This window comes from Erigeron canadensis, chromosome 5 (genome assembly GCF_010389155.1).
Source record: "Erigeron canadensis isolate Cc75 chromosome 5, C_canadensis_v1, whole genome shotgun sequence".
Lineage (NCBI taxonomy): Eukaryota > Viridiplantae > Streptophyta > Magnoliopsida > Asterales > Asteraceae > Erigeron > Erigeron canadensis.
Window position 1 is genome coordinate 24,311,362 of NC_057765.1, and position 72,089 is coordinate 24,383,450.

The following is a 72,089-nucleotide window of genomic DNA, read 5'->3' on the forward strand; positions in this document are numbered from 1 at the left end:
GGTCTACAATAGTATTGTAATAATTTAATCTAAGGTCATGGCTAGCACTACATGAAATCAAAAACCTTTTAAGTAAATTCTGTTTTGGCATTTGATTTTCCATGAACTTGTGAACAATATATATTCTCTTCATTCACTATTCTCTTCATTCACTGTAAGCTTCAGATTGCTATTACCCCAACTAGTTTTTGAAAACATAAGTTAATCTATAGAGATGGGTAGCATTTTTAGAAGTATATTACCAATTTGTTCTTCAAAAAAGGATGTTGATGATGATGAGTACAATCTTGAGTATTCGTTTGCCACAGACTACATTGGTCCTCTGGTTTCTTGCGCTATTCCTAAGGCAGTTCCTGTTAACGTTGGTGATATTTCAACCGCGTCTATTATGTCTACGCCTGCTAATTCTGGTAATTTATCGTTACCGGTTATTTATCTTCTTGTTAAGAGAGAGGGTAAGTTCTTTTCACTCAAGGGCAGTCGTTTAGGGTCGGGTTCCATAGATAATGATGCATACATACCTGGTTCACCAGAGGGAGAAAAATGTTCGGTTTCATTAGGATTTTCAGAGAGCCAAGAAAATTCTCAAGACTTTTCAATGAGCTCAGATGTTGATGGTTTAGGCAACGATTGCCATGAGATTGAAGATTTGCATGATACTAGTGAAGAAGATGGAACCAATGAGGAGATACCAAATTATAATGACACAACTCACATGGTTACTTTTCGTGAACCGGAATCAAGTGGCATGGTTCATGAGGAAAGCTACTATAGTAGTGAGCCAAGAATAATGCATCAAGAAAGGCCACATGCTGATCCCAACGTCAAGAAATGGTTATGTCATCGTTGCTTTAAGGGAAATCGGTTCACTATTAAGGAAAGTTGCATTGTTTGTGATGCAAAGTATTGTAGTAAATGCGTGTTGAGAGTGATGGGGTCAATGCAAGAAGGTAGGAAATGTATTAGTTGTGTTGGGTATCCAATTGATGAGTCAAAACGTGCGCAATTAGGGAAATGCTCAAAGGTTCTTAAACAAGTGCTCTCGGATTTCCAAGCTAAACAAGTAATGCTTTTTGAAAAATCGTGTCAAGTAAATCAAGCGCCATATTGGCTTGTTATCGTGAATGGCAAACCTCTTACTTTAGAAGAAGTGATTGAATTGCAAACGTGTGCCTACCCGCCAAAAAAACTTGTACCAGGATGCTATTGGTATGATAAGTTGTCTGGTTTATGGGGAAAGGTGAGGTTTCATACCCGCTTTCGCTGTTTGCTAAATGACCCGTTTATAATCATATGTTTGTTTTTGTGTTTTAACACGTAAATATACTCGTAATATTTGCATTCCATTGATGTTTATAGAGCCATAGAGGAGGCTAAATTGGCAAGTTTTGTGGATTGGGTAACATGTCACGATTCATGCGAGTCATAATGGGTAATTTTGGTTCAGGCCAAGCTGACCCGAAACAATATTTTGAATAAAATAGTTTACTAGGGTTTATTCATTAAAAAGTATTTTAGATGACATCTAAGACTTTTACCACCTTTGATCCATTTCCTTTTAGCATTTTTTTTTTGTTTAATTTACTTGTTGACAGTTAGAGATCATTGTATAGCAGATAGACCCATTCAATGGAAAAATAGTCGAAGTTTCCATCTCATATAAGAACAGGAGATATATATCTTCTCAGAAATATATTTTGGCAAATTTATGTCATGGTTTTCAATAATGTTTAACACAAATTTTGTTTACTACAAACAGGAGGGGTATAAGCCTCGCCAGATTATTACTCCCGGAATGTCAATTGGCGGTTCCATAATGGAAAATGCTAGCAATGGAAACACAAAAGTAAAACTGAACAACAGAGTGATCACTAAAGCGGAACTCTTTTTGTTGAAGGTCAGTAGATTTTTTACTTAAAAGGAATACTGAATCTATGGTCAATATTTGACATTCCTGCGAATTATTCAGTTTGCCGGAATCAATTGGAAAGGTGAACCTGAATTTAGGGTAAGCCATAATGGAAGTTATCAGGTAGTGGGACAAAACCAAAGGAAGGGTAATATATGGGCAAAGGTGCGTAATTTGTATATGTCATAACTTTCCATATATATATTTCAAATTCCGGACAAACTCACTTATGTTATCTCGATAACTTTGACTTCAGTCGGGAATCAATTTTTGTTGTGCGCTCTTGTCGTTGCCAGTTCCACCCAAATCTTTTATCTCTTCTGAGAAAGAATTAGTTAACAATGGCTGTCAGTTTGGGCAGAAAATAGCCACTGATACAAAATCGCTAACTAAAATACTTCTAGTTGGTAAAGATCAATCTGGTACAAGTGCTATCTATAAACATGCCAAGATCCTTTACAAAGTTCCATTTTCTGAAGATGAGCGTCAAGAAGTAAAGTCTTTGATCCAGAACAACTTGTATCGTTATATCAGTATTCTGCTCGAGGGTCTTCAACAATTTGAAGAGGATTATTCAAGTCGCATCGAAAGAAAACTAGATCATCAACGTGGCAGTTCAGGTAGATAGTGTAGATTTGACATAGTCAGAAATATTTTCGTATTTACCATATGTTATTTCAATCTAAATCCTTTGTTTGTTCAGCAACAGGAGGTTTGTTCGATGAAGTTGAAGAAAACATTTATTCTTCAAGTACAAAACTGAAAAAATTCTCTGAATGGCTTCTTCAAGTTAAAAGATCTGGCAATCTGGATGTTGTTTTTGCAGCTGCAGCTCGTGAGCATTCGGTACTAGTTGAAGAACTCTGGAAGGACAAAGCCTTTCAAGCAACTTATGCTAGACGTAATGAACTTCGTGCACTCCCAATAGCTGCTGATTATTTTTTACCTAGGGTATGCACTCATAGATCTTATGATCGATTCACATCTATTAACATGGTGTGCTTGTTTGTTTCAAGTTTTCTAATTCAGTTATTTGGTTTGTACGCAGGCGCCTGAAATTTTAAGTATGACTTATGAGCCTTCTGATATGGACATTTTGTATGTTGATGGCATTACATCTTCTAATGGGCTTGCTTCAATGGAGTTCTCAGTTCCCTCTACAATATTAAATAGCGACATCGAGGCCACTGAGCAGAATAATACTTCACCACAAAGGTTAGTAATATTATTACATGTTGAACTCTTCGCATAATGTCCAGCCTCTGATACAGATAAACACAATCAATGAGGGGCAATATGGCCATTTTTGCCTTTTTGAACCTTTGATCAACCTCTAGCATAAATTCAGGCAACAACATGGGTGGGTTGTATTACTTATTGAAATGGGTTCAGAGTGAAACAGGTAAGTTTTGGTGCAGCTTCGGCCGCAGTGCACATTTTTTGTTCATTTTCACTTTTTTATAAATGATTAATGTGTTAAATAATGTATATTTACAATAGTAATCCAAATTTTTGAATAAATTGTTTGACCCATTTGAGACGAGGAAAAATGAAAAAAAGAAAGAGAGCTAATATTTCAGTAATTTTGTTAAAATTGCTATTCATTCATTCGTGACTCCTATTTAAATGTTGAGAGGTTAAGACAACTTGTTTCGTCATGTTCCAAAAGTATACAGTTTTTAATCTCAACGAATTTAACCTGCAACCCAAACTGGCTTTTTGGGCCTATATTGTTTGAGGTTTGTTTGCATAATGCTGAGCCATTCTAAACATGAACCATACCCTTGCAGGTATCAACTGATTCGAGTGAATTCAAGCAACCTAGGACACAATTGTAAATATCTAGACATGTTTGAAGACATAGATCTCATCATTTACTGTGTTGATTTAACTTCCTACAATGAGTATACCATCAACAACAACTTATTTCTCAAGAACAAGATGCTAGAAAGCAAGGACACGTTCGAAAAAATAGTCACCCATCCAAGATTCAAAAACAAAGCATTCCTTCTAATACTCAACAAGTTTGATCTGCTTGAAAACAAGATCAAAACTGCACCTCTTACACAATGTGAATGGTTTCATGATTTCAAGCCATCCATCACCAACCATACATATAGTGCTACAAGCTCAAAAAGTAATACTAACAGCCACAATACTGCATCCGTAGCGGAATATGGTTTTCAGTACATTGCTGCAAAGTTTAAGAAGCTGTTCAGTGAGTTGACTGGCCGAAAACTGTATGTTTCTCCTGTAACAGGGTTAGAAGGCGATAGTGTTGATGCAGCTATTAGGTATGGGAAGGATGTTTTGATGTGGGTTGATGAAGAAAATAAATCCATCTCTAGTAACAATGAATGGTCTACTCAAACTACAGAGACTACATTAGAAGGACATCAGAAATAAGTCTGTTCGTGTATTTGTTATATCTTTCAAGTTACTTGACCTATCAAGTTGTTTGTGAGTATAAACTATAGTTAGGGTCTTTATTGTGGGTCTGGTTTGATATTTTATTAATTTACATTCTCTCACAAACCCACAATTTCATAAGTCAAGTTGTTTTTTAACTTCAGAAAATACTAATCTGAATATGCCCATACCATATCAATCTCGATTAGCTATTAACGTTTTTATAATTAACGTCATCTTTATAATTACTCTAACACCATGTGTTAAATAATACGGAGTAATTAATATCTTTTTACGTTTTTATTTTTTCTGCGGGTGCTATGTTACGATTCCTTCTAATATTTTCTAGACAAACTATTGTGATATAATTTGTTGTTAAAAAACAGCTAAACATGACAAAACCACAGCGAAATGCGGGTTAATTTTCTAGTTTTAATATAAATAAGTGATTTTGTGAGAAAAAGTAAAGTTACCAATTATTAAAATATAAAGATACATACAACTTAATTGTCTTGGATCATCTTTAATAACTCACACAATTGAATGAATTGGTGAACTCATTTGTAAGCTTCCAGCTCCAATAAAAAGAAGAAACAAAAGGTATGGTTTGTTGGATGGATGCCACATCTTCCTTATAGACAACTTTTGCCCCAAACTTTACAGGATTCCCCGAATAGCTTGTTATTTCAAAGACAAGATTACCTTCGGTCATATGAAACCAATCTTCTCTTTCAAAATCATTATCATTGCCTCCATGAAGCTGCTCGAATAAACCATATGGTATGTAACCAATCCACAAATTCCAATCAGCTTCTTCGATCTTATTTGTATTATTAGCCTCCAACTTTGAAACCGGCATTTCATCATTTTCGAATCTCAAATTTATATCAGGATATAGTAACATTGTTCTTGAAACACAACACATAACAAACCCTATGATTTCAGTTTGTCATTGGGGAGGTAACTTCAATGCTATCTTACACCCTTCTTGTTGTTCTTTGATCCAATGTGGAATATTGCAGCCAGGAATATGAATAATCAAACCACCATTAACTGCAGCCCATTTCTGCATTCAATAACCTTTATAGCTTTAAGCTTCTAACACATAATCCGAAAAAAAAAATCTATTGTAGTATAAATATTGTTTTAGCTATGACATGTATTTTTTCGTAATTAAAAGTGATAGTTGAAAAAAAGTATTACATATGTCCTTAGAGTATGGTTCAGTGCAACAACATGACATCAAATATCTCCTAGTATTAAAGTTTACATAAAACTAATCCATTTAGCATCGTCTGACCCTAATGTGTTAGAAAACATTGGCCCAATAATCTAAATCTACGGTGAATTACTTAATTTTGATTTTGGATATATGCTTAAAGAATTAAAATGACACAATTAGTCAGATAACAACTTAAAGAGAGAGAGAGATAATTAACCTTAAAGAACGATTCGTCCAACATCTTATCCAAATATCTTCGATTCCCTTTATCTTCTAGCAGTTTTGGACAGCGTAAGATCTGTATCTTAGTCAAATACTTGTACTCTTTTGACAGATCATCAATTTTCTTCAATAATTTGCAATATTTAACTGTCAATACTTGTATCTCTGGTGGGAGGCCATGTACACTTTGTAGTCCACTACAATACTCGATCAGGAGGTATTTAAGACTAGAAAGATGTGATATGCTTTTCGGTAACTGGATTAATCTAGAGTTGAAACTTATATGTAATTCTTCCAAGGAGGAAAGCCCATGCAGATTTTTGGGGAAATCATTGTCTCCGTATGAACCCGAAAGATATAACTTCCTCAAGTAACAAGAATTTGTCAAAGCATGATAATGAATGGAGTCTATGTGAAGCTCTTTCAGACTTTCCATGCTTTGAAAATCATATGGCAATTTTTGTAGTTTCCAACAAGAAGAAAGGCGAAGGATGCTGAGACACTTTAACTCCCAAATTGAGTTTGGAATGTTCTTGAGACTTGTGCATCCACCAAGATCCAAGTAGCTTAAGCCAGAGAGATATTTTATGGATGATGGGATTTCTTCTATTTTAGAACAATGACTAATGCCTATTTTAGATAGATTGACCATACATGGTGAGAATTCTGGGATTCTTTTAAGAGAACTACACCAAGGCAGGATGAAGGTCTCCAAGGATTCCATCCGAAGTATAGATGGGAGACACTTGAGTTTAAAGCAACCGGTCATGTCCAAAGAACAAAGCTTTTTCAGATTCCCAAGAGACTCATGAACCTCCACCAGATTCCGACAATATGACAAATGCAAACTCTCGATGTTTGGTGCCCCTGACACATCTGGAAACCTTTTTAAGGAATCACAACTTCCAAGTCGAACGAATTTCAAGTTTGAATTTTTATACAAAGAAATTCCTGATGCTAAATAAGAGATTGGTTTCCATATACTAAATACCTTTTTCACCTTCCATAAATGTTTGATTTTGGCCTCCTCCATTTCAAGCCCAACAAGCTTACTCATGTGTGCTATAGGCACAGAAGAGAATGGGTATTCTCTCCAGCAAAACCATCTTAACTCATTAGGGAGAAAGCTAGGTTTACGACAAGTGAAATTTCCGTAACAATGGAGTACCCGAAGATTCTTCATGCTTTTAAAAACATTAGCACTCACACTCTCCTTCAAGTCAACATCATAATCCCATGGCACCATGATGCCCTCGATTAATTCTAGTTCCTACAGTAAATGAACATGAAACTTAGATCAAAGTGTACTCATTTTAAAACTAAGACATTGTATACATTAGCTAGTAATTGAAGAGAGGTTTATTACCTTATTATTGATTAAATCGTGGATCTTTTCGGGTTCCCATAGCCTGCTATTCGGAGCACTTTCTTGAACTACTTTCCAACCCATTTCTTGTATAAGATCATGCATATCTAGTGTATTGTTTGATGAGATGGTTATAAGAGATTTTTCAACAAGAACGCTGATCCCTATAACCGGGTCAAAGCCAAAGCTATCAAGCATTCTAGTAACATCATCTACATCTTTCCCCTTGTAAAAGCAAGCAATGTCTAGAAATATTTGTTTCTCCAAAACATTTAGATAGTCAAAACTTAACTTCAACATGTCCAAAACCTCTACACTTGGTGTTTTTGCTAGCGTATTGAGAGCACTTCCCCACACACTTGCTTCTCTACCATATAGAAAAGAACCTAAAACTTTCAAGGCCAGAGGGAGACGATGTGTGCAGTTTATTGCACGATTGGTGAGATCCATATACCCATCTGGAGGGCTACTTTTCCTAAAAGCATGCCTAGTGAAGAGCTCAAAAGCTTGATCACTACGTAAAAGACCTGGTTTGTACTTGTCGTTAACATTAGCATATGATAACAAATGCTGATCTCTGGTGGTTATAATGATTCTACTTCCGGGACCAAACCACTCACGTGTTGCAGCTAGGAACTCTAATTGCTTGACATCATTCACGTCGTCAAGTACAAGAAGAACCTTCTTTCTGCAACATCTTTCTTGTATAATTTCGGCTCCCTGATTATGATCCTCAACCTTGTACCCATGACGCTCCCCTAGAATATTATTAAGAATCCTTTCTTGTAAGGCGCATATATCCTTTTTACTAGAGCTATTCTCTCTAACGTCAGTAACAAAGCTACTACCCTCAAACTTATGAACAATTCTGTTAAACAAGGCTCGGGCAATAGTTGTCTTGCCTATCCCTCCCATTCCCCATATCCCCACAATGCGGACCTCCTCGGATGCATCCGTCTTTAACAATGAAATTAAGGCATGGATACGAGGCTCTATACCAATTAGATGGTTTTCCCTACTCGCACCACGAGGTTCTATATCGGCTAAGATGTCTTTAACAATCTTCTTTATAAATGTTGATTCACTGACATACATTAATTGATTATTATTATTAGCTACATGAGTATATACATACCTTTATATTGTCCTCAAAGATGATTTGAAGTGATAACATACCTATTGAGTGGCAAGATATGTTGGCCAGATAAACTAGCGGCCGCACTTAAAGCATCTCTCCACTTGTTAACTTTATCAATCTCATCCTTAAACTTGTCTTCATACGTCTCGAACGCCTTTGCAAAATCTCCGTTCTGTTTGCGAACATTGGACGGATCCACATGGTAGAACACAGGTATCACCTTTTGACCCATCTGCTTGTGACATTCCATGATGTTGGAAAGTTCTTCCAAACACCAAGAAGAGTCAGCATAGTTTTTAGAGAAAACAACAACACCAAACCTTGATTCTTTAATGGCTTTCACGAGTTCTTGAGAAATGGGTTGGCCTCCACCGAGTATCTTGTCATCTTTGAAGGTGTGTATACCTTTTTGAGTTAGAGCAGCATAAAGATGATCAACAAAATTGTTGCGAGTGTCATCACCCCTGAAACTTAGAAACACGTCATATGTCCATCCTCCTTTTCTTTTTTGTACAACACTTGAAGGAAACGAAGATGGGGAGGAAGTCATTGAATTAAAGTGAATAAAACTGGATTGAATGGAAGTGATATATGCAAATCTAATAATTAATTAAGCTCAAACAGGCGGCTGTGATGAAGTTTGTATTATCGACGAAAATGTTTTTATTTTTATATCTGTCATGGTGTGATAAAGAATCAGCCACGTATGTACGCTATCTCTCTCTTAAGTCTTGACTATTTGAGTATTTGACTTTATGGTCTACGTTTGTTAAGCTTTGAGATCCTTTCGCTTTAACCTTTAAGAAATTTTCTTGTCGGTTTCGCAATTCGCATACATTATTAGTTAACGAGGTATATCAACGGGTTTTTCTTCTCTACGGCATTACACTCAGGTCGAGTTTATTTCACTGAATTTAATAGAATTGAAATTGAATTTCATTTCTTAATACGTTTGGTTGTTTGAAAGAGGAGGAATCTCATTCCGTAGGAATGTAAACATTCCATCATTTGATGGAATCTCCATTCCTTGGGGATGGAGGAAATAATTTCATTCCTACCGTCACTTGAATTCTCAAAAAATCAAAAACATTTCGTCAAATTTCATTCCTTCAGATTCCATTTCCTTCTAAAGATTTCATTCCTTCCAAAAATATTCTGCCAACCAAACACGCCCTTATATTCATAATGATAAAACATTGACTTAAAGCTATGCTTAATATTTTTTTTTATGTTTGATCGACCTCATAAGTTTCTTCTCTTAATTAATCTTTATTATTTATCATTTAATATACTATCATCTTATTATTAGTCCAATCGTTAAACATAAAATAGTTCTATTAATCATTAGTATTATATATATATATATATACTATATTATAAGACAGTTGAACTAATGACTTATTAACCAATCAAATCGTTTAATTTCATCAAATTGACTCTCGCTTATGTCATCATATAGATTAGTTATAAATTAAAAACTCTAATAATCATTATCCAAATATATTATTATATTAGTATTTATATTAATTTTTAGAAAAAATCTCATTAATTTAAACTTTTTTTGTTTTCCATCAATAATTTATATTTTTTAGCCCTCAACACTTAATTTATATTTATTTTTAGCATCAACTTGAGGAGATTTTTTAAAAAGTTACAAAAGATATTTATATTTAATTTTTTAAAGTTTCAATTGTCACTCAAATCAAGAATCTTAATTGTTATTAAAGAATATGAAAACAATCCTAATTGTTATCAAATTATCATAGGACATGTGATTGAAAGTAAACCTATTCATGTTATGAGTCCGCATCATGATCAAATACATATACTTGAATGTCAAGTACATGATCACAAGTATGTTTATATTTTAATTCCCAATTATCTTTAATAATAATATCAAATTATGAGTACAACTGGTTTCAAAAATGCTATAATAGAAAAATTATTGTAGCATGTGCCTTGTGGAATGACTACGACAAACAATTTCATCAATATGTCTCAGCTAATAATGACAGTGACGAACATGTGAGTAATGTAATACAACTTGCAAAGTATAACACTTAGAATTGTATACGTTCAAAATTATAAGCTTTTATGAATTAAATGTATGAACGTCCAATATTGACAATATCGTAAACCCCGTGTCCAATGTTGGACACAGATCTAAAATCTAGTTTTATTTTATACGATGACATGTTAAATTTGATATCAACCTTTTCAATTATAGATATTTATATATATTGGTAAATTAAAAAAATATCTTCTATTATTTAACACGTGATGTTAAATGTAACAACCCTCAATTTTCAACTATGACAATTTACGTAGATTTATCTAGGTATCTATCACTAGAGGTTTATTAAAAGAATTGACCTTCTAGACATTTAAGGCGTAGTGATAATTGCCCTCTAGTTCAATGAAATACCATATATGACTAGTTATTTTAGATTTGCCACAAACAATAATTATAATTATTTAAGACAATCTCAAAATGATTAAATGATCACAATCTGATAAGCTTGTAACATAATCAATCAAAATCTATGTATCCAAAATTATGATCCAACAACTCAAATGATAACAATATTCATCAATGAAATTTACAAGTCAATTATATATATATATATATACACGAAATATATGTTTATATATATAAATATATATATATAATATAATATAATATATATAGTAAAAAGTTAAAACGAGAACCAATAAAATATCGAGAACTATGAGAACTCTTATCTCATTAATATCTTTAGGGATAGTATTGTAATTTTATAAATCAATTTATATAATTAACAATCTAAATGAAAAATCTCCACAAATATCTCCGTGAGTTATGTGAACAATTTGGCAGTTACTAAATTCTTATTTTATGACGTATTTTAGGACTTCTTTGTTTGGAAAAAAACGAACAAAAAATCTGCTATTGTTACAAGTTACAACATCATTATTTAATTTAATATTTGTATATAGCATATACGCTCTTACCACTTTTTCCAGCAATAGCAAGCATCACAAAGATGCATACTTACCAGTTTTTCATAATTCTAGAAAGTCAAAATTCTAAAAATTGGTCTATTTCTTGATAGTGTCGAATATTAAGTGGTATCGACAATCAAAGGCTTTCATGACATGGCATTACGTAATAGATTACTTAATTTTCCACAAAAACGATTAGCATCCAAACGAATAGATGATAACATAGTGATGTGTGAAATCTAGTTTAATAATTTATAACAAGATCTACCGTTTACTAACTACCACACACTTACGGGCAGTGTACCCGTTCGTATGTAATATAGTTAATTGGTAAGACCATTATCGAACACAAGGACTGAATGTTGTACTTAAGGTCGTAAAAATGTAAATCAAGAGAAAGTTTGGTTTGTGACCGAATTGTCACTTTGCGTTTAGAAAAGTTAGTTTGCGGAAATTAAAACAAATTAGTAATCCCGAAGAATTAATCGAAAATGGTTTTAGTGTAAACAATAATTAAAATGCCATCTATGTCGAATCCGCTCCACAAGAAGTCTAGGTTGCATATGGTTTAAGCTCAAAATTCAATAATGTTGGTGATAATAATCGTGACAAGTCAAAAACAAAAACGGGTGCACTACGTTTGTAAAATCTACTCAATCACCTAATCAACTCAATTTCTTGAAACAAGTGGCACCACCAACCCTATTACAATTCCTTGAACTAACTAGTTCGTTTGATTATTTAAATAACAATTTTATCTTTGTGAAAGAAACGTGGTACCATCAACCGTTAAATCCACTTAACAAAGTAATTTCTTTTAAACTTGTATTCTTTACTATCATACCATGACCTAGTAAAAGTTATTCATAGACAAACAACTAAAATAATACTTGCATTCAACTAGTACCACTATCAAAGAACATAAATACTACCAAGAACACAAATTTAAGTGGAAGAAATCACGTCATTAAGATCTTGACAAAATGTTAAGTAAAACCAACTTGAATTCAAAATACTATGCAACCATAACTAATTGTTTCACTTCATCTTCATAGATGTATAAAGATTTAGCTACTCATAGTAAAAAGAGCTAAAGATTCAAATAAAAAGGAAGACATAATGTACCAAATATAGAGAACAAATCCAAATCGAGGTTACAATCGTGCTACAATGAGTAACAATAGCTAAAATTAATCTTTAAGTCTTCAAATGATGTTGGAGTAGTGAAAAACCCTTGAAAATCGGCTGGAAACAAAGTGCGTGAGCTAAAGTGTCCATGACTAGGGTTAGGGTGGAATGGTGGATGGTATTTATACCCCAAGAGAGAGAAAATGGTGATGTCAGCTCGATCTCGCGCCACTAGAAACTCGGGTCGCGCCGCTAGAGGTGTTTTTGAGCACTTCTGACCGAAAAACTACAAACTAGCGCCGCTAGGACTCAATCTAGCGCCGCTACTGGACTTTATTCAGTGGCTTGTGCCGCTAGCCAGCAAGCTAGTGCCGCTAGTTTTGCCTGGAACCGTCATTTCAGCTTTGTTCTCGACCTTGTTTCATCCGTTAGTGCATATGGATCTTCCCTAAGTCATTTTCTACCATTTATGAGCGATAACTTGCTTTAGACCTAAAATCACTAGCAAATACCATAATGCACCACAAAACAAGTATAAACGGCTATAAAACGGGTACAAAACGTCCAATTTGTATAGGGGAAACATGTATAAAATGAAACATATCAAACCTCCCCACACTTAAACGTGCTTGTCCTCAAGCAAGTATGCACTATAACTATTCTCCAATACCACTCAAATCAAAATGTCAAAACAATACCTAGTTGTAAGAGAAGTCTCCAACCAAGCGGTGTTGAATACCAAAAGCAAATGCATTTAAAGACTAATGAGCAAAGTTTTAGACGAAATCAGAAAATTCTACTAATCTAGAGCAAAACCATCTTTCGGTTACAATTAGAATCCGCCCTATGCTTGTGTACACCTCTTTAACATTTCTATCATTCCAATTGGCCTTAGGCTCGCTCTTACTAAGCTTATAATCCACTAGCAAGCATCACAATTATTATTAGCAACATAAGCAATATTCCACAATGAGTATTGGTATATTTGTCCACTTAAACACTCACGCCATTGGTTTTCCATAAGGTTTTCATTACGTTATACTTATGAGTCTCTTGAAAAAACATACTCCTATGGTCTAGAATTACAACTCTATCCACATATTAGGTGATCATACGAAAGTGTACTTTAAGCGTCCGGCCAGCGGTTCGCTACGGATACGTGAGTATCGTTAAGAGACATACACCAGAACTCAAGGTTGAGTTGCATATCCAAAGGCCATGCTCTAAATACTAACACATACGAGAACAAAAAGTTTTATAATTTAATACCCGTGAGTTTCTATGAGACCCGTGTAGCGAATTTTCAGACAACTCATCCCAAGTTGGAAGCTTTAGGTGAGCTAGGTAAGAAGAAGTCACCCCAAGGACCTACTTGTTCAAATCTCAAAGCCTACATTAGCATTAGACTATTGAAAAATGTTTTGCGCATGTTCCCGCATGTGCCACCCATTTGATGCCGAAGCACCCCAGACACCCCGATATGAAGACTCAACATAATGACTAGAGCTACAACCTATAACATAAGAATTAAGGACCGGACATTCGGTGTGCAAACCATATGTTAAGTCAAATTACCACAAGTATATTTAAACACATTTCAAGCACTTTAGCGCACAATTTGCAAAATTCAAATGGAAAACCTCAAGCGGTGCCTACCAATACATCATCTAGTGAAGCTATTATTCACATTTGATTTATCATTAAGGTACAATTAGTGAGCAACCTAGATTATATTGAAGTTCGGAGCAAGCCTATGACCCCTTGGAATGATGAACTGCCACAAGCACTAGAAAAGGAAAGCTAAAGGTAAACAATCTCAAGTTCTATCCTAGATTAGCAAAATCTTATATTAACTTCATTTTTCGTCTTTGCACAAAACCTATAGCCTCAAAAATTTAAAAACATAACCAAAATGCTAATAAAGGAAGGAAACTTCAAAATAAATTTTCATTTTTTTTCAATTTACCATCCCCCTCCCCACACTTAGGTTGTACATTGTCCTCAATGGACGGATAACTAAGGTGAATAATGGGAAAAAAGGAAAAATGCAAAATGTAGAAAGGAAAAGAAATAAAAAACCTCCGGGTGAAACCATGAATTTTCCATAGCACGGTTGACTGCCAAAATTAAGTAGGCAGCATGCCCGCTTGTTGTTCCATAAATTTTAAAAGCAATATCGAAACAAAACAACTTGCTAACTTGAGACAATCCCCTGATAACACCAATAACAAAAAGAGAAACCAAATATCCAACAACATAGTTCAAATAAAATAAAGTACAAGAAACAAACAAACAAGTGTCTCATCGCCAGCACGGCGGAATTACAACCAAATTGAAAGAAATTAAAGTTCAAATGTCTAATAAGTTTCAGAAAATAGAAAGAAGAGAGAGTGAATCAATTCTCCTCCATGTCATGAGAAGAAGGGACACCATCACCAGCATTAGGATCGGCTGGCTCACCAAAGATACCTCTGTAAAAGTCAAAAGCATGCCCCGAGTAGCGCTCCCCACTCGTATGTCTATACGTGCCAAACTGGGGAATATCCGGAGCATCCCCTGCTGTCCCACTAGTGCCTGCCATGCTCGAACTCGGGCCCACCCAACCGGGTTGCTGCTGTGGAGTGGGTTGACTAGGGTGTGGACAGAAAAACCCAAAAGTAGTGCTGGCAGGCATGAAGATGGAAGGAGGACTAAAGTCCTGAGTAGGCGGTGGTGGAGGTGGAGTCTCTGGCCGAATCATATGGTTGATATAAGGTTTCCAATACTCGTTCTGGTAACCCAAGCGGGTCACCTGGCTCCACATCGTCCTTGTACCATCAACTAGCATATCTTGAGTATCTCGCATCTGCCTCTGCTCCATCAAAATCTGATCAATCTTAGTCCCCCAATCTACAAAATCATAAGAAGGATAAAGGTTAGGAGGTGGTTGTTGCTCCCTAGGTGGCGAGTCCATCCTCAGTCTCTGTGCAGGCGGCTCTTGCTCCCCATCTGAGTGTAAATCACTCGGGTTAGTGGTTCTTATCACTTTTGCCTTTTTCATCTCCTTAACGTCCAAAAGAGTGGTCTCCATTCTAAGCATAACCTCTGACCGACCCTCGTGGGTATCACAACCAAGCCTCTCCACCATCTTGGTTACAAAATGACCACACAAATACCTATGCTCCTTACACCTATACATGTGTCTAGCCAAAATATATGGAGCACAACAAAACCATCCAGAAGTGGGGAGCTCCTCAAACTGTCTAAGCAACCATAAATCATCAACAGTGACCTTATCAGTTACAAACGAATGAGTAGGTGATCATCTTATGAAGAATCTTCAATCTCTTGGACCGAATGTCCGACACCTTACTCACCCCAGAATAAAACTTTTCGTTCCCCGAAATACTAAACCAATAAGAGTCAAATGGCATGTTATCATCAAAGGAAGAAGTATGAAATGAACTCCTGTCCACAAACAGATATACCGAGCCATCCTCAATTTCCTCAACCTCGAAAATTTCACATAGATATCCAAACTCAACAACGGTACAGTGGCGCTGCCTACCCCCCAACCGAAAGTGGATCACCCGATCCTCTAAAAATTCATCAATAGGTAGGTCTTGTACTCGAAGTGTAGAATAAAACTCCTGGCACCACTCTTTAACAACTGTTTTCCTCAATTCAAAGATTCTCTTCCACATCGGTATCCGCACCATCTCATCCCTTTGTTCAAACCAAAACTCAGTTAACATTCTTTGTTCAAAGTAATCCATGAGACCCGCTTCCCTAATCATTTGCCAAACTATGGTCCTAGGGGAGACCAAATCAAAGTTTTGAATCTCATACAACTTATTCAAGTAGGCTTGTCGTTCCCCTTTTGAAGTGTTCGGGAACTTAAGCCAAGGGTAGGTTGGTGTTCTCAATGTCCTGATTACGTTGCTTGGTTTCTCAGAAGGAGCATTGTAGCGTTCATCCACATAATCGAACTGATAACCTTGGGGCCAAATGTTGCCCTCATACCTCTCAACAACCTGTTGTCTCTGTAAAAACAGCCAAAAACATACTAAATAAGTAAAAGGAGACAACTTGGAAGCGATAACAAAAAGCTACGGCGAAGAAACGATGAAAAACGGGTATACAGAACAGACCTCGCGCCGCTAGTACCCTAGCTCGCGTCGCTAGTCTGTTCGAATTTTTTTTTTTTTTTTTGATTTTTCTGGTGGGAATTAACTCTTTAACAACAATATAATAACAAATTTGAATTACAAGACTTAAAACTAACTAAATCTTAAAAATCCCCAATTTGAATTATTAAGAACCCTAATTAGGTTTTCAAAGATTATCTCAAAATTAGTTAATTCTAAGTACAATAAACAATAATATAAACATGTCTACACTATAATCTATCATTAATCAAAAGAAAATTAAAGAACTAATTAAAACCCTAATAAAATTAAAATAAAAAATTAAAAGAAAAATTTAGAATACTTACTCTTGACATGATGATGATGATGGAATGGAGAAGAAGGAATGAAGATCTTGAAGAAGAGAAGAAGAATCACAAACCGCTAGGTGTGTGTGTGTGTGTGTATTGGATCGTGTGTGTGTGTGTGTTTTGGAGAAAAGAAAAGAAAGGGGTAAAAGAAAAATTGGAGGGGAAAATGAGGGTAAAAGGATCGGTCCTTGTGGTGTTCTAATATATTTCTATTATTGATTTCAATTAAATAAGGAAAAGAAAAACTTACTTGGACCTTACCCTCTCGCGCCACGAGGTGAGCGGCTCGCGCCGCGATTTTATTAAGGAAACAGTTCTGACCTCGAGGGAGCCAAACTCGCGCCGCTAGCTTCTTTTCATGTTCTAGTTGCGCCACGAGGTGAGACGGATCGCGCCGCTATTTTTCTGAGTGAAACTTCCTGACCCCGACCACCCAATGTCGCGCCGCTAGCCCTTTACCTCGTGCCGCGAGGTTTCTATTTTGGACCCAGTAGCGCCGCTAGGATAACACCTCGCGCCGCTATTTCCTTCAAGCCAAAGTTCTGACTTCGAACTCCCTCAACTCGCGTCGCGACCTCCTAATCTCGCGCCACGAGATTCTGGTTTGGGCCCAGTAGCGCCACTAGAAACCCTCCTCGCGCCGCTAGATTGGCAAGCAAAATGTTCTGACCTCGTGACCCCAAAACTAGCGCCACGAGCTGCTCTCCTCGCGCCACGAGTTTCTGTTGTCAGATTTTATTTTATTTTTACCTTTTAACTCATCACAAACCGGTTCATCCAAAATCATTTGTCGCCTGTAAATCTCAACGGAAACATAAAAATAGAACAAAACTACATAAAGAAAATAAACAAAAAAATTATAAAACTCACGGGTTGCCTCCCGAAAAGCGCTTTATTTATTAACGAGTCATTAGCTTGAATCGATCAATCCTCATTCTTTAAACGAAAAGTGGGAGCTCCTCGATCAAGGCTCCTTCCCCAACTTCTTCCTCATGGTAGAGTTTCAATCGGTGTCCATTAACAATGAACGAACTTCCATTTTCTCGATATAATTCCACATATCCCGAGGGATATACATGCTTGATAACAAATGGGCCATTCCACCTAGATGTGAGCTTGGGTTAGTGAATTTTGAACTTCGAGAGAAACAACAACACCTTATCTCCCACCTTGAAATCTTTTCTCTTGAGCTTCCTATCGTGCCAAACTTTTGTTCTTTCTTTATACAACAATGAATTGTCGTAGGCACCGTGTCTAAGCTCGTCTAACTCATGGAGTTGTAACATCCTATTTTCACCAGCTTCGATCAAGTCCATATTGCATTGCTTCAAGGCCCAATACGCCTTGTGCTCAATTTCTACCGACAAATGGCAAGTCTTGCCATAAAGAAGTCGGTATGGTGTGGTGCCGATAGGAGTCTTGAAAGCCGTTCGAAATGCCCATAGGGCATCATCAAACTTCTTTGACCATGGTTTAGGGTTTCCATCAACGGTCTTCTCCAATATTCTCTTTAAAGCACGATTCGTGTTCTTAACTTGCCCACTAGTTTGCGGATGATATGAAGTTGAAAACCGATGTGTGACCCCATATCTCCTCAAAACTTTCTCCAATTGGTGGTTGGCGAAATGAGTGCCCCGGTCACTTATCAAAGCTCTTGACATACCGAATCGGCTAAATAAAGCCTTCAAGAAATCAATCACAACCTTGCCATCATTGGTAGGCAAGGCTTTTGCTTCAGCCCACTTCGAGACATAGTCAACCGCAACCAAAATATAGAGACACTTGTTGGATGGTGGAAACGGGCCCATGAAGTCAATACCCCACACATCGAAAACTTCACAAACTTGAATAGATTGTTGGGGCATTTCATCTCTTCTCGTGATAGTTCTTTGCCTTTGACATGCATCACATGTCTCCACTAGCGTTTGAGCCTCCTTGAAAATGGTGGGCCAATAGAAGCCCGCATCAAACACTTTTTTTCCCGTCACCGATAGCCCATAATGCCCACCGGTAGGACCATAGTGGCATTCATCCAAAATTTTCCTAGTCTCACCACCCACATGCATCTTCTTATCATACCATCCGCACACACTTTGAACAAATAAGGATCTTCCCAAAAATAATGCTTGATTTCGGAGAAAAATTTCTTTCTTTGTTGAGAAGTCCATCCTTTGGGCAAAATTCCTACACACAAATAGTTAGCAATATCGGCATACCATGGTGCTTCTCCATCCTCCACCTGCATCAAAAACTCATCGGGAAAAGAATCATTAATCTCATGCTCCTTCAACTCTTTACGGTGAGGGTTTTCGAGCCTACTCAAGTGGTCGGCGGCAACATTTTCAGCCCCACTTTTATCTTTGATTTCAATATCAAATTCTTGCAAAAGCAAGATCCATCTAAGCAAGCGGAGTTTAGCATCTTGCTTCGTGAACAAGTATTTCAAAACCGAATGATCGGTGAACACAATGGTCTTATTCAATACCAAGTAAGGTCTAAACTTATCAAAGGCATAAACCACCACCAACAATTCCTTCTCGGTTACGGTGTAGTTTTGTTGGGCAGGGTTTAGGGTTTTGCTAGCAAAGTAGATTGGACGAAAGTGCTTCTCATCCCTTGGCCAAGAACGGCCCCCAAAGCATAATCACTAGCATCACACATAAGTTCAAAGGGTAAAGACCAATTCGGTGAAGTCATTATCGAAGCATTTGTCAATTTGTCTTTCAAAAGAGAAAAAGCATTTAGACATTCATCATTAAACTCAAAATCAACGTCTTTTTCCAACAATCTAGTCATAGGTCGTGTGATTTTTGAAAAATCTTTGATGAACCGCCGGTAAAACCCGGCATGACCTAGAAAAATTCTTACCGACTTCACATTGGTGGGTGGAGGCAATTTAGTTATGACATCAATTTTGGCTTTGTCAACCTCAAGTCCCGCCCTTGACACTTTGTGACCCAAAACTATACCCTCTTTGACCATAAAATGACATTTTTTCCAATTAAGCACCAAGTGTGCTTTCTCACATCTAGCAAGCATTTTGTCCAAATTAGCCAAACAACTATCAAATGAGTTACCTAATACCGAAAAATCATCCATGAAAACTTCCATGGAGGTTCAATCATATCTTGAAAAATTGCCAACATGCATCTTTGAAAAGTACCGGGTGCATTACATAAACCAAAAGGCATGCGGCTATAAGCATATGTTCCAAAAGGGCAAGTGAAAGTTGTTTTCTCTTGATCATTAGGATCAATGGGTATTTGGAAGTACCCGGAAAAACCATCTAGAAAACAAAAGAATTCATTACCCGCCAACCTTTCAAGCATTTGATCCATGCAGGGTAAAGGAAAATGGTCCTTTTTAGTGGCCTCATTCAATTTTCGGTAATCAATACAAACTCTCCAACCGGTGACCGTCCTAGTTGGAACCAATTCGTTTTTCTCATTCGTGACTATGGTCATCCCTCCCTTCTTTGGTACACAATGTACCGGGCTAACCCATGGACTATCCGATATTGGAAAAATTATACCCGCGTCAAGTAGCTTAACAATCTCTTTTTTTACAACATCCTTCATGTTAGGATTAAGTCTTCTTTGCCTTTGAATTATCGGTTTCACATTTTCAATTAAATTGATTTTGTGTTTGCAAAAATCGGGGCTTATCCCGGGTATATCGGATGTCTTCCAAGCAAAGGCCTTTTTATGGGCCTTTAGAATAGACATGATTCTAGCCTTCTCCTCACCCGAAAGTGATGAGGAGATAACAACGGGAAGTAGAGATGTACCTTCCAAGAATGCATACTTCAAGTGATCGGGCAATGGCTTTAGTTCTAAATCCTTTGGAGGATTGTCAATGGAAGTGGGTAACTTGCCACTTAGAATTACCTCAATTTCTTCAAATCCCTCATCTTCCAATGGGGTGTCATCCATGCTTAGTGCCAAAATCTCTTCAATCTCTTCAACTTGGTCACTAGTGACATCTCCTTATCCAATGCTTGCCATTCTCTCATCGCTTTCTTCACCATCAACTCCTACAAGCTCCAATTTTTCCAACTCGACCACATCATCTATAACATCAATTCTAAAACAAGTGTCATCGGAAGAATAAGAATGTTTCAAAGCTTTTTCAATTTTAAACACAATACGGTCTTCCCCGACACCCAAGGAAATTTCCTTGTCCTTTACCCGAATGATAGCATCCGCGGTGTATAAAAATGGTCGGCCCAAAATGAGAGGCACCTTGGTGTCCTCCTCCATTTCCAAAATTACAAAATCAACTAAAAAGACAAATTGGCCTACTTGCACTTGCAAGTTTTCGGCCACCCCCAATGGGTATTGAAAAGAGTGATCCGCAAGGCAGATGCTCATTTTGGTAGGCCTTAGTTGCCTCAAAGAAAGCTTGGTAAAAACGGAATAGGGCATCAAATTGATGCTTGCCCCAAGGTCGGCTAAAGCTTTACAAGTTAATTTTCTACCAAATGAACAAGCAATTAAGAAACTCCCTGGATCCGAAAGCTTGGGTGGAAGTTTGTTTTTGATAACCGCCGAGCATTCTTCATTTAGAAAGGTTGCCTTTGCTTCATCAAGTTTCTTCTTGTCCGTCACTAGTTCTTTGATGAACTTGGCATAATTGGGCATGCCCGAAATAAGATCCACTAGCGGCACATTGATTGTCACCGACTTGATCATGTCAAAGAACTTGTTGTATTGTTCTTGAATCTTCTCCTTCCTCAACCGTTGAGGAAAAGGGATCTTTGGCTTATATGGCTTGACTTCGGGTTCCTTGATTGGTGTAGCCTTAGGAACCGAAGTAGTCACCACCGGCGGTGACTCCATTTCCACCTCTTCATCAAATTCTTCATCAAATTGCTCAACCTGTGGAGAAACATTAGAAACACGAGGTTTATCAATGGGAGAAGAAACTACCTTCCCAAACGGTGTAGATATGGCATTTATGGTTTCATTCCGGTGTTGGGGTCCTTTGTACTTGTCATCTCCATTTCTCCATGAACCTCATTGGCCTTAATTCAGGTTTTGTTGGGTATTACTTGGAAGAGTACCCGGTTCCCTTTGATTGTTGCTCATCCTATCGATTCTCTTTTTCAAATTGGATATCAAGGTGTGATTGTTGCGATTGCTCACATCTATCTTGACATGCAAGCCTTCAATCTTATCATTCAAAAGCTTTGAATAGTTCTCCGTTGAAACATTTCGCTTCTTTTGAGCTTCCTCCCTTTTTTCTTGTTTATCAAGGAACTTAGCCATCATGGCCATGAGAGGTGATCCTTCCCCCCCATTGTCATCTTTCTTGGGAGGTGATGGTGGTTGTTTTTGTTGAGGTGTGCCGTGATTATCCTGCTTTTGCCACCTATTTTGAAAATTTCCACCACGATTGTTGGAATAGAAATTAGAAGAGTTTGAAGAATTACCTTGGTGACGGCCTTGATAATTTCCACCACGTTGGAATAGAGGTTGATATTGGCCTTAACGTTGGTTTTGAATAAAATTCACATCTTCATTAACTACCGAATCACATTCATCGGCATGGTGTGGTCCTCCACAATGAATACATCCCCCGGCCATTATCTTCACATATCGCTCTAGTCCTCTAAAGTTATTCTCCACCATAGAGAACTTTTCATCCATTCGGTTTGAAAGTTTCCGAATTTCAGCAACTACCTCGGATGTTTCACCTTCATCTACCCGAGCTACCACTTTTCTTGACCTCCTATCTCTACTCGGGGACCTAGTAACTTGAGCTTTTGCCATATCCTCAAACATATTCCAAAGCTCACTTGAAGTCTTATAAGTAATACTACCCCCACAAGTCATGACCATTTTCTCAAAATTCTCCCTATTCATACCATCCATGAAAATACCCACAATCTCGGTATCACTCACCCCATGCCCGGGGCATTCCCATAAAAGATCCTTCATTCTTAGCCAAGTCTCAACACTGGATTCATCCTCATCTTGCCTAAAAGAATGAATAACAAGTCTAAGCTCTCTTTCCCTAATAGCCGGAAAGAACCTTTCAATCAAAGCTTCTCTAACCGCCCCCCAAGTAGTCAAACTATTCGGTGCTAGCCCCTTTAACCATTTATGAGCCTCACCCGTGAGAGACATCGGAAATAGCTTCATCTTGACATTGTTGCTTTGATTTTCCCCATAGTTGAATAAATTACAAATCATCTCATACTTGTCGACATGCTCATGAGGATCCCTTTTGTTTCTCCTATCAAAACGCAAGTTCTTAACCATTTGCAAATGGTTGCCTTTTACCGTGAAAGTGTCAATTTCGGGAGAAAGGACGGCCGATTGGCGAGAAGTTGGTATGGTTCGAGGAAGGTCCTCGATTCTAGTGTGAAAAAGATCGGGTGGATTATTTTGTTGTCCGGCCATGTTGATGTCCGGCTTCGGTGATTCGGGTGGAGTAGGTGTTTTATCGGAAATTGGTTCTTCTTTTTTGGAATAGTAACCCCACTCGGTGCTTCCCGACTCGTAATAAGTCTCGTGAAGTATATGGCCGGGTTTGGGTCTAGGAGTGGCGTCTATGTAAATTGGTGCGTATGATGACGGTTGTAATGTTTGTGGCTTGGTGCGCTTTTTGAGTTTGTCAAGGTTAGATGTGGCCTTCACTAACGGTTTCGCAGAAGCTCGAGTGCTCATCCACTACCTGAAAATAATCTGCGAACACAACACAACAAACGAAAACCTTAATAGCACCTGAGGTACAATGAAGCAAACTAAAAATAAAACAAAGCAAGTAACTTTCCCGTGCTAAGCACGAAAAAGGGTCGATTCACGGAATCTCAACCACAAGTACATAAAATCAGACCCCGGCAGCGGCGCCAAAAACTTGATGTGTGAAATCTAGTTTAATAATTTATAACAAGATCTACCGCATACTGACTACCACACACTTACGGGCAGTGTACCCGTTCGTATGTATTATAGTTAATTGGTAAGACCAGGATCGAACACAAGGATTGAATGTTGTACTTAAGGTCGTAAAAATGTAAATCAAGAGAAAGTTTGGTTTGTGACCGAATTGTCACTTTGCGTTTAGAAAAGTTAGTTTGCGGAAATTAAAACAAATTAGTAATCCCGAAGAATTAATCGAAAATGGTTTTAGTGTAAACAATAATTAAAATGCCATCTATGTCGAATCCGCTCCACAAGAAGTCTAGGTTGCATATGGTTTAAGCTCAAAATTCAATAATGTTGGTGATAATAATCGTGACAAGTCAAAAACACAAACGGGTGCACTACGTTTGTAAAATCTACTCAATCACCTAATCAACTCAATTTCTTGCAACAAGTGGCACCACCAACCCTATTACAATTCCTTGAACTAACTAGTTCGTTTGATTATTTAAATAACAATTTTATCTTTGTGAAAGAAACGTGGTACCACCAACCGTTAAATCCACTTAACAAAGTAATTTCTATTAAACTTATATTCTTTACTATCATACCATGACCTAGTAAAAGTTATTCATAGACAAACAACTAAAATAATAGTTGCATTCAACTAGTATCACTATCGAAGAACACAAATACTACCAAGAACACAAATTTAAGTAGAAGAAATCACTTCATTAAGATCTTGACAAAATGTTAAGTAAAACCAACTTGAATTCAAAATACTATGCAACCATAACTAATTGTTTCACTTCATCTTCATAGATGTTTAAAGATTTAGCTACTCATAGTAAAAAGAGCTAAAGATTCAAATAAAAAGGAAGACATAATGTACCAAATATAGAGAACAAATCCAAATCGAGGTTACAATTGAGCAACAATGAGTAACAATAGCTAAAATTAATCTTCAAGTCTTCAAATGATGTTGGAGTAGTGAAAAACCCTTGAAAACCCTTGAAAATCGGCTGGAAACAAAGTGTGTGAGCTAAAGTGTCCAAGACTAGGGTTAGGGTGGAATGGTAGATGGTATTTATACCCCAAGAGATAGAAAATGGTGATGTCAGCTCGATCTCGCGCCGCTAGAAACTCGGGTCGCGCCGCTAGAGATGTTTTTGAGCACTTCTGACCGAAAAACTGCAAACTAGCGCCGCTAGGACTCAATCTAGCGCCGCTACTGGACTTTGTTCAGTGGCTTGCGCCGCTAGCCAGCAAGCTAGTGCCGCTAGTTTTGTCTGGACTCGTCATTTCAGCTTTGTTCTCGACCTTGTTTCATCCGTTAGTGCATATGGATCTTCCCTAAGTCATTTTCTACCATTTATGAGCGATAACTTGCTTTAGACCTAAAATCACTAGCAAATACCATAACGCACCACAAAACAAGTATAAACGGCTATAAAACGGGTACAAAACGTCCAATTTGTATAAGGGAAACATGTATAAAATGAGACATATCACATAGTATAAAACGTGTTACGATGCGGTTCACGTATGTTTAGACTACCCGCTTATACCACAAATGATACAATCCAAGCCTCATATATGAACAACCATAAGTCATAACACATTTGTAACGCAAAAACACATGTGAAACGAGTCAAATACAAATTAACGTGTACACCGAACCACACATGTGTTCATGGACCTGCTATGAAATATGATATATACAAACACAAGTGCACAACAATGGAAACAAGTGTACTAACTAGTGTTCACGACTCAAAACAATTTTATATACACTTATAAAATCTCCTAAAAAATTATTTGTACACATGTGTATATGGTCATTCACATGTGTTCAAGTCAAAATGTTTATGGTTTTTTTAGAAAATTATATTTTTGTAATTCTACTTTAATATGATTACATTATTATCATATATTATGAAAATATATTGATGAATTAATAGAGTTAAAATTAAATACCTACAAATCTACAATACTAATAATAACTATAAGTAAGCCGAGCGAAAGAAAAGGAACAAGACCGAACGAAAGAAAAGGAACAACAATCATTTCATCCTCTGTACAGTTCTTTCTTCTACTTTCTCCATTATACCCTTTTTCAATTCTTATTTATTTGTAATTTATTTTGTATTTCAAATAATTACAAAAATGTCATCATCAATTAATAACCATTGATTAAGTTAATCTAATGGCTATAAATAGTTCTCGTAGTTCTCGACAAATTAGTTAGTTGTTTTAAAGTTGTGTAAGTATTATTTGTTTTATGATAGATATTAGTTTACATAAAAGTATGTTTATAACATACTTTTATGTAAACTAATATCTATCATAAAACAAATAATACTTACACAACTTTAAAACAACTAACTAATTTAAATAATTACACTACTATACATACACATATAAGCATGCATGAACCTAGACTACGTATATGCACCACAAAGCATTAAAGTTAACAAAAATTTCAAGTCTTTATTTGAAATTTGGCTACAAATTTCGCCCACTACTCCCAAAACCCCAAAACCAAACCACCAATGAAAATTAAGCTAGTCAAATTCTTTCACTACACATTCAAGACAAAAGTTGGACCACTTACACACACTCTACCCTTACCTCACACTCTTTTTGTCTCATATCTCTCTTGAAAATCTGCATCTTTCCCTCTCTCTCTCTCACGTGATATTGCAAGGGGAAACCTGTTTGGGGTGAGATTTCAGATCTAAAATCATGGGGTATCAAGATCTTAACTACTATGCATGGCTAAACTTTGTACTTTCGGATCATAAATATGAAAAATGAGAAAGATCATAAAATATGTTTAAGATCCTAAAATATGCTTAGGATCCTAAAACATGCTAAAGATCCTAAGATATGTTCAAATAGTTAACATATGGTCAGGATATTAAGATATGGGCCAAGATCGGAAATATGTCCAGGTCTTGAGCTCTGAGATTATTAATGGTTATTTTATTTTATCTTAGCAATATAGGAACTTGTATAAGTGTTTTCTTGCCCCCAAAGTCGGAATTAGTTGCTAGAAAACGTGTGAAAATGGTCATTTACGTTCAAGAGCCAAGTCTTTAATTCAAGAGAAGAATCTGCCAAGATCCCGAAATTTTAGGATAGTTAGTTGTACTTCTTCCCTATAAAAGGGGCAAGTGATCAATAGGCTAAATAATTCAGTTTTCCCATAGAAAAACACACACGTCTTCTCTCTAAAACTCCAATAAACCTTTGTAAACACTAAGATGTCATTCACGCCAACATTCAACTCCAAATTTATCACATAGAACGATCACTTGTTCCCGTGTATTGTAATAATCTTGAAATAATAATAATAAAACAACAAAGGCAGGAGCAATTGCTTCCTCCCGAGGTTTTTATGCCGGCAATCCAGATGGATTAAGGTTTTTTCCTCATAAAAATGCCATGTGTTCATGCTCTTTACTTTTTATTTGTCTTAATTTGCTTTTAAAAAACGTTTTTTAGTAGTTTATTAACGCTTTTTGCAAAATATTTAACTTGTGCTTGTATTTAATTCTTTGTGAAAAGTTTATCTTAAACTTACTGAGTTTTTGACATTAAAACACTTTACTTATTCCCACTTAATACATTAAAACCATTTTTCACAAGAGTTATTGCCATAAAATCGTTTATTTAGGGATCATAGTCTAGATCTAGAGTGTTTGTTCCTTTAATCTTCATTGTTTTTATCGTATCTTCTTTAAAACGTCTTTTAAGGTCTTTGTTATAGGTTTCCTGGTCAAACCTTTCTTTATTTTAAGATCCTAGCATTACATTTCAACATTTTATCTTTATCTTCAACGGTTTTCTTAGTTTCTCAAAGTATTTCTGTCTCGAAGGCTTTCATAAAATTCTTTTTAGCAAAGACTTTTAGTTTTTATCATTGTCTTTAAGAAAACTTTACTTTTACTTAAAGATCTTAAAACACCAAACTCCCACTTACAAATCTTCGGTTCTTAAGTTATCTTAAATCTTTTCTAAAATTGTCTTAGGTAGTTTTTGCCCGAAACAAAACCCACCAACTCTTTCATTTCACACAAAACAAACACACACACATCTCCAAGTTTTCTCTCAACTTTTCTTCCCATTTTTCTTCATATTTTCGGATTTGCAAGGCAAAAGGGAGCTCAAATCTTAACTAAAACTAATGTAATAATAAATCTTCTTGTTAATCTATTATCTACAGTAAAGCTTGGATTTCATGGAGCCTCTCTTCTTCCCAGAAATCAGCCCATATATATATTCATCTATTTCCGGTTGCACGCATTCAAAATGGAGGCTAAAATCTTAACTTAACAACCATAATAATAAAGGTTTTATGCTAGATCATTCATGGATTGTTAGGAGCAAGGATGGAGCTCACTTGGGGTCATCCATGGCCGAATTTTCTGCCCATTTTCCAGCTGCAAAACAGCCCCCGAACTCGACCCAAAAAGGTTGTTAACAACATCCCTTCTCTTAATAAATCTTTAGTTAATCTTGTTCTTTCAAACCCGAATGTTTTTTACATCTTTTATTATCATTTTCTTCTTGATCTAAACTCAATGAAGGCAAAGTTGATAGATCCTTACCTCACATGTTCATGCATGTAAAGATCTAGAGGAAGGACTCAGGGATTAAACATAAACAAGACCCAAGAGTTACTAGTTGCAAGATTTGCTACAAAATGGTTAAATGTGTCTCACTAAAATGACTTTTTATCAAACAAAAGATGTTTATATTTCTGTGATTTTTCATTAAAATAATATTTTCAAAGAGAGTTAAAGGTCATAGCTTGATTATGCTTAAAAAGGTTAGATCTTAACATGCATGCTTAGATTTGCACTAGTTTAAGTTGATTTTGATATGAGATTTGAGATGGATCTTTGGTTGATGTTTTCTTTTTATATATTTTGGGTGTTAAATAAATGTTAATAATCTGGGATTTATGAAATATTACAAGAAATATAAATTTTATATGAATTAATGCAAAACTATGTTCAAAATCACAACCAAAAAGCACTAAGAACACATATATGCATTCACCATTTAATCAAGAACCTTGTCTATGAAATCATGACATGAAATCAGTAGGAATACTAAGGTAATGTTAAGGGATAAATTAAGACGGATAAAAAGTGTTGGGGTTACCAAAATAAGTGGTTGGATAATTTAAAATGAAGCAAACATGCTTTTATGTTACCATGAAAGTTCACAAAATCTGTATTTGAACTTGGAATGTGTAAACATGGTTTAAACTGGACGATCTGGGTGTTGGCCATAAAAGAGAAAATATAGATATGTGAGTCTAGTTTCATCACCAACTGGAATTACCCAAAAAGACCAGACGAAACTCAAGTTATCGATTTTTAAGTACACTGTGGTCAAAGCTGAGTTTTTAGTCTAAACAGAAGTCAAATTTGGTGATTTTTAATTGTTTAACCATTTCGATTCAGAAGCTTAAAATTGGTGGGAATCAAATTTAATATGACCTAAACTTAAAAGAAAATCAAAGGATTTTTATAAGGCATGCATCATGAAGAACTTTTATAAAATATTTTGGGTTGCATAGCAGCTACCATTCTGACCAGTTTTGGTTTGGTAATTTTTAGGGATAGCAAACAATGTCTAAAAAATTAGTAAACATTAACATAAATATACGACACATATATGTCTTTATAGAAAAATCACCAATTTCCAAATAATTTAATTTAACCTTGAATGCCTAGTCAGTATTTCATGAAAATAAGTGTTAAAACATAAAAATTACAAGTAGAAGCTTTTTACAACAAAATAAGCTAAAAATCACTAGATTGCAACTTTAATCAATTCCAATAATCTTGGAACAAAATATATGCTAAACCTACTGGGAATATGTCAAATAAAAGTTATAAACTTAACTTGGTTGTTAAATAACAAAGACAAGCCTAAAAATCACTATTTCGGTTCATTTGAGCACAAATTGCACAAATCACACCACCACTAATATCAAGAATTTCAACACTAGAATATAATGTACATTCTGTAAATATTAAATTGGTGATGAAAATCCATTTGGGAATTGATGTGTAAAATCGAGTTTAAAAATTTATAAACTAGGAATACATAATTATCGACTACTACACACTTATGGGCAGTAGACCCAACTATATATAGTATAGAATAAAGGTAAGACCAGGTTGAACACATGGACTGATTAAGAGTAAGCGAGTTTAATGTAATTTAGAAAAGCTTTGGATTTTAAGGACTCCAGTCACCTTGGATTTTGAGAAAAGTTAGTTAATCTTTAAAGTTAGCAATTCCGAAGAATCAATGAAAAAGAGATTGTAATATCAATTAATTTAAAAGATCATCTACTTCGACTCCATGACATAACTTATTTAGGTTGCATTTAAGTTAAAACCAATTCAATTATGTTGATCTTATAACGAGGTTAGACAAAGAACTCACTAGTTGGCCACCTAGCTTATTACCCTATCCGAACCCATTAACCAATTGCTCAATCCCTAAGATCTGGTTACCACCTTCCCTATCAAGACCTACTAAATTGACTAATTGATTTGCTATTGTAAACAATTTCGTTTTCCGATTTTACCAAACCATTAACACTTTGAATTCTATTATCTATTGTCATTTATTATCTTGTTACCACAAATTAACACCTATCAATTGTACCTAATCAACTAGAACAATGTACTCCTAAACTTAGATACCTATAAATCATTCATATATCATCAACAAATCAATAAATAAGTGAACAAGAACTCAAAACATGAAGATCTCGACAAAACGTGTAACAATAAACTTGAATTAATAAAAGCATGCAACCATAAATCATTGTGTCACTTTATCTCAGTAGATGAAATATTTAGCTATGCATGATAAAACTGATAAAACTAACAATTATCAAATAAAAAATATCCATAAAAATAATTTTATAGTAATATAGTATCATAATAAGCAACTAATGTTATTAATAATAAAAGAGTGAAAAGATTCAAACGATAAATAGGTTGTGTTGATATACGAATGTGGCTGCTCACGAAATAGTCTTTCGACTTTTCTTCATTTCGCTTGTCGACCTCACGCCTCAATCCTGCTCAGACAACATCTCCTACTAAACAAATATCAAGCACCTCAAGTTTGATGAGGTTTGCAGCTCATAAAACCCCACCGAATTCCCACTCTGGCCGACCTACACTCCTTTTTCAATTCCCTCCTTAGTGATGATATATATAATACTTAATCTTGTTGATGTTGTACGAACTCCATACTAACCGACCTTTAGTTCGGCCCACATGCTCATAACTTATTTTGTCAATTTGACTCTTGGGCCTTTACTCGTTTATTTCGTTCCTTTATTAGCCGAGCCCACCTGTACAATTAAAGTACATGTTTTCCAACTTATATTTATGCAACATGTATTAATAATATTGTTCAGGTCTGTCCAATAGACGGGTATAGTAGTTTTAAAATATATTAAACAAAGCTAAAAAATTAAAATTATAATATATTAAATAAATATACCAAAATCAACTTGGAAACTTGCTAGCTGAATAGATACTCCATCAGTCAAAATACTCTTAAAATTTTCCGCTCATTCACCATTGACCGAGCTATATATGGTAGTGCCTTGCAAGTAGCAAAAAAAAAATGGAAAAAACTGATAAGTTCTTTTAGTGTGTTTTTATGTATTTAATCCAATTTCTAAAAACAAACCCCAAACAAATTAACCATAAGAGTCAAATAAACATCTTTGCATACAGATTCAGGAAAATTATTCTGGATAAAAAAGGAACCCAACCAAAGACATTCCAAACGTCGATCAAATGATTTTATCGGCTAATGCAAGAAAGATAGGGAAACAAATTCTTGATTAAAAAAAAATCGAGTCAAAAAACCTTGCAAAGCCATCTACTGGTGTGTTAAATTTTAAACATAACGTGGATCAAAGGGTTTTATCTAAAGGTATTATTTAAAATTGATATCATGTTTTTCATAAGATCCGAAGTATATCTGTCATACACAAACTAAAATGAAGAATTGTTCCGCCATGCTAAATAATCATACTAAAAAATTACATGTAGCATTTTCCCCTAATGGAATAACGATGGCTAAAAAATTATACCATTAATGAGCTAGTTTCAAAACAGATTTAAAATAATCATAGTCGATATATTAACATAATCATAATCTTACTCATAGCAAAATTCGACCTTTTATCTAAAAGCTTATAGAAAGATATATGTAACAACCCTCAATTTTTGGCTAGGACAACTTACTTATATTTATCTAGGTATCTATCCCTAGAGGTTTATTAAGAGAATCGACCTTCTAGACATTTAAGACAAGTGGTAATTGCCCTCTAGTTCAACAGAATACCAAAAGATAGTTAGTTGCTTTAGAAATGCCATTAACAATAACTATAATTATCCAAGACAAACTCAAAGAGATTGAGTACTAACAACCTTACAAGTATGAAAATTAAACAATCAAGCATCTAAGATGCCAAACAAATCAACATTTCAACTAATAACAATGTGCATCGATAAAATTTACAATTCAATTACATATGTGTATATATGTGACATACATATATATACAACAACTAATAACATACATACACGACATACATATATATACGACAACTTTCACATAAGTCTCAAAGTTATGGGAAATACATTACAACTTAAAATATACATATGTGTACATAAACTCTTGTAAATTTCACCAATCAACATACAATTAACTCACTTATTCTTACACTTACACATAAATATACATCATATATACATATACATACACATAAACACTAGTTAGGACTTAAACCCAACACATACCACTTGGGTTAGCCAATGAATTCACCCCTAACCCACTACACCACCCCACACAACCAATTAGCTCACTCCTAGCTCCTTTTCTTCCCCTAAATCACGTGCTCTCTCCTCCCTCTCTCATTTTCAGATTTTTCTCTCAAACCAACACACACACATGCAAGAACACTCTCTCCAACTCTCTCTAATTTTCTGCACTTTTTCTTTCTCTTTATCGGTTCAAACAAGCCAACAAGGAACTCAAATCTAACTAATCTAATGTAATAATAAGTTCCATTGATCATCCAACAACTAGTATCATGTATGGTGGAAGCATGGGGTCGATTTGGAGGCAACAAGGTCACAAAATCAGCCTCCTAAAGAGGCTGATCGGCAATAGCAAAAAGGGGCAGCAAACAGCCCCTATCTCCTCACTTTCTTTTGATTCTTGATCATCAATGGGTACCCAACTTGTTCCTTTGTTTGTTCATCATCCTTTCTTACATCTTGTAGCTTATATACCCTTCTTTTCAAGCTTGCTACAGCCAACAAACAACTCTTGGGCAGCCATCAAGAACAAGACCCAATAACACTCTTAATCTTCTTGTTTTGATATTCAAAAGTTGATAACTTGTAATCTTTTGATTATCACTCTCTTTATCTTTCAATTTTATCACTAAAAACACATAGATCTTCACATGCATGCATATTTAAAAGATTGATCTAAAAGAAAAAATTATGAATGCAAGAGATAATAATGGATTTAGTGTATGCATGATAAGATTTGCATTAGTTTAGGTTTATTTTGATTTAGGATTTGAGATGGATCTTTGGATAATGATTGATGATTTGAAATTGACAATAAGAATCTGTAAATTTGATAATAAAATAATACAAAAAGAGTGATAATCTTGTAAGTGATAAATTAAAGTGTTAATTAAGCAAGAAAGGTGCTGGGTCAAAGACAAATGTTGTGTGAAAAGTGGTAGTCCTCGTGTTAAATTTCAATGGTCAAAGGAACCGGCTTCGATGGAGGAATTGGAAGAAAGACAAAATCTGATGGACATGTTGGATAGGTTCGAGCTGAAAGATGCTTCTGATAGATGGATATGGAGGGGAGGAAAGAATAAGATCTTTTCGGTACAAAGTGTTAAAGAATTTTTAAGAAGAGAGATTGATGTTAGTGATCGGTTTATATTTGAATGGCCGAAATGGACGACGAGAGACTGTAACATATTCATGTGGCGAGTTTCTATGGATAGACTCCCAACTATGGTGGCACTAAAGAATAGGAAGGTTGAGTTTGGCAACGTGGGATGCTTACTCTGCGAAGCTGTGGAAGAAACTCTTGAACATATCTTATGCTCATACGATTTAGCTACCTCCATTTGGTATAGGATAAGCATTTGGTGTAAGGTGAGACCCCTCTTCTTTTTCTCCATCAAAGACATTTTTGGTTTGGAGGAGCACTTGGGTCTTGGGAAAAAACATAAGAAGATCTTTAAAGGCATTCTCTATGTGACGTGTTGGTACTTATGGCGAGCAAGAAACCGCAGAAGGTTCAATGACGAGACAATAAGGGTCGAAAAAGTGTTCCAAGAGATCAAGGCCACTAGTTACTTTTGGTTAAGAAATAGAATGAAGAAATGTACAGTTAGCTTAAAAGATTGGAATACGTTTAATATTATGTAGGTAATAAGGCTTTGTAATCATGGTTACCAGCACACTATGGGTGTGTTTGTTGTTTGATAAATGAATAAAAGTTACTTTTCAAAAAAATAAAATAAAATAAAAATTAAGCAAGAAAGGTCATTGGTGGGTTGATATGATCAAGAACAAATCTGACACAAACCATTTTCTGTCTTAGAACGGGTAAACTGGGCATGTGAGGGCACTTTCAAGCAAAACTATCAAAATAAAAGTTATATACAAATGAGTTAAGATTAACCTCCAACCGGAAATACTCAAAAATACTGAACCAAACGAAAGATATGATTTTTCTACTGAAATTGGTCAAAACTGTAATTTGGTATGAATATTTTATAAACTTTAACAATTTATATCTCCTAATCCATAAGGTTCCAGGAGGTCATACTTGGTGGAAAGTAATTTCAATGTGTCGTGAACTTAATATAAAATCATGGGATTTTTCTAACAATCAGAACATCAAGAACTTTTATAAAACTTCTGATGTCGCAAGTAGTGCCCATTCGGGACAGTTTGTGTTTGGATAATTTTTAAGGACACCAAACATCATCTAAAAATTCACCAAAAATTCACAAAAATACATGATACATATAAGTCACTGTATAAAAATCATGAAGGTCCAAATAATTCGGCTTAACCCTAAAATAGTAGCCAACATTTCATAAAAATCTAAATTAAAAACAGAAAATTTGAAAGGAAACTAACCATTTGTATAATGGGCTAAAAGATACACTAAAGACCATAATGGGCTAACCCGGCCCAAATACTAAACTCATAGAACCATAAATCAGTAGGCCCACTTGGCCTAACAAACCATAAAGTCCAATAACCAATATAACCCATTAAGCACATAACCCAAATAAGGTTAAGCCCAATAACTAAATTAAGCCTAAGTCACTTAAAAACCCGTCACATTTTGGCCCAATTGATAATGGCCCATAACACTTAAACGAATTTCATGAGATAAGTGTAATCAAAATAAAACAAAGATAATTAAGTGAGATAGGCATAAGTAATTATGTTAACCAAGCTATATATTGATATCACAAATGCTAATTCGCGCTAAAATTGGTTACACAACAAATGATGAATAAGGATAACATAACTTAATATGGCATTTCTATATGATAAACTAATATATCAAGTGAAACCACAAATGAAGCCAAGTTACCGAAAATCTAACGACTTATAACTACGCATGTAATGAAAGTAACCTTTCTCACCATAAATCTCTACAACCAAAACGATGCGAATGTTAGCAATATACTTGGATCCCACAATTTATAGCAACATAATGAAAGTGACATTTCTAGGTAATGGCTTAAGATAGAAACTTATGTATATTAGTCCTCTCATAGGGATAGTCTTGGCTTTGAAATGTGGATGAGGACCATGATGGAATATATGATCAAGGAAGCAATAGATGGGAAGTACCCATTTTGGATAAATAGATATAATGCTCGGCATATCAAGGTGAGTCATAACCCCCTTTCAAACTATATTATGTGTTTAACTATCGGGGTGAAAAGCATGATATATAAATGAAATTGCTTTTATATACATACATATATATATAATGATTTTTGATAATATGATTATGAAATGAAATTGTTTCGTATGTTCAATGTGATAAATGTTTTATGATGAGCTTGAGTTTTGTCAACCCGTTTTCTTTCGGTACACTACTATTTACTCCGAAAGTGGAGGCCTGTAGTTAGATAGTTGCGCAACTAGATTTCGTCCACCCACCCATAAGTGTAATGGTGGAAGGTGGGTTGCCTTTGTGACGACCCCCACTTCCAGTCCGACCATAGCGGTGTTCTAGCTACCTTAAATTTAAATGGTCGTCTCCATGGCACGACCCTATTGTTATTAATACGGCACTTGATTGACAGCTTGTGCTATGAAATGAATTATATATATATCGTTGGACTTGATAAAATGGTAGTAGTAGTTACTCATCAAAAGTTACTTGAATTATGCCCTTGTGGCTAAATGAAATTGATATTATTATGTTGAATATTATGAATTGAACATACGGTTTGGGTATTGGACCCTATATGGAATCTAGAAAGTTGTTGAATTTGGTGATAATGAAATATTGATAACCGAATGATTTTGGGTATGATATACGATAAATCGATTGATATATTTTCTCTCATAATGATTTTGATAAATGAGAACTTTATAAGTTACCATGGATTCTTCCAAGTCTTGAAATGACATTATAGTATTTGGAAAGCTTGATGGTTTGATATGAGAATTTTGTCGGTCTTATGGTTTGGGAACTTTGAAATGTAGCAATAATATACTTTCTAAGTGTTAAAATGGGCATGTACCAAGACTTATATAAAAACCTATGCACTCACCAACTATGTTTTCGTAGTTGACACTTTTTTTTCATACTTTTCAGGAAATAAGCTTAAGCTTTGAGGATTTATATGCTTAATGATTATTTTCATTGCACTTTGGAGTCAAAGATCAAACCTTGTGATGGGCAATGGAATCCGCCTTGATCATTGTAGTATACTACTTCATGTGCTTGTTATTTGTTTCGTGAACTTAATATTCAAGTACGGTGGACGCATTTGTACTTGGAAATTGGTTCACATGCTTGTACATTTGTAAATTCTTTTATCAAATAAAACTATGGTGAATGTTATTTATAATCCTTTGTTTTGAATACTCGACTTTCTGTACATCTCATCGTTCCGCCTTAGTTGGGGTGTTACAATATAATCGTAAATCTTAAGTATACACCATTTATGAGCTATTTTCAAAACGGTATCAAAATAATCAAAGTCAATATATTAAAGTAATCAAAAACCTACTCATACCAAATTTAGACTTTATATCTAAAAGGTTATAGAAAGATATAATAGTAAATCCTAACACTATGTTCTTGAGTTCCATTTTAAAGGAAAAGAATTGAAATGATGAGATGCGAAGAGAAGAGATTGAATCCTTCCAAATCATCCCAAATATGGGAGGAAGATTTTTAAAACATAAACAACTAAAAAATCCTTTCAAATCAAATCACTTCATTTCCTTTCTATCATTAAAAAAACTCAAGAACTTAATTTATATTAAAATCATTTGGATTCTTTTCTTTTCCTATCTAAAAACAACTCAAGAACATAGTGTAAGTGTTAATATATATTACAAATACAAAATTTAATATATAATATTTAGATTAGTTAAGTCATATATCACAACTTAATCAATACGAAAGTTAAAGAAGAAACATACGAAAATTAACTCCATATAAATATTGATTCCAGTTTACCCCTTTTTTTTCCAACTTTGGTTAAATAAAAAATTTACAGTTTCTTATATTCTAAAAGTGTAAACTATATAATTCGAAAAATACATACCAATTCATCAACAAAGACCATCTCGAACGTTTTGATTTTCTTCGGGTTGTTCTACTTTGAAACAGTCCATACATGCACAACACGGAGTCGTAAATGATGGTCTTTGTTGATGAATTAAATATGTGTTGGCTTAAGATCTTCAAGATGAGCTAATGTGGTCATATTTTTTGTTGTTGAAGAAAAAGTCATAACGAACCTATAATGGACAACAAACTAAATTAAAAGAAATAATAATAACAATAATATAAGAATTCAATGTTAAAACATAATAATAATGATTAATTATGTTCAAAGTATATAAAAAGAAAAACCCTTTTGTAGTTGAGTGTAGCTTCTTTTTTTGTTTTCGTACGTGATTTATATTATAGATTACCAATAAAACCGAAAAGTGTAAATTAATTATATTTGAATTTGGTGAAATTGTAAATCGGTGATGGAAAACCAAAAACTGTAAGTTAATTATTTTTAAGTGTAAATTGGTGATGAAAAATCAAAAAGTGTAAGTTAATTATTTTTAAATTAGGCTAAAGTGTAAATTGGTGATGGAAAACCAAAACGTGTAAATTAATTGTTTTAGATTGGGGTTAAAGTGTAAATTGGTGATGGAAAACCAAAAAGTGTAAATTAATTTAAATTAATATTAAAAAATTAGAGAATTAATAAGGAGGGATGATTAGACTCAAAGAGGTGGATTAGGGGTGCCAAGTGTACCTCCAACCCCCTCTTTTAGTTATAATATAAATATGTCACATTCTTCGTCTTTTCAGCTTCAATCTTCATTTTCTTCATAATTGATCTTTATTCAACCCATTCTTGACATATTTCATCGTATAGACCTATAATCTAATAAAATCACATATTAAGTATTAAAGTCTATAAGTATGACAATAATACAAATATGAAATAAACAAAAAAAATGATATCGCGTAAAATAAATATATATAAAATAGGCGATATCAGGAATACTCAATTTGCCTAAGAGACGAGGTTAAAATCACTATTTCGGTCTACAGTTTTAACACTAGAAACCTTCAAATGATCAAAACACAAGAGAAGTTGAACTGATATGAATTATGGGTAATAGAAGTTACCCAAGAAGACATATATTTTGAAGGCGATAAATTAAATGGTAATTCCAAAGTTATTTTAAATACAACAGATTAAATAGTAAATAAAAGTGATAAATTAAATACATGAATTCAAATTATTATTTACTTATAAACACCAAATATATGAGGGTAAAAAACACCATAATGATCGAGTGATGCAAAATATACAATCGAAACCACAACAAATGTAAACAAAGAATTAAACATATAAACAAAGGTGATATTTCTAAGTGATGGCTTAAGATAGGAACTTGTGTATATTAGTCCTCTCTTAGGGATAGTCTTGGCTTGAAATGTGATGGAGGAACATGATGGATATATGATGAAGGAAGCGATTGATGGGAAGCACCCATTTTGGATAAGTGAATATAATGGGCGGCATAACAAGGTGAGTCATAGCCCCCTTTCAAACTCTTTTATATGTTTTACTTACTGGGTGAAAAGCATGAATAATTAAAATTGTTTTACTTTGAAAGAATGTTATTGTATGTTCAACGTGTTATATGTTATATGATGAGCTTGAGTACTGTTAAGCGGTGGTCCTATGTACACTGCTATTAACTCATTGAGGCCTATAGTTAGAGGGTTGCGCAACTAGGATTCGTCCCCTCACTCACCAAGATGGTAGCGGGTTGACTGGCCGCCTTAGTGGCCGCCCTCATCTCCGGTCTGCCTAGGGGTGCTCTAATCTACTTTATATATTATTGGTCGTCTCCATGACACGACCCATTCATTATTATTGCACGTGATTAAGAGCATGTGCTTCTACCTTTACTTCTTCAGGACTTATTATTATTATTATTATTTGGACGCTAACCAGTCTTAGTAGTGGCTCAAGAAAAACTTATCAAATTATACCTTTGACCAAGTGTTGTTGATATTATTGATGGTTGGTTACTATTGATTGAACATACGGTTTGAGTATTGGACTATATATGAAATCTTGGAAGTTGTGGAACTTGGCGATATTGAATTATTGATGACCGCATGGTTTGGGTGTGATATATGATTAATCCATTGATATATTTTTCTCATACGATTATTTTGATAAATGAGAACTTTATTAGTACCATGAATTTTCAACGTCTTGAAATGACATTATGGTATTTGGAAAACTTGATAGTTTGAGATGGAAATTTTGCCGGTCATGTATTTTGGGTTTATTGATATGTAATAATATGTTTTCTATGTTTTGAAATGGATATGGAACGAGATTTACTTGAAAACTTATGCACTCGCCAACTACGTTTTCGTAATTGACACTTTTTCTTCATGCTTTTCAGGAAATTAGCTTAAGCTTTGAGGAATTATATGCATCATGATTATTTGCATTGCACTTTGGAGTCAAAGATCAAACCTTGTGGTGGGCAATTAAATCCACTTTTGTTGGTTGTTGACCAACGAAAAGAAAGGGAGAAAGAAGGCAAAGAAGTCATCTTTGACGATTTCCCATTCCTTCCCTGGCGAGCCGCCTCTCTTCGCCATCCTTGATCATTGTAGGATACCGTTTCATGTATTTGTTATTTGTTTCGTGGACTTAATATCCAAGTACGGTGGGCGCATTGTACTTGGGGATTGTTTCACATGCTTGTACATTTGTAAATTCTTTTGTCAAATAAATCTTTGGTGATTGTTTATCCATTATCCTTTGTTTATCTATTATCCTGTACATCTTATTGTTCCGCCTTAGTTGGGGTGTTACATTAAAATACTATTATTATTATATAGAAAAAAATTGGAAATTAGTATGAGGAAAGTATATGAAAAATCATATGTGATAAATAAAGAATGTCGTGGTCCGTATACTGTATTTCAGGACTTCGAATATCTTTTCATAAATTTTAATCATTTTTTTTTGTGCCGGATAGAAGTCGACTTTTATCATTCTTACGAAGCTTTTGCAACAAACTAGATTATTTTCTTGCGTAATAGATGAGATAAACATATTAAGCTTTTTTTAAATGAAAATGATTTTGTTATAGATGTTTTATAAGATAATTTTACTATATTTTTACAAATAGAGAAACTTTTACAATTTGACAAAACTTTGATGTAATTTGCTATTGAAATTCGTAAAAAATATACGAAATAAGAAATTTGATGGCTATAAAGTTTTTTAACTAAATGAATACCCAAAAAAACATAAAATCATAAATGGGTGACCTCTTATAGCATTATCCCTTATACTTAGTTACATGCAATTTAACAAAACTCAAACTAAAGTTATTATTCAATTAATCTCAAATAAATTCGCTGACATTACCCGATGTTAAAAATGTCATGTATATTTATCGATATGTGTGGTAAATGTCATGAATATTCATCACACATAAATTGAATTCCTTCACCCCATAAACATTTAGCGTTTCGTTTCTTTCTTTGCATACACGACAACTTTTTCTGAAATATGGTTAATTAAAAATGAGAAAAAACATAAATTGATATCGAGTTCAAACTCGAACGATTTATACTCTTTTATAAAACAAACCCAACCTCCCTCCTTTAAATTTAAAAACCTGATATGTCTAATTTACCCTCCAATTTAATACATCTTTAATTTATTTTATAGATTGTGACTAAAATACCCTTAAAAAAATTTAACCTGTATCTCTCCTTAGGGATTAGCAAATAAACCGTTGACTCGCACCCGACCCGAAACCGACCTGGAACCGGCCCGAACCGACCCGCCCGAAGCCCCAACGTGCCGGGTCATGGGTCACGCTTTTGTTGCATTCGCGGGTCACGGGTCACGCGGGTCGGGTCGGGTCGGGTCGGGTGAAGGCAAAAACCGAAAAAAAGTGAAGGAAACCCGTGAACCGCCCGCGACCTGCCCGAACCCGACCCAAACCGAACCGACCCGTACCTTCACGGGCCGGGTCACGGTTCCAATTTTCATGCATTTCTCTCCCTCACGTAGAAACAACTAGGAAAAAAAACCCTAATTCACAATTCGTCCCTTTCTCCCCCGTTTCACATCCCACCGCGCAAAAATTTGTCTCATCGCCGACCGCAATGAAATTATTTTTACGTTAATAATCACACCATCACCGCCTCACTGCCGCTGTATTGCGCTGAAACCAATATAGTTAATATTCGTACTTGAGCTAGAATTAATTAATTTTTTAAACAATTATTTGAGCTCGATCCATCTTAAGCCAAATAATTATTAGGCCAAAGTACTTTTTTCGTCCCTGTGGTTTTTCGAATAAGCACTTTACATCCTCGCCGTTAATTTTTGGCTAAAATCGTCCCTGTGGTTTGCATTTCGTCCTTGGGTCCGTTAACCTCCTCACGTGCCTTGCACGTGAGGGGCATACAGTAAAGCTTCTATATATTAATAATGTCGGGACCGGGATATTTTATCAATTTATCGAGATATTATTATATCAATAAATTAATTTATTTTATTAACTTAAAGAGGTTTTACGATGTAAGTTGTGGAGAATACATTTGTGAGCCTAAGAACTTGTACGAGTATGCATTATCAACACAAAATGGTTGTGAATGACTTGTTTATTTATCGCGATGTAACTAATGAAGGTTATGAGGTAAAAAGTATTACAAAATATATGGCGAAATCATTCAAAATCTGGTTGATGACAAAGTTGAGAATGTCCAATAGCTTTAAAAAGAAGCATTGTAAAGAGCAACAACTCTTCTCAACTTTTTGTAGCAATATGAAAAAAACAATGTCGCAAATCTTGAGTAAAATGAGAAGATTTAAAGATAAACTCAATATAGATTTGAAGTTTAAACAAAAAACAAGCGACTTTTTACTAAGCAATCATAAAATTTAGAAGCTCTTAATAGTTATTAATTTATAGTTTCATTGGGACCATTATAAATAATGAGATTTCAAAAAAATTATTATCTTATTATTTTATTGATTGGGGTCAAATTTTGTACTGGTCCCAAGTTGGGACCACACAAATTATTAATTTTATCGAGGTTATTAATTTATCAAGTATTAATTTATGGAGGTTCGACTGTATATGCCTTTTTACCCGGTTGTTCCTATGGTTAAGTACAAAATTAGTCCTTATGATTTGTCATTTTTGCATTTTTCATCCTTGAATTTAACAATCTTTCAAACAAAAATTTAATCAAAAATCAAAACATACTCAAATCAAAAACCTATATATACACCTACATATGAGGATCTAATTTAATACCGGCCGGTACAACTAATTTAATTTATTTTATTTTTTTAAAAAATGTTATAAAACTTATTACAATATAACGAAAATAATCAAAATATAATTAGAATTCACTCAAAAAAAAAAACAAAGAGGTACTTTATAACAAATTACAAAAAATAACATTAAAGTATTATAAAAATAATTTTTAAAAAAATTCAAAAAATAAAAAATGTGAATACTGGAAGTACCGGAACGGTAATACCGAAAATATCAGAAATAGTTGTAGCGGGGTACCTTCCGATATCGGTATTACGTTTATACTACCGGTATTTAAAATATTGTATGTACGTGGTTGCATTTGAAAGTGATTGAGCATATCCTCAAATGTAGGTATATAGGTTTTTGTTTTGTTTGAATTAAATTGGTACGGTAATTTTTGTTTTTTTTGTTTTTGAAATTTTTTCCTGGAATTGTTAACGGCGAGGACAACAAATGCAAAAACGATAAACCACAGGGACGTTTTTTGCACTTAACTCTATGAAAAGACGAAAATGCCCCTCACGTGACTTGCATGTGAGGGGTTTAACGGAAAAGTTATAACGGTAGGGACGAAATGCAAACCACAGGGACGATTTTAGCCAAAAGTTAACGGCGAGGATGAAAAAATGCTTATTCAAAAAACCACAAGGACGAAAAAAATACTTTGGCCTAATTATTATTAAACGTTCCAAGTCTAAATTTTAGAAATCAATACCAAACCCTAATAAAAGTTGGGTTTAAACGAGCCGAACTCCAATTTTAGATATCGGTTTAACACGTTAACATCCCGTTGTCCATTTTACTATCGCTGCCTAAACAAAAAATCAAAAAAAGGTTGTGTTAGAAAAAGCGCATAATAGCAAGCAGACTAATTTCGTCATTTCCTTTGTCTTCTTTCTTTCTACTTGTAGCGCACGATAACACACTCCTCTTAAACCCTTTCCCCCCTTCCTAAAACCCTAATAAAATAAAAAACCAAAATCCTCCTTATAATAATAATAATAATAATAATAATAATAATAATAATAATAATAATAATAATAATAATAATAATTTCATCAAATCAAATATCAATTAACAAAGAAATGAAACTCATTACTTCAAATCCAAAGCTGTGGATCGTGATCGGCGTTAGTGTCGCCGGTATTTTGATCGTCACGGCGGAAACACGGCGGCGTAGGAAAAACAGAAAGTTAACTGAAAGAGAAGATTTCGGTGTTTTTATTCAACGGTTTGAGCTTCTTCCGTTTCCTCAGCCGCCACCTCCCGCCGCTAAACAACTTCTTTCCGGCTTATCTTTTGCCGTTAGTGATGTGTAAGTTTATATATATATATATATTATATTATTTTCATGTATATATATTATATTTTATATATATATATATATTATGTATAAGTATATGGATGAATGACTTTGTATTTTATATATATATGTATGTATATAAGTTGGTTATTTATTGCTAGACTGATATAGATCTATGTATATAATTGTTATTTTTAGTACGTATATATATTGTTCATGTGTGACACAAAAACATAGAAATGTATATGTATATGAGGAATAAGAAGGTGAATGATTAGCTTATATTAGGGGATCTGAGGATTATTTTCGGGATCGACTATTGTTTCATGCCTTGAATCTATAAATGATTGATATGTGTGTAATATATGAATGAAACATATCTGTTACGTGGCCTGATGGTGTTGTTTACTTGAGTAAACCGATTTTTAGAGTGTATGGAATCTATCATTATATTAATAGAAAAGTGGTGGGTTGGCTGTTTAGTGTTTTTTAAATTTGAAGAATAAGAACATACGTATAACATGTTTTTACAAAAAAAGGTGAGTGGTATTTCCGGGGAGTGGACAATGGTTATCTAGAGTCGACGTAAAATGTGGATTTTATGTGTTTGTAGAAAAGTCAGTTTTTGCGGCAACCAAGAAATGCAAGTAGAGTGTTTAAGCTTTTGTTTGGTTTTTATTTTGCTTCTTAAGTTGTATCGGTTTTGCTGATGAAGTACTATTGATATAGATAAGAGTAATTGATGTTGAGTTATGTTGTAGCTTTGATGTGAAAGGGTATGTGACTGGATTTGGGAACCCGGATTGGAAACGAACGCACAAGGAAGCTGGGAAGACTGCTGTTGTTGTTACTGATTTGCTGAAGAATGGAGCTACTTGTGTAGGCAAGACTATTTTGGATGAGTTATCTTTCGGGTACTCCTTTGTTTTTAATCTTGTTATGTTTAAGCAAATTTCATATAACTCCTAACTTTAACTTGTCGTGAAGACATGAAGTTGCATAAATTCTGTTTCAGTAGTTTTTGTCATTTTGTGCAAGTGTGTTGAAGTATGTTGTCTGATGTATGTTGTCTAAGTATGTTGAAGACTGGTCAGCCAGGCACGTTTTGGTAATTTGGGCTCTAAAGATTAGTTCGCACTTGATACATTAAGGACTTTGTGGTTCTTATGCATTTTTGTCTCTGTGAGTTTCTTTAGACTTCATCTGTACTTGAATGTGCGTGTTGGACTATGATTTCAGGATAACTGGAGAAAATTTACATTATGGGACCCCGACTAACACAGCAATGCCGTCTTATATTCCTGGTGGATCTTCTAGTGGTTCAGCTGCTGCGGTTTCCGGGGAGCTTGTTGACTTTGCTGTTGGTATAGTTCTTTTGCTTGTTGACGGGAATTTATTTACAAATGGAATAAGCTTATGCTATCTGAGCGTAAACTTCTGTTTTCCTTTGTCATATTACATTTATCTTGAGAAAAAGGGAGATGAACTCATATTTCCAAATTTAATAGCACATATCGACATGACATAGGATGATCAATTGTTGTCCAGAGATGATTATTTTACACTGTGTTAATGGTCATATTTCCATTAGTCTAAATTTGTTTGAACGACATATAAGTTTTTTTAGTCCATTGGTCTTACTTAGAGGAGTTACACTGTGTTAATGGCCATAATGAGATTCAAGATGTTTACATTTTCAGAGCAACAGGACTATTTCTGACTTTTGAGGACAAGGACTTAGTCTATGTTCGTAGCATTAAAGATTGTAGTTACTCTATGAGTGCTTACTTTATAATCAATAAGTTGATGGATTGCACTTGACGTGTACCTGTTGTTGACTTCTTAGGTATTGATACAATTGGTGGAGTGAGAATTCCAGCTTCATTTTGTGGCGTCCTTGGGTTCCGGGCTTCACATGGAGTTGTATCTACTATCGGGGTTCTCTCAAATTCACAAAGTTTAGACACTGTTGGTATGTAGTCTCGGTATGTTTTATGTTTGTGGTTTAGCTATTCACTCGTGTTGTCAAATTTCATGTCTGTAGAGGTTTTCTATTGTACCTCACAATGAAATGTTGGACTTATGACTTATCTGTAGTATTGAGTCTCTTTGTTTGAGTCAAATCAACAGACTGCATGATGTATTGAATGCTTTTAGCCAAAGCTTTTGTGGAATCTTTTTTATCCTATTGCTGTGTGATTTTTTTTACCTCTTTTATTGATAACATATTCTAATAATGTGTCTTTGGTTATGAAAAATATTACAGGAATATTTGCTCGTGATCCTTCTGTATTGCATCGTGTTGGACATGTTCTTCTCAGGTTAAACCCAGTGGAACCTAGAAAGACAAGGCGCATAATTGTGGCAGAAGATTTATTTCATCTTTCTAAAGTTCCTCAGCATAAGACTGTATATATTGTTAGCAAAGTAACAGAAAAGTTATCTGGATGTAAGTTTCATCATAGGATTTTATGTCTCAAGACATTGGCTTCTAATATGAAGTTCCACAAACAGGGGTGCCATCAGTGATACTAACTCCATGCTAATCATTTTGCAGATCAAGCACCAAAGAATATGAATATTGGCCAGTATATTTTGTCAAATGTTCCAGGCCTAAAGTATTTCCGTGAACAGACATTGAACCTGCAAACTGGAACAAGTACTTTGAAAGCTCTAACTTCAGTAATGTTGTTATTACAGAGGTATGTATAACCAATTTTTTCATTTTTATATTGCAATTATTGTGGTTCACAACATAAAGGTAGCACAAACTCTCTTGTTTAACTTTGTGCAAATTGTCATCTGTAATTGTTGTCAGATATGAATTCAAAACCAATCATGAAGAATGGATTAATACGGTCAAGCCCAGGCTATGTTCAAATGTGTTTGATCATATTCATGCAGCGGTTACAGCCACACATGAAAATATCAAGGCTTACTACAAGGTCAGGACTGAAATGCGAGAAGCTCTACGTAGTCTCCTAAAGGTACTTTTCATAACTGACGGAAGTGCATGACTAAATTACATTTTGTTGTGTACTTATATTATAATATTGTAGTGTCTATAATGGATATTTGTCACTTTGGTTATGTTGTTTATGAGGTTACTGGTCATGCTTGGTGTATCAAATACATCTTACTAAACTTATAAATGATGCTTTCATTAAGTTTTAGTGCTGTAAAGGTGTGCAAATAATAGGCTGTAAAATATGCTCAAACTACAGAAACTTGTTATCCTCTTGTCAATAGAATTACCCCCAATGCAACATTCTTACTTCAATCAAATCAGGGTCTGTGGGTAGTGCCATCTCTTGTCCCTGGCTCCCCACCAAGCAGTCCCAGGGCAACATGGGCGAGGTAATTCACAACATCACCGGAGGCCTAGAGCAAGAAAGGTGATGCCCAGGCTTGAACCCTATATATTATGGATCGCCACCTTACTGCAAGTGATGTTGTTTTTATATTTTTAGTGACTGTATTTGCAGTCAAGTTTTTGTATCTTCATGACACTTGAGAACCAGAACCATGTTACATGGAATCTAGATGTCTTTACAACATATAGTTAGTTTGGGATAGAATTACTAATTATCAGTTTATATTGGTCACAAAGGTTGCTTGTTTACACTGGCTCCCCTCATGTGACCATGGTAACTGGAGATTTCCATTACTGTAACTTATAAGTTGTATGTTCTCTTTGTTTTTCATGCCTCATGCTACAGTTACCATCATAACCATGCATGTAATGCTAGTTGATATATGCCCTGATGTGCAGGATGATGGAATTCTAATTGTTCCTACTGTGGCTGACACTCCGTTAAAACTGAAGGCAAAGAAATCTGCGCTATCAGAATTTCATGAGTGGGCACTTCCTTTATTAAGTATTGCTACTATGTCTGGTTGCTGTCAGGTAAATTTATATGAAGTCAATCTCATTATCTTCTTATCGGGCTACTTCTCATTGATAACGTCTTATGAATCATCTTTAGGTTACTGTTCCTTTTGGAAAGCACCAAGATTGTCCAATCGGTGTTTCCTTCATTGCAAATCATGGGTCTGATAAGTTTCTTCTTGATACTATCTTGGATTTACACGAATCTCTACAAGGGCAAGTCAATGCCGTCACCAATTTGCCACCATCAATGGACTTGAATGGCAACATGGATGCATCTGAATTGTTAAAGGAGAAGGTTTTACTTTTCAGTTCTGTTGTTTTTCAATGTCATCGATGATCTGTTTTCTTGTGTCTGACTTCCACACGTGATTACATTTCAGTAATTATATTTATCGTAAAGCTAGGTTATGATATTGAACTAATAGATTCACATCCTCTTCTAGTCAATATAATAGCAAATTGGTTTTGTTACTGGTCCAATCTTACTACATTTTCCGTATAAGAAATTAATAGTAACTACATATAGTGTGACCTACGGCGTTTTGGTTGATAGTTATAGTGTTTGCTAGCTTGAAGTCTCTGTTATGTTTATTTTTTGCTCTTGAAAGGCCATTGAAATATAGCTTTACAGTTGTCAAATAAATTGTTTTGCGTCAGGGAAATGCTGCATATAAGGGAAAACAATGGAATAAAGCTGTAGGTTATTATACTGAAGCTATTAAGTTGGATGATACAAATGCTACTTTCTACTGTAACCGAGCAGCTGCGTACTTAGAATTAGCAAGGTATATGTTCAGACTTAAAGCCTTTTTAAAAGTATTAATTTGGTATATATCTTGTGTGCGCTGACATGAAGGTCGTTTGACTTTCAGCTTTAAACAAGCCGAGGTGGACTGCAGCAAAGCAATATTCCTTGATAAGAAGGTCAGTGCTTGCGCAAGTGATATCTATTTTACTGTCATTGTACTATGGTGATATATGTTGCTTTATCAATTTGGTCTTGATTAGGCTTCTGATGGGTCAGATTTGTACATTTTTTCTTGTTAAGTTTAGCTCTAAGCTCTGATGTACATGGCCTATCAGTATTCTCGCGGCCGTTTCCTAGACTTTTCTTTCTGGGCGTCCCAAAAGGTTTACCCAGTGAGGTTCGATTCTGGGTCTTTTGAGATCTTTAGGACTTATTGACACCTTATCTGACAAGTGACAACCTTGCGATGGTTAGGTAACATAAAAGAAACCAGTTAAATGGGTTGGCATCATATCGAAGTGTTTTCCATTGCATACATTTTTCTGATACATAACTAGATAGTACCAGTTATATATATATACTAGTCTTAATACCTGTGCGCGATGCACGGTCGACTCATAATTATTTATATTTCATTTTATTTATAATAATTATATACATTAGTTGATGGATATATTGATATAATTGAATTAAAGTTGAAACAGGGACAAACGATAACTAAATTAATTATGTTTTTTTAATTATCATAATTATACAGTTTTTTTTAGGTGAAATGCAATATATACGCATTTAGTTATATATTCAAAAGTTTAAGTTTTTTGTAGTTTATATTATTTTAACATTTAACTCTATAAGAGCTTATTAGAAGGAGTCAAAACTAGTTTAAGTTTTATTAAATATATATATATATATATTTAATAAAATATAAGATTGTAACATTTAATATAATAATATGAAATAAAAGACTCATAATGATGTAGTGTTTATATGATTGTTCAATATATTGTTAAATTTGATTTACTTATACGATATTATAAAATCAAACAAAACATTTGATGTGTTAGCTAGATTTTATGTGAAATGTTTTTGATGATAGGTTGTAATTTTCAAACAATGCATAATTTATGGAAACTTTTAATATTCTTTATAATCGTTCAATGATCTAAAGTATGGCTTTAGTTTACAAATGCTATATTTTAATTAATTAATTAATTAACTATAATAGAAATAATAATAAATAGATAGATAATGACAACTAACTTTACGGAGTATAATACCAATCCAATTTTGATGGTATGATATCTGTCTACTCACATTTATATTTATATAATATATAGAATCTAGATAAATATATAAACCGATTATTTATACTTTTTTCAAGAAAAGATTAATTTAAAAGGACACATGTCGCGTAAAGATTATGCCACATGTCGATTCAAAAGGTCTACAATCTTGTATTAGTTTATTGGTAGATGTTATGACAAACTTGCTATTTTAAAAATCTGTTTAGGGGAAAAGTTGTTCTGGGTGTGCTGATAGGTTTGAAGCCAATTTTCTTTGACTAGTTTCTCATCCCGACTGGCTCACTTATGCTGCCATACCTAGGGATTATATCCGAGTTTTATCTTGTGGTTATACCGTTATAGTATTAGATGGCCAATATGTGAGCATTCTCATCATCTCCTTTTTCAAGTATCTAGGGAACTTGTATTTTGTCATGTATGCTTTGATTCTAATATGTATTTTAAGTGGACATTGACTGCATATCAAGTAATATTCTTTGTGCAGAATGTAAAGGCATACTTGAGACGAGGCACTGCTAGAGAATCACTCCTCTATTACAAGGGGGCTCTTCAAGGTGTGTATTCTTCTCTTTTTGAAGGTTTAATGATAAGACAATACCTCTTTTCTTGACAACTATTCAAATATTATATTTAAAGTTCATTCACGGTACTCAGGTGAAAAGGAAAATGCGTTCGATAATAAGGCATCTGCCTTCATCTTTTTTTAAAGCAATGTTATAAGACCAGGACAAGTGTTTCTAGCCAACCTGATAAAGAAAAATAACTTGTTTTGATCCATTACTCAACCCGCCCGCATTGCTATATCTAACAACTATGCTTACCAGTTCTATATATTTTGCTTGCGGACATGCATAAGGGCCAGCTTTACCATCACAAGAGAGTTCCTTTTAAAGTTTTAAGTTATGTTATCATAAGAACAACTCCCTTGTATATTTGAATTGAATATATTTTTCTAATGGCTGTAGATTTTAAGCATGCGCTCGTCCTAGAACCTCAAAACAAAGCTGCCAAAGTGGCTGAGAAGAGACTACAAAAGTTAGCAAGTCGATCTGCTTAGACTCCTTGCTTTTAATAACTAATTGCATCAGAAGATACTTCGAGTCTTGAGAGTTAACAAAAAAAAGAGGCATCTCGAAAGTACTTTTGTAATGGGTTTAAACTGGCTTCTTGGTGCCCCTTTTGTGAATTTAGGAGATGATAATTAGTTTTGTGGATTGCTTGTTCAAACATTATCTTGCGATCTAGAGTTCTATGCTCTGCAAGTTTTGGTCTTTATTTGATTCGGGTTCCAAATCAAATTGCTAATTTGATTGTAATTTTCACAGAAATAAAATTGTATACAACGCTTATGAAAACACAATGGCTGATGAGCTACTTACTCATGCTTATCAAAACAAATGATTGTATGCTATGTTATGTCATGTACTAGATATATTTTGTCTGGTCTTGAATATTTAGACAAACAACCTTTTAGTTGACAAGAGTATACACTGCCGTTGCATCAACTTTAAGGCACTTGTAAACTCTTCCCGTAAACTTGCACATTCTATGAATACCGGCAGGATTCAGGGCCTTCTGTTTTGTTTGAAGTGGACTAGCATTCTATCTTAACTTCAACTTTTGATTGTTGTCGGCCCCCTTAATTTATGTCATCTGTACCGGCATCAAACTCTTTATGACTCCTACCTGACGAATAGAAACTCCTATTGCCATTCACACTAGATAAAAAAAATATATGCATGGCAATTTATTCATACACCACAATCCCCAACAGTCCCCTGTTTTGCCTAGTAATAATATGTTGTAAATCATAAAAAACCTGTTGTATACAATCCCCAACATTCTATATGTCACATTTCTCTGTAATAATGCTACACTTTTTAATTAGATTACTTTATCTTTTGTTTGGTTTTAAATTTGAATATTTAACAATGCGAAAACGCTTGCGGTAGGTAAATATAATAAAAAGTATATATGCCATTGAACAACTAAGATCCACACAATGGTGTTTGTATGCTGACTTGTAAATTATCCATGTTACCTCGTGTTGATCATTAGCAGTCTAGCTGATATGAAGAGGATAAAATTAACAAGAAAACAGTAGGAATAGCATCAGATGATTGGCATGTTAATTTTAAACATGATTTTTATTGTTTTTTATATTTGTTTTTCTGTATTTTCTGTTGGGCCTTCTACAGTTCTACAAGCTGATTAATAGAGAGTTTATCATTAAGAATTACTTTCTAAGATTAGATTACTTGTACTATAGAATATGTAAATGTAAATGTTACAAAAGGAGACTTTCATGCTTTAATTGTGCTTCGATTTTTTTAATTTGATGCTTTCTCCATGTTTCAAGCATCAGATTCCAACCTCCATACTTACATTTGCGGTCGAGAGCTTACGTATGTTTGTAGTTGGTGTCTTTTTTGTTTTATGAAGTTTGAATCGAATAAGTTTTGCACATAATGCTATCAGTAGTATCTTGCTCACTTTCACTATTATAATTGGCTCTTTTAACGTTAATTAAGCCAAATAGAGCAAATTTGGATTAAACAACATAATTTGTGTCGCTGTAAGTGGTTCATTAGGTAGCCCTCGACATACACTTCAGATAAAGAAACAGCCACTCATGGCACTAACAGAACTCGTAACACATAAAACAAACATAACATAAGAAGTACCTGTTGGGAGAGAGAATCTCCTATAAAATGGTACATTCCACGTGTACCCGGGATGTAGGTGCTCCGCAAGAGACCTTGTGTATCTAAATGATAGAGTTCATGTCTACCAACCCCCTCTTTGGATCTTCTAAACAGTGGAGGTCTAAAGGGGTGTAAACCCGATTATTGGTTGGGGTATAAGTTTAAAGGGGCATAAATTTTTGAAGTTTTTTTTATATATATAATGTATAATATGCTAAAAGATGAGTAAATAAGTAAGTACTATAGTATGTAATTTTAAACTTGCAATCTCATTATGCAAATATAATTTTTTTGTTATAATTTTAGTTATCATTTATGAGCAAGGTTGTTTATATATTTGAATTAGGTAGAAGTTAGGGGCATTTTTTTCTTGGTTCGGCCGAAGTGTTTGAATTCTCAAGGTCATCACTGCATGTAAGCAAGATTTGGGTAGAATCCATTGGGCTGTATGTTAAAAATATAAGTGTTATTCTTTTGTTTATCCAATCTTATAACTTGCAGGGACTGTTCTTGCCAAGTCTCAAAGTTGTTAAAGGTATGTTTTTATATTTCTGCTATAGTTGTTATATTTGATAGTGCAGGGTCTAAATGGTAACTTTGAAGATTGATGGCTATATATACGACTCATTGATCAGTTTTTAGGGTTAAGAGAGTAGGTGTATTATTCGATATATATTTTTGTATCTATATTTCTGTATCTGTATTCTGTCTTCATAGATCATCTTGATCTTATTCGGTTATACAATATTTTGTATGAGAGTTGTAGTGAGGTGATTTGTAAGAGTGTTTATGTATTAGTGAATCGCATCCATTAAGGGGACGATTCTTTCTATTTGTAATAGTAGCACTCGTTTGAGGACTACTAATTGTTGATGTGATTTCTGGGCAATAATATTGGATTATTGCATTATTTTGTTGTGCTTAGTATTTTTTTTTACATGGTATCAGAGCCAGGTTTGTGAAGAATTAGGGTTTTCTGGTATTCAAGATCTAGGGTTTGTAAAATTAGGGTTTTTATCTAAAAACTCTAATTGAGTAAGGATTGTTGGTTATTGCTTCCGCTGAGTATCATATTGGTGATACTCTCTTCTTCATCAACTCCTTCTATATCCTATAGCACTGTAAGTCTTCTTTCCGTTATCTGGTGGATTACCTTGGGTTGATATACAGGGTATTTACAGCTGCCTTGACCCTCTTCCTTGAAGAAGTGTGGAATCCTGGTAGCAGTTGTACCTGCAAACTATATTGACTCTTGAGTGATCTAAAAAACTCCAGGTAGCTTTATAAAGTGTTTATAGTGATTGATATTTGTTGTTATCTGTTTCTTTTGTGTGTAATTGTTTCTACTTGTTTTTTAATAAAATGGGTGATAATGCTACTGTTAGTGGTCTAGATATTGGTAATCCTTTGTATTTACATGCTAATGACACTACTGGTGTCCCTATTATCTCTGTGAAACTGTCTGGTACTGAAAATTATCGTGTATGGGCTAGTGCTATGAAACTTGCATTACAGACTAAAAATAAAACTGGATTTATAAATGGAACTGTTGTTAAAACTGATTATGCTACTAGTGCTGTATTATCTCAACAATGGGAAAGATGTAATGCTGTAGTTCTGTCTTGGCTACTAAGTTCTGTATCTCAAGATGTTTATTTAGGCCTAGTGTTTTCTGAAAATGCTACTGCTGTATGGAATGAACTTAAAGAAACATGTGATAAGGTTGATGGTCAATTGTGTATAATCTGATGCATAAAATTAACAATTTCAAGCAAAATAGTTTGTCACTGTCTGAATATTATCATAAGTTGAACTCTCTTTGGAGAGAATTTGATATGCTTACTAAACTGCCAAATTGTACTTGTGAAGCTAGAGAAGAAGTTAATACTCATGATAAATTGATTAAACTGATGCAGTTTTTAATGGGTCTTAATGATATATATCAACCTATAAGAAGTACTTTGTTGTCTAAAGATCCTTAACCTGATGTTAAAAGTGCATTTGCAACTATTTCTAGGGAAGAGTCACATAGAGATGTCTTAAAACCTGCTAATGTTGATGTTAACCTCAAGTGTCTGCTTTTGTTGCTAAGACTGTTGGTTATAAAAAGAAATTTCCAGTTACTAGAGGTCCTAATCCTAATTTGAATTGTAAAAACTGTGGAATGATAGGACACACAATGGAAAGATGTTATGAAATTGTAGGATATCCACCTGGTTTTAAAAGGCATCCTAATCCAATTAGACATAATCATGGTTTTAAACAAGGATTTAATGCTAATTGTGATGCTAATGTGACTTCTGTGCAATCTGGTAATTTGAATGTACAATCTGGTAGTCTGAATGCTATGCCTGCTCAAAATGCTAATGTGAATATGAATTCTTTGCATTCTTTACCTCTCACTAATGAACAAGTGCAGAAATTAATCTCTTTGATTAGTGATAAACCTTCTGGAAGTATGCAAGCTAATATGGCAGGTATGCCAAGTTTTTTTAATAACAGTGTACAATTTAATTCTAAATTTGATGAATTCTTTTCTGCTAATAGTGATAAAGATAGGTTAATTGAATTCTTAAAATGGATTATAGATTCAGGAGCAAATCAACACATGATTGTATCTTTCAAAAATATGTTTAATGTAATAGATGTGTCTGATCTAAATTTAACTGTTGGTCATCCTAATGGTACACTTGCAAAAATAAAAGGCATAGGAAATTTGAAATTAACTGATAATGTGATTCTTTATGATGTTCTGGTTGTACCTGATTATTGTGTTAGTCTATTATCTGTACATAAGTTAATTAAAGATAGCAAATTATTTGTTGGATTTGATGAGAATAAATGTTATATTCAGGATTTGACAAGAAGGAATGTATTGGGGACTGGTAGTGAGACAAATGGTCTCTACTTGTTTGATCAAAGTGATTATGTTGTTGGTAAGTCACATAATGTGTTCAGTATGTGTTTTCATGTTTCAAAAAGTTTGTGGCATAGTAGATTAGGTCATCCTACTAATCAGGTTCTAGCAGTTTTAAAAAATGATCTAAAATTGGATAAAAACATTTATGTTTCTCCTTGTGAAGTGTGTCATAAAGCAAAACAAACCAAGGAACCATTCCCTTTAAGTACACATAAAACTAATAAACTTGGTGAACTTATACATCTTGATTTATGGGGTCCATATAGGGTTACCAGTAGGGAAGGGTTCAAGTATTTTTTTACTATAGTTGATGATTTTTCTAGGGCAGTGTGGGTTTATCTTCTTAAAACCAAAGATGAAGTATTTGATATGTTTGAAACTTATGTGAATCTGTTGGATAATCAGTTTGATGTTAAAATTAAGTGTATAAGATATGACAATGGAACAGAGTTTGTAAATAATAAAATGAGTAATTACTTGGATAAGCATGGTATTGAACATCAAACTATTGTTAGTTATACATCTTAGCAAAATGGAATTGCTGAAAGAAAGCATAGACATTTGCTTAATGTTGCTAGAAGTCTTTTGTTTCAAAGTGGTCTGTCTTTAAGGTTTTGGTCTGATTGCATTCTAACTGCTGTCTATCTTATAAACAGGTTGCCTTCATCTGTTCTAAATGGTTCTTCACCTTTTGAGAAAATTTATAAAAGAAAACCTAATCTCTCTCATATAAGAAGCTTTGTTTGTTTATGTTTTTCTACTGTATTAAACAATTCTGACAAATTTTCTCCTAGGTCAGAAAAATGTGTTTTAATTGGTTTCTCCTCAGGTAAAAAAGCTTATAAACTTTATAGTATTGATTCTAAAACTGTTTTGTTTTCAAGAGATGTAAAGTTTTATGAAACTGTCTTTCCTTATAAAATGAATTCTACTAAAAATGTGTTTTCAGAAAAGGATAAACTTAATTTCTTTAATAAAGAGTCACATCCCAATGATGAAGGGAGAGATTCATTTAATGGTGAGGGTAGTGCAACTCACTTGTTTGATTCTATTTTTATAGATGAACAAGTTGATGGCAGTACAAGAACACCTATAAATGAGAATGATATTGTGCATAATGCTCCTGAGGGAAATGTGAACATTCCTAATATAGATAATGTTGTTAATAATAATGATGAAGGTAATGCTGGTTTAAGAAGGTCAGAAAGAGTTACTAGACCTTCTGTGAGACTTAATGATTATGTGGTAAATACTAGTGTTAGATATGGTATTGAAAAATATGTGAGTTATTCACATCTTAGCAATTCTAATTACTGTTTTTCTACTATTTTAAACAAATGTCATGAACCCTCTTCATATGAAGAAGCTGTTAAAGATTCTAAATGGATAGAAGCTATGAATAAAGAAATTGAAGCTTTATATAGAAATGATACTTGGGAGATTACTGATCTTCCAAGTGATAGGGAACCAATTGGATGTAAATGGATTTATAAAGTAAAATATAAAGCTTCTGGTGAAGTTGAAAGATATAAAGCAAGGTTGGTAGCCAAAGGTTATAGTCAAAGGTTAGGTTTAGATTATGAGGAGACTTTTAGTCCTGTTGTCAAAATTGTTACAGTAAGATGTCTTGTAAACCTTGCTGTTCATAAAGGCTGGCCTTTGTACCAGCTTGGTGTTAACAATGCTTTTCTTTATGGTGATTTAGAAGAGGAAGTCTACATGACTATTCCTCTTGGTTGTGGTTATAAAGATGATAACAAAGTTTGTAAATTAAAAAAGTCTTTGTATGGTCTTAAGCAAGCCCCAAGGCAATGGAATGCTAAGCTTACCAATGCCTTGGCTGAGCATGGCTTTGTACAGTGCATGTATGATTATTCTTTGTATATTAAGCAGTCTAAAGATGTGTTCATTGTTTTATTGGTTTATGTAGATGACATTGTCATTATTGGAAATAACAAGGATGAAATTGATAAGTTTAAACAGTTTTTAAGTAGTAAATTCATGATTAAAGACTTGAGAATTCTTAAGTATTTCCTAGGTATTGAAATCATGAAAAATAAAAAAGGTGTATGCATGTCTCAAAGAAAGTATTGTTTAGAATTACTTCATGAATATGGTCTTCTTGCTTCAAAACCTATTGATACTCCTTTGGAAACTAATACTGTTTTGAATTGTGTTGAAACTGAAAAGGATAGATTTCTAAATAGTCCCACTACTTATCAAAAATTAGTTGGTAAATTGATTTACTTGACTAATACTAGACCTGACATATCCTATGTTGTACATTGTCTTAGTCAACACATGCATGCTCCATTACAATCTCACTTCAAAACTGCTTTGAGAGTTCTTAGGTATCTCAAAAACTCTCCTGGTTTGGGTATTCAAATTAATAAAGAAGGTAATTTAAAAGTTAGTGTATATGCTGATTCTGATTGGGCCAAATGTCCAACTACCAGAAAATCTGTTTCTGGGTATTGTGTTTTTCTGGGTAATTCTTTAGTATCCTGGAAAAGTAAAAAACAAGCAACATTGTCCAGGTCTTCAACTGAAGCAGAGTATAGATGTACGGCATCTGCTACTTGTGAGGTTATTTGGATTACAAATATTCTGTCCAGTCTTGGTATTAATGGGTTATTACCTGTTAATATGTTTTGTGATAATAGTTCTGCAATACAAATTGCAGGAAATCCAGTTTTTCATGAAAGATCAAAACATTTTGAAATTGATCTTCATGTTGTTAGAGAAAAAGTGTCATCTGGTTTTCTTAAAACTATCAAGGTTCATTCTAATGATCAAATAGCAGATATTTTTACTAAAGGACTTGGTAAAGTTCAACATAAAGTTTTGAGATCTAAGCTTAATTTGATGGACATGTTTATTACTTAAGAGATGTATGTCCAAAAAAGGTTATAAGATTGAGGAAGGGTGTTAAAAATATAAGTGTTATTCTTTTGTTTATCCAATCTTATAACTTGCAGGGACTGTTCTTGCCAAGTCTCAAAGTTGTTAAGGTATGTTTTTATATTTCTGCTATAGTTGTTATATTTGATAGTGCAGGGTCTAAATGGTAACTTTGAAGATTGATGGCTATATATACGACTCATTGATCAGTTTTAGGGTTAAGAGAGTAGGTGTATTATTCAATATATATTTTTTGTATGTATATTTCTGTATCTGTATTCTGTCTTCATAGATCATCTTGATCTTATTCGGTTATACAATATTTTGTTTGAGAGTTGTAGTGAGGTGATTTGTAAGAGTATTTATGTATTAGTGAATCGCATCCATTAAGGGGACGATTCTTTCTATTTGTAATAGTAGCACTCATTTGAGGATTACTAATTGTTGATGTGATTTCTGGGCAATAATATTGGATTATTGCATTATTTTGTTGTGCTTAGTATTTTTTACACTGTACTATTTATATACTAACACCAACAAATCAGATGACAAATTATAAGAAATATGGATCACTTACTACTATAGATGGTTTGTTTTCTTATGTCATTTGTGAAAGAAAGTTAAAAGAACGACACTAGTATATTACATGATAGAATTTGGTAAAATAATGTTATTGATAGCGCGATACATGAAAATAATATGAAAACTCTATTGGAACATAGCTCAATTTAAATTTTAACATTAAATATCTTGATAATTAAGATTTAAAAGTACTTTTTTAATACCAGCAGAAAAAATATGAATATGCTTGTGGTTCCATTTTCTTAACAACATTTGTAATAGTACATTATTTTGTCATTTAGTGTTTGGCACATTGAAATTTGTATATTTTTGTTTTAATTGAGGCGCAAACTGATTAAGCCTATCCGTTTTATTGCGAAGTTAGCTTGGGAAGGTTGCTGGTGAGGTGAATTTGTAGCCTAAACAACTCGTTTACGAAACAAGTACCTATCTAAAGCCAATAGAATCAATAGACCTATTGTTGTCAAGAAAATAGAAAGGTTGTAGAGTATGCACAATTACCTTTTTGTTTCAAAAAGATAATAAGATAAAATTCAAACGGGTAAACAAATAAGGTTTTCCCAATTAAAGATTAAAACATAATATATGCTCGAATTCTGCTTTCACAATTGTTGTGTCACTGTCAAACCCGGTTAACAATCCGGGATCTGCCAGTGCTACCTGTAGAAATTTTTTCATTTCATTTTCATTATCATTCTTGCCCCATATTGCTTTACCTATTTGCAACTTTCAAACTTTTTTAAAGTTGTGAATGAGGGATATTCAAAGAAGTTATGTCCTATGAAATACAACTTAATTTTAGTTCAAGATACCAAGTAACCCATCTTTTAAACTAGGGTATGAATTGTTACTTATTTTTCATTGAATTGGTAGTTGATATATTTACTGGTTTACACAATATATGGCTGCTTGTACCAATGGTCAACGTTGCCATATGTTAGCTCATATCAGCAAGCATACTTCATAAGGGAACACAAAAAACTACCAATACTAGAAAGAAAAGAAATTTAAACTTAAGAATGTCAAACAATAGTTACTTATATTCCGACATCAAAACAATGAATTTACTATGTTGGTCCAACAGAATGGATAACTGCATCACTCTGCATCTATCCATATAAAAAGTATTGCAGTTAAGCATTTCAAAGAGAGATCCAAAATGGTGCGTTAGATTTGAAACACGAACCTCAACAAATCAAAAGTAGGTATACGGTGGTCTCTTAAAGTCAAAAAACGATTATGACATGTCGCTATTCACGGTGATACATCCCTCGGAGACCGACCAATTTTAAAAATGAACTATCAAGTTCAAAGATCTAAACCAGTAGTTGAAATAATATGATGTAATACGCGGGATAAAGTTATTATGCTTTTAGTTATAAAAATGTGTTAGGTATATCGTTGGACCTATGTTTTAAGCATATATATTATTATCCATAAATAAAACATGTATAAATATGATAATACAAAATATATTTGTATCAAAGACGGTTGGTACGTATATGTATATTATTAGGTTTAGCCCCGTGCGTTGCACGAGATAAAATAAATTTCTATCAAATAGTTCAACAAATGTTCAATATAAAAAAAAACTGTCATCGAAAAACAAAGATATTTTTTTATGTAATGAAGTAAAATATCAAATGACAAAGTAATAAACAGTATTAGAAGGAAATATTATAAACCTCAAGATAAATCTTCACTTTTTTTCATCCTCCATCACCCCTTCCACAAGCAATGAATATTTCACCATTCTCTCACTGTCTATGTAGGAATTAATCTTGACTCAGTCATATTATCTAGTTTGAGTTGGTTTTATTTAAGTTAGTATTTGAGTTGGTTTTAGTGTTGCTTCAAATAAATGGTATAAAGTCATGGGGTTGCAATTGAGAATATGGACATTATGGGTCATACCCATGACTAATTCCTTAGGTAAAGTTGGTAGTTTATTTTCTTATTTTTAGGATCACATGAGATGTAGTTTTGCCTATTTAAGGCTTGTTCAGTCCTTGAATGAGAAATAAGTTTCATCTTTGTTTTCTATATTTTTGTACCGTATTTACTCTCTTTTCATATTAACATACATAATATACATACTGAGTGAGGTTGAGAGTGATAAAAAACAAAGAAAAAGATAAAACTAAAAAGGTGAGAGGGTGAGAAAGAAACCAGATTTACACCACCATCACCACTTTGCTACCCACCCCTTTGGTACCTACAGGGCGGGTGGTGTTCCAACTGGTCACCGGTCGATCACCACCTTGCCTCCTTACGTATTACGTCCACCTTCAAAGAATTAAACATAGAGTATATAAAACATAAATTCAACTTAAATTAAGACAACATTTTTTATGTTCCAAGTAATATAAAGTTTATATTTTTGCAATATATTTATGTTGGAAAATAAAAATTAAATATAAATTAAAAAAATTTACATCTCAAAAGATATTATATTAAAAAAAATTAAGAATCATTATTACTTTTTAATAAGAATTAAAAAGATCTTTAAAATATGAAAACTTTTTTATAAATTTGGAATATGTCATTAATATATATTTTAGGTAAGAAACTATTACCATATATCTCTTTTATATATATGTTAAGTGTATCTAATTATATAAATAATATTTTTAATAATTTTTTGTGGGATTTTAGTCCGAATATCTATCATGTTTTTCAAAATATAAACAAAAATCTCATTGGATCAAGTGGTTTATGTTTCACATAAAAAACTTGAGGTTGTGGGTTCTAATCATGCTTATGACTTTTTAATATGCTATTTATTCATAATTAATAAAAGCTATGATGATGATTTGTCAAGTATGTATAGGTGTTAGCTTACGTGTCAACGTTTAAGAGACTAACGACGTGAGATCGCCACGTAGGAAGATGATGTGGCGAGCTCTGAGATATGCCACATCATCAAATTGAGATAGAGAATTATATATAGATATAGATATAGATATATTTTATAATTTATACAATGATAATGATGATATAAAGTTAAATATAAATAATAATCTTGTTGAAAAATGAGAAAACTTTAATTTGAAAATGTTTTTATTATTATTGTAAATGATTTAATTAGATGATATTAAGATACATATATTTGTTATCTTCCTATAATGATGACTTCAAATAAAATATAGATAAAATATTTTATTTAGTGTAATAACAATATTATCAAAAAAAATATGGATTGGAAATGAGAGGAGTCGTATTTGGAAACGCATCAAAGAGCTAATTGAAAATTGAATAGTCTTTTATCTTCTTATTTATACAAAGTTAAACATCAAATTATTAAGTTTAGCTTTATTATATTTATCTATCTCATCTAATAAAATAAAATAACAGAGCAATACAATAACCAAGGTCTTAAATATTACCCCACCAGTCTTAAAACACAACAAAATACATTATAATAGCAAAGGTCATTATAACTATTCATCGGTCTCTAAATAAATGTTCATAATATATTATATATAATAATTATAAAAATATATTACAATGATATCATAGTTTAAAATTTTAAAAATAACTTAGTCTTTTGGCAGGTATAAAATAACATAGTTTTTCTAATATAAGAACAATAGTATGTTTTGTTTAATAGTAAAATATAACTAATTTTACTCATATATTTTTACATTATGTAAAATTCAGATAATTATAATGTATTAAGAATTTCCGTTAAGATGAATTTAGCCCCCCTGGTGTTTTTACTAATGATTATAGTAAATATCGTGGTTCCATTGAATTTGTTTTGTTTATTTCTTAATCGTAATTATTTGATAGATTTGTACAATCTTCATCATAGACCTATAAATATGTAGATCAGAAAAATAACCAGAGTACATTGTGAGCAATAAAAGAAAAAAAACTTCGTATCTGAATTATGTAATCTAAAAAAATGTTTATTTTTGAATGCTATTGCATCGTAAGCTATCATAATCTTAATCTTAATATATTAAAAGATAACTGATCTAATCTCAATTGACGAATCATAACCCTTAATTTCTTAAAATTAATTAAATCAACACATGTCTAAATTTAATTAGACTTTTTGGTTTGTATCACCAATTTACACTTTAACCCAATTTAAAAATAATTAATATATATTTTTTGGTTTTTTTATCACCAATTTCACTTTAACCCAACTTATAAATAATTAATTTAGATGTTTTGGTTTTTTATCACCAATTTACACTTTGACACAAATTAAAAATAAATAATGCTTTATTGCATAATATTTATCTAATAATAAAATATAACTAAGAGTTAGAGAGGTTACAACATTTGGAATTAATGATTAATATGAATTAATATTTATATCAAAATTGGACAATTGTGTAATTAAGGTTAGAATATTGCTTCTCTAAAAAAGTTTGTATAAAAAACTTTTTGCTACATCATCTAGCTTTGATATTATTTAGTATTCAGTATTTACATTTGAATATCTCAGTTTTTTATAAGTATTTTTTACATTTTAACGTATAAGTATATTTTTGTTCCATATACTATTATAGTGATAATGTTGTAAAACTCGTATATTTGACACATGTTTAAAATCTTATCATATACAAATTATATATATTGCAATACATATTAAAAATATTATAACTATATATATAACTTATTAAGTTGCATTATGCATTAAATATAGTTACAGTTTTGGTATATAGATGTTGCTATACAGTTGAAAGCATCTGATATGATATTTGCAATAAATCATCATGTTTGTAGATTGAACATCTATTGGATATGTAATTTTATAGATAAATTAATAATAAAGTGGGAATTTAAATCGTATATACTTAGTTAATTACTCGCGATTTAAGATAGTAATAGTAATAGTAAATTGTAAATATATAGATAATTAAAAAAGGTAAATGAGATCATCAAATCAATCTAATGGCTAATATTTATTCTTATTTTTCATCCAATGGTGTTGTGGCTATTTTAAAAAAGAATTTAGGATGTTGGTTTATAAGTATTGGGAGATTACCACCCAAATCCACACATATTTACAATGAGTCAAAATTTGGGTTATATTTGATGAAAAACAGACTTGATAAAAATAAAATGGGCCAACTGGGTTTGAAAGTCCCAAAAGTGTTTATATATACACAAAACCCGTGTCTCTCAACTTCACATGTGGGTCCAAGTTGCAATTGTAACGGGTACCATTTCATGATAGATTGGTTACTATATTTTTTTTTTAACAAACTGTTTTTGGAGGTTTTATGCATTGTAAATAGATTATACCCGGTCATAACTAACGAACTGAAAATGCCACCTCTAGTATTAGTATAATTTCTATCGAAAGGATTAGGCACACCTGCAAGACTACGGATAGAGTTACATGGAAACCCAAATCGTATAACGAGTACTTCTCACATGTTTTTCACATCATTACCAGTTCCGTTAATTTTATACTTCTGCCTATTGTAAGTTACACCATAAAGAAGTGCACGCTTTCCTTTTCTCGGTTCCCAGTTTTTTATTGACTCATGAGTTGACTTCCCATAGTTACTGGGATTTGGAATAACTTAGAGAACTAAAATTTGGAATTTCTGGTCATTAAAACATGTTTGTAAGGTGAAAGCGACACAGAGTGGACCCTTTGTGCCATTAATGAACCCACCACGCGCACGACCTGATTCTATGTGACAGTCTCCATCATCTGAAACAAATTATTCACATTCACAGCAGAACATACGATCCAGTCGTTAAAGACTTGTCAACTTTATAAGGTGATGGCATGTACTCCAAAGAATGACATATGCTCACTTGAATAAGGCAATGAAAATAACGTTTCCGTGCTCATAAATCAGATGTAGTTTTATGACTCATAAGTTGGAAAGCTTGCAGCCTATAAGTAAACTTGGTTCACCTACATATATCTCCTTGTTCTTTATCAGCATCAGATTCTTTTCAAACATTTTTACTTTATCAGCATCAGATTCTGTTTAAACATTTTTACCTACATATATTACGTTGTGCTTAGTTCTTTATCAGCATCAGCCTATAAGTAAACATTTTTATTTTATCAGCAAGGAGATAGGCACAATCAAGGGACCTGATCAAGTGTACCATGGATTATAAGAATGTCTGTTGATGTTACTGCTGTCTGCTAACAAACTTTTTAGGATTCTAGTTTGGGAATATATGTCGAAACAGGTAACCTAAAATTCAATTTTTGCAACAAAGGAAACCTAAAATTTATTAATGTCCAAAAAGGAGTCTGAAATCCAATTTTTAACTTTTAGGTTACTGTTTTTTGACAAATTTCCCTTCTTGTTTATACCCGTTAGTTTTTCACGCGTCTACAACTGTTGTCACTTCACTCAAATGAAAATGATATGGTTGACGTAAAGTTACATCAGATATGATTCATATTTAGAAAATATAAAAGTCTTAAAAAACCATTCTTTTGGTTAAGTATTTCAACCGCTCTTTATATTCTTAGAGCACTACTAGTCTATTACTTTATATCATAAAGTTAACTGTAGTTGGTTTCTTATAGGAGTTAGTCTTTTGCTGACTAGCACTAGTTTAATTGCCTCAGTTGACATTAACTAAGCCAATAACAACAAATGTGATTCTACATGATAAGTAGTTACCTAAGAATAGTGAAACGAATCTATTATTAGTTGCCCTTTTCATACATTCAGATACAGAAGCAGATGCCCATGGCACTCACAAATAACACATCAAACCAACAAAATAGAATTAACACCCGATGTGGTAAAAAGAATTCCTTATACATTAGTACAACCCGCTTTAAACCTGGATGTAAGTGTACTGCGGGAGACCTCATGTATCTATAAGTTTGTAAGAATAGATGATTATAGTTGATGTCTGGGAACACTCTTCAGGTTCTGAAAGCTGGATTTGGATACACATCCGTTTTATTGCAAAGTTAGCTTTGGGGCCCCTTGGTGTGATGAAATTATAATACAAACGGCTCGTTTAGATCAAATACTTTCGAAGATGATAGCAGGGGTTCCTGAATGTTCAATAAGCCCGTAGGATCAGTAAGTATACCCTGGATCTACCTTTTTGCAGCATAAAGATCAGAAAAAACGTTTAATAAACAATAAATGCCCATTGTATGTTAGATTTGAAACACGAAAGTATTATGTATGAACCTCAAACAAGTCAAAAGAAGACTTACAGACATGGTTTTTTGTAAACATCAAGAATCAGTTCTCACCTGTAGTCTGTCACGGTGAAATATCCCTCGAAGACTGAAACATTTTTGTTTGGCTATCAATATATCTCTATGCATGGAAGCCAAGAGACTAGCATAAGTCAGTCTTGTTGTGTTCTCCCAAACTGCCTTCTTGAAAGTGTAAGTCATAGCACCTTCCATTTGCTTTCCACCGTTTGAGAAAGCCTGCACCAAGTGAATATATAGTTTCAAAACCAAAATGTCAAATTGATATAAGTAAACCAGAAAATGCACTAGTGAATAAGATTTACTCACAGATGTATCTGCAGCAAGTTGATTATCTTCGCACGCACTGATAGAAATGGCGTGTCCTCCACTAGTACCTTTGTAAACACCAGAAGGAGGGTTGTTATCTAACCAATCATACCTGTCCGATTAACAAAAAAATTTACTATCAAGACCGGTAGTAAGAAACAATCTGCCTTCAATATTAGAGTTGGTAACATCAACCCAAATATTTATCAATGATCATTTAAGGTTTTATAATACCTCTGATGTGTCAAATGTTTAAAAAATGGATTTGCTAAAAAGGAAACAGGTAAATGGGTCAAACGTGTTGAAGGTCTTTCAAGTTTATATTTTTTTGAACCACTAGGGAGGTGGTCAAATGGTAAGGACGTGTGCATCTCAATGTAGAAGTCACAAGTTATATCTTTAGCCTAAGAATCGCTTGGGATTAGTCAACTCGCAATGCAGGTAGGATCACCCAAGCTTGTAAGAGGCCAAAAAAATATATTTTCTGGACAAAACCTCCTAAAGCATATTATTGTTATTGTTATACTGTAGCTATTGTTATCATATTTGACACATTAACTGTTTATAATATATTTTTTTGACACTGTCTTTCATGACAACTAGCCAATTTGATCCGTTACCCAACCCACCCATTTTGTTACATCTATAATATATTCATATACATGCTTAATGAGACCTACTCTTTTCTGCTATAGACGTATGGTAGATCAAGAATTGTTCCACTATGACAAGCATCGATGATCGCATGAAGTTTGACATCTTTTTTGAGAGGTCTAACAATGGTATCATTGATCTCGTTATCAACGATCATTCCTGCAGTCCTAAAATCTAAAGGACATATTGTTTCGTCAAACCCATCAATCTCATCATCGTAAAAGTCAGGTTGCCTTAACCCATGACCTGAGAAATAGAACACTAGCGAGTCCCCTTCGTGGTTATCCTTTACAAGCCACCTCAAAGCTTCTTGGATATTTCTTTTTGTTGGATGAAAGTACTGGTCCATTTCTGCAAGTTATCAAAATGTCAATCACGTGATTCCAATCAAACATTAATTACTCCATGGAATGTTTAGATAGTGTATCATAACTAACACTTATGGCAAAATGCCAAAATGGGCAGGTCAGGCAATGGGTCAAAACTGGTGACTATTAGTCAAACAGGGCAGGTTAGAGCAACCAGAAGCATTTTCTGTCTAAATTTATAAGTTCATAAATAAATAGTATGTCATTTCTGATAAGAAATAAAGTGCATTGCTTTAGCAAGGATATAGTTTTTTCTTAGAAATATATTGTGCATTCAGTTTAATCAAAATCAACCCATTCGTAAGCAATATACTGAAAACCCCATCTCTAGAATGATCATAGGCGATGCAATTCATACTGAAAAGATTAGGAATACCTGCAAGAATATGGATAGAGCGACTTGGAAACCCAAACCGTTTTATTAGTAGATCTTGCATGCTTATCACGTCATGATAGGTTCCTTTAAGTTTATACTTCTGTCTTTCATAAGTTACACCACAAAGAAGTGCACGCTTTCCTTTTGTTGTTTCCCAATTTCTTATTGACTCAAGGGTTGACTTCTCATGACTACTCATTGAACTAGGATTTTGCGTATCTCGTCTATGAAACATCTTTCTAAGGTGACTACCAAGACCCTTTGTATCACTAACAAACTTACCACACTCTCGTCTTGATTCTATGTGTATGTCTCCATCATTTGAAACAAATTCTTGACATTCAGAGCAGCAGGTACGATCAGTGGCTGAAGACATGGCCATTTTATAAGGTGATGGCATATAATCAAAAGAATTACAAACTCAGTTAGATGAAGTAAATGAAAATAATGCTTTTATGATTGTAAAACTAATGTGTGTATATATATATATACACACAACCCATGAGGATTAGTAGGTTACAAGAATAAAAGAGAACCATATTCGCCTACATATATGTCCCTTCTCTTTATTTCCTCTTTATTGAAGAATCAGATTCTGTTTACACAAATTGAAGATGATACCAATCAACAAGGACATAGAGACAATCATGGGGACCCATCAAGTGCATTCAAGATCAAAAATGTCTGCCGATGTTACTGCTAACACACTTTTTATGATATTTGTTTATGCGTGTTAGTCTTTCACGCGTCTACACCTATTGTCAACTCACTCAAGCGACAGAATGATCTGTTGACATAAAATTACATCAGATGCGATTCATATTCAGAAACACACAAAAGCCATGAAAAACGATTTTATAGTTATGTCTTTCAACGGCTCTTTTTATTTTATGAGAACTATTAAGCTATTTTTACATATTTTAAATTTAACCAAAGCGAAGGTCTCTCACTGGGAGTACTTCTACGATACATCATTTAACATATAGAATACGAGTGTCGTAAACGAAATCATGTTCAATGTCCACAAAATTCTATCAGATTCCATCATAACTACACAGCATATATTGTAGTCGTAGATCTCTTGCATGACTCGTTTTGCCACTCTTTCAACGCTGTGTCTTTGTGACTCTATTTGTCGAATGACATGAAGTAGAAAAGTTCACGCATTGAACATGGTGATCATGAAATATTTTGATTTCCCTACTAGTCTTACCTTGCTATACTTGTACGGACCACCCAAAAATCTCCATAAAGTTAGAGAACATCATTGACAAACCGGCGTATGATTCTTAGAGACAAAGAATATTTATAAGTTTTTTTCATCAAAAAAAAAAATGTATATAATAAATTTGTGTATAAAATATAAGTATACTTGCACAATTAAACAAGCTTATTAAAGATAAATTTTTAGTTAAAAGTAAAAAATTTATGATTGTAAAAGTAAGAAAAAAAAGTCCGACCTGCCGGATTCGAACCAGCGACCTAAGGATAACTGTGATAACACTACAGTCCTCCGCTCTACCAACTGAGCTAAGGTCGGTTTTAATTACTTTCTCTCCTATAATCATATTTATTCATATTTAACATTTATTATACTGACGCCAAACTTTAGGTATATATTTGATTTAAAATCCAAATATATAAGTTGTAATTTTAAAACTTAAGTATCAATTAAACGTGTACAAAAAATGTATTTTCACAATTTCACAGATTATTTTCAGCAAATCCATTCATACAAAATATAATTACACATGTTATGATGAATAATCTTTAGAGGCTTTTTAGTAGTTCTTTTTTCAAAAGTCGTTTTGGCCAATTTATATGATTAGACGTAATGTTTTAGTGCTTGTGAATATGGATTTGAAGTCTTTTAAACTTGGAATATTACTCTTTTCTACAAATATACCTTCAAGAGATGGTGAATGATTTTGTTTTTGTCTAAGCTACATCATCTTTAACCGTAGTTGAGCTTTACTCATTTTGGTATTATATTTAACTTTGTGTGCGTTCATTAAGTCTGCTTGAAATTACGCAATGTATACCGGATAATGTTGTTAGCTTAAATACTTTTTGAGACCACTTGAGAAATGATCATATGAACCATTTGACCGGTTCTTCAACCCAACCTCTACGTTAGAGGCTATTACGCCATACATCTCTATATCTGGGTTGGGTAAGAGGGTACCAATGTACCCGATTAGTATATATATATATATATGGGGATAACTTGGATGATGTTAACATTATTTTGGTTGGATGATATTGCTCTCACAAACCATTAAAATCATGGGGTCTTTTTGACATGTGTAGAAATTGATTTAAGTGAGTTTGTGAGAGCAACATCATCCAACAAAGATGATGTTAACATCATAAATCATTTTCCATATATATATATATATATACTATATTATAAAAAGAATAGCCCTTTTTATTTTTGGTAATGTTGAAAATATGTAATATTTTCACTTAACACCCCTTAAAAATACTTTCACACACTATTTCCTTAACATTAATATTAAATTACACTATCAATTTATGTTTTAAAATATGTCCACTAACCTTTTACATAAATTATATACACAATTCAACATCGCTCCATCAACGACCGTTGCCCAACCATCACACCGTCACCGTCATGACTACCGCAACATCGTGTGGGTACCGTGCTAGTATATATATATATATATATATATATATACATATCCAGTTATTCACCCAAAATAATTAAAGGTCTGGGCAACATATCTTGTCAACTATCCTCCAAATATTGATCTTAAATTTCTTGGTTTACACCAATAGCGAAAACCAGAAATATTTGAAGATGATAACCTTATAGGTTAAAAATCACATATCAACTAAATCGTGATACAAGTCTTCACCAATGATCCGGGGTTGTAGCATAGAAGACGTCAAGGATTTAGTGCCAGATAAATACCTTTGGCTGCTAATTCTCTCAATAGTATAGCAGGTTTGCATCTCAACATGAATATGTCATAGCAGGAGCATGATCGTATAGACAATAGAGCTTTTATGTTTGCAAAATGAGAGCACATAACAATAATCTTATTTTTAGGTTAAATTTCGTCACACAATTGCACGTATATGTTAGATGAATATAGTTCGAGTGAAGAAATGATAGCATCAAGCCTTTGAGCGAACTGCCACCAAGGTGACCTAGTGCTCATACATTCAAACCTCACAAGGTAAACATCTTAAAGGTGGTCAGAGAAAAGGTTCAAAAACGGCCAGAGGCGGTGACGCAAGCCCACACAAGGACTGCCTGGCCATGAGAGTATGACAATTCCCCCTTCGATAGACAGGTCAGATTAAGCTGCATATAGTCGAAGAGAACCTTGAACAAGGAAAACATCATCCTTTTAATAAGCCTTTTGAGCAGCAGCCAAGGGGTGTACCTAGAAGAACAAATACACAAGTTTGTGCCAATTTGAAGAACAAAAATTACACTTAAAAAGACACCGTTTCAAGTTAATAAATTGAAACACCACTCGGATTTAACTGAACCAAGAACCAACTATTGAAACAATCTTGAAATAAAATCAGTTTTTAGCGGCAGAAAACAAAAACTGTACCAAACAAAGCGGGTACCAGTACAGCTTGGTCTACTTGCTGTTTGGTTGCTCCAGACAGTTTCAGGCACCCCTCTCAGCAGCAAAGAATACGGATCCATAGACAATTATGGTAGAAAGCATGAGCAGCAACTGAAAAGTTCAGAACGTTGGTGATGATTCCGAGTGGCTAGCATGAAAAACACAAAGATCAAGGATCTAAGCTTGCATTGTGGGCACATGCACCAAGACCCGTTATAATCAAATACTCGATAGAAAGTCTGCTACTTGTAGAATGCAAGTAGAAATTTTCCTAACTTGTTCCTGTAGATTTATGGTACACAACCTTACCGCAGGGCA

The 72,089-nt window shown here is 33.8% G+C and overlaps 7 protein-coding genes and 1 non-coding gene across 14 annotated transcripts in view; 3 read left to right on the top strand and 5 right to left on the bottom strand.

The window, feature by feature from the left end:
* Window positions 1-214: 214 nt before the first annotated feature.
* On the top strand, window positions 215-4,315 carry LOC122601379 (extra-large guanine nucleotide-binding protein 1-like). Its single transcript, XM_043774142.1, has 7 exons — window positions 215-1,240; window positions 1,760-1,897; window positions 1,970-2,074; window positions 2,166-2,529; window positions 2,613-2,860; window positions 2,958-3,124; window positions 3,700-4,315. The coding sequence occupies exons 1-7, from the start codon at window positions 215-217 to the stop codon at window positions 4,313-4,315; spliced, it is 2,664 nt and encodes an 887-aa protein (XP_043630077.1).
* A 452-nt stretch (window positions 4,316-4,767) lies between these two features.
* On the bottom strand, window positions 4,768-8,882 carry LOC122600721 (disease resistance protein Roq1-like). 3 transcript variants are annotated; one of them, XM_043773473.1, is made up of 4 exons: window positions 8,305-8,882; window positions 7,129-8,212; window positions 5,758-7,032; window positions 4,768-5,384 (listed from the first exon to the last, which is right to left on the bottom strand). In XM_043773473.1, exons 1-4 carry the CDS (start codon window positions 8,814-8,816, stop codon window positions 5,268-5,270), a joined length of 2,988 nt encoding a protein of 995 aa, XP_043629408.1. In that variant the 5' UTR covers window positions 8,817-8,882; the 3' UTR covers window positions 4,768-5,267. The 3 variants fall into 3 exon arrangements, with proteins under 3 accessions (XP_043629408.1, XP_043629410.1, XP_043629409.1); XM_043773475.1 differs by having other exon boundaries at window positions 5,275-5,371; XM_043773474.1 differs by having other exon boundaries at window positions 5,275-5,398.
* Window positions 8,883-20,839: 11,957 nt separating this feature from the next.
* LOC122601380 lies at window positions 20,840-23,524 on the bottom strand. Its single transcript, XM_043774143.1, has 3 exons — window positions 22,390-23,524; window positions 21,998-22,296; window positions 20,840-21,730 (listed from the first exon to the last, which is right to left on the bottom strand). The coding sequence occupies exons 1-3, from the start codon at window positions 23,522-23,524 to the stop codon at window positions 20,840-20,842; spliced, it is 2,325 nt and encodes a 774-aa protein (XP_043630078.1).
* A 10,061-nt stretch (window positions 23,525-33,585) lies between these two features.
* On the top strand, window positions 33,586-34,248 carry LOC122601381. The gene has a single exon (XM_043774144.1). It carries the CDS (start codon window positions 33,586-33,588, stop codon window positions 34,246-34,248), a length of 663 nt encoding a protein of 220 aa, XP_043630079.1.
* A 9,671-nt stretch (window positions 34,249-43,919) lies between these two features.
* On the top strand, window positions 43,920-51,592 carry LOC122598880 (outer envelope protein 64, mitochondrial; the record flags this gene model as incomplete). Its single annotated transcript, XM_043771360.1, has 13 exons — window positions 43,920-44,239; window positions 44,989-45,141; window positions 45,467-45,591; window positions 46,074-46,199; window positions 46,494-46,676; window positions 46,785-46,929; window positions 47,046-47,214; window positions 48,000-48,134; window positions 48,214-48,414; window positions 48,777-48,904; window positions 48,992-49,043; window positions 50,656-50,725; window positions 51,137-51,592. Coding segments are annotated over 13 exons (1,899 nt in total), but the record flags the coding sequence as incomplete, so codon positions are not given.
* Window positions 51,593-65,844: 14,252 nt separating this feature from the next.
* LOC122600674 (metacaspase-1-like) lies at window positions 65,845-68,668 on the bottom strand. Of its 2 annotated transcripts, none has more exons than XM_043773426.1 (5): window positions 68,164-68,668; window positions 67,446-67,770; window positions 66,766-66,877; window positions 66,493-66,675; window positions 65,845-66,285 (listed from the first exon to the last, which is right to left on the bottom strand). In XM_043773426.1, the coding sequence occupies exons 1-5, from the start codon at window positions 68,561-68,563 to the stop codon at window positions 66,229-66,231; spliced, it is 1,077 nt and encodes a 358-aa protein (XP_043629361.1). In that variant the 5' UTR covers window positions 68,564-68,668; the 3' UTR covers window positions 65,845-66,228. The 2 variants fall into 2 exon arrangements, with proteins under 2 accessions (XP_043629361.1, XP_043629362.1); XM_043773427.1 differs by having other exon boundaries at window positions 65,845-66,334.
* Window positions 68,669-69,617: 949 nt separating this feature from the next.
* Window positions 69,618-69,703, bottom strand: TRNAY-GUA. The gene is given in 2 exon segments: window positions 69,618-69,653; window positions 69,667-69,703. It is a non-coding gene; the product is annotated as a tRNA-Tyr (tRNA).
* Window positions 69,704-71,516: 1,813 nt separating this feature from the next.
* The window catches only part of LOC122602208 (lysine-specific histone demethylase 1 homolog 1), a 3,357-nt gene continuing 2,784 nt past the window's right edge, over window positions 71,517-72,089 (bottom strand). The window contains exon 2 of one of the 4 annotated variants that reach the window (XM_043774922.1): window positions 71,517-71,882. The gene's annotated coding sequence lies outside the window, so the exon portion shown is untranslated. Of the gene's footprint in view, window positions 71,920-71,951 lie in introns of those variants that run through there. The other 3 variants (XM_043774919.1, XM_043774921.1, XM_043774920.1) reach the window with 3 other exon arrangements.

Coding starts and splice junctions, on each gene's coding strand:
- LOC122601381 (XM_043774144.1), top strand. CDS start 33,586: ATGGAGGAATTGGAAGAAAGACAAAATCTGATGGACATGTTGGATAGG.
- LOC122600721 (XM_043773473.1), bottom strand. CDS start 8,816: ATGACTTCCTCCCCATCTTCGTTTCCTTCAAGTGTTGTACAAAAAAGA. Junction 8,213..8,304: donor CATATCTTGCCACTCAATAG/GTATGTTATCAC, acceptor AATGTATGTCAG/TGAATCAACATTTATAAAGA. Junction 7,033..7,128: donor ACGATTTAATCAATAATAAG/GTAATAAACCTC, acceptor CATTTACTGTAG/GAACTAGAATTAATCGAGGG.
- LOC122600674 (XM_043773426.1), bottom strand. CDS start 68,563: ATGCCATCACCTTATAAAATGGCCATGTCTTCAGCCACTGATCGTACC. Junction 67,771..68,163: donor CTCTATCCATATTCTTGCAG/GTATTCCTAATC, acceptor GATAACTTGCAG/AAATGGACCAGTACTTTCAT. Junction 66,286..66,492: donor TTCACCGTGACAGACTACAG/GTGAGAACTGAT, acceptor TTGAACATTCAG/GAACCCCTGCTATCATCTTC.
- LOC122601380 (XM_043774143.1), bottom strand. CDS start 23,524: ATGAGCACTCGAGCTTCTGCGAAACCGTTAGTGAAGGCCACATCTAAC. Junction 22,297..22,389: donor ACCACACCATGCCGATGAAT/GTGATTCGGTAG, acceptor GAAATTATCAAG/GCCGTCACCAAGGTAATTCT. Junction 21,731..21,997: donor GCTTGCATGTCAAGATAGAT/GTGAGCAATCGC, acceptor GTTTCTCCACAG/GTTGAGCAATTTGATGAAGA.
- LOC122601379 (XM_043774142.1), top strand. CDS start 215: ATGGGTAGCATTTTTAGAAGTATATTACCAATTTGTTCTTCAAAAAAG. Junction 1,898..1,969: donor CGGAACTCTTTTTGTTGAAG/GTCAGTAGATTT, acceptor CGAATTATTCAG/TTTGCCGGAATCAATTGGAA. Junction 3,125..3,699: donor AATAATACTTCACCACAAAG/GTTAGTAATATT, acceptor ATACCCTTGCAG/GTATCAACTGATTCGAGTGA.